The 72,089-nt window shown below is 42.6% G+C and overlaps 2 protein-coding genes across 3 annotated transcripts in view; both read right to left on the bottom strand.

Moving 5' to 3' along the window:
- Positions 1–1,744: 1,744 nt before the first annotated feature.
- On the bottom strand, positions 1,745–50,753 carry LOC126047305 (lethal(3)malignant brain tumor-like protein 4). Its single transcript, XM_049820800.1, is given in 22 exon segments — positions 1,745–6,001; positions 9,451–9,513; positions 14,018–14,184; positions 16,632–16,693; positions 17,076–17,207; positions 18,586–18,765; positions 19,590–19,689; positions 19,804–19,918; positions 21,099–21,209; positions 25,010–25,095; positions 26,543–26,619; positions 28,239–28,390; positions 29,370–29,461; positions 29,966–30,101; positions 30,749–30,853; positions 32,122–32,210; positions 33,272–33,329; positions 34,748–34,919; positions 35,473–35,575; positions 39,369–39,522; positions 50,617–50,666; positions 50,669–50,753. Coding segments are annotated over 22 exon segments (2,418 nt in total). The 3' UTR covers positions 1,745–5,872.
- Positions 50,754–61,083: 10,330 nt separating this feature from the next.
- The window catches only part of SRSF4 (serine and arginine rich splicing factor 4), a 12,884-nt gene continuing 1,878 nt past the window's right edge, over positions 61,084–72,089 (bottom strand). The window contains exons 2-6 of one of the 2 annotated variants that reach the window (XM_049819727.1): positions 66,638–66,780; positions 65,653–65,765; positions 63,662–63,876; positions 62,704–62,787; positions 61,084–62,524 (exon numbers count right to left, since the gene is read on the bottom strand). In XM_049819727.1, the coding sequence (XP_049675684.1) occupies positions 61,741–62,524; positions 62,704–62,787; positions 63,662–63,876; positions 65,653–65,765; positions 66,638–66,780 (1,339 nt within the window). In that variant the 3' untranslated portion in view covers positions 61,084–61,740. Of the gene's footprint in view, positions 62,525–62,703; positions 62,788–63,661; positions 63,877–65,652; positions 65,766–66,085; positions 66,344–66,637; positions 66,781–72,089 lie in introns of those variants that run through there. The other variant, XM_049819728.1, reaches the window with a different exon arrangement.

The raw sequence follows: 72,089 nt of genomic DNA on the forward strand, positions 1-72,089 counted from the left end.
AGGCAACGAGTGAAGGTTCGTGCACATACCTCACTGCACAGCTGGGTATCACCGTCCTCCACAGGGCAGAGCTGCTGGAGAGGAGGAGGTCGAGGAGGTCTCTTCTGGAAGTGCAGGCTAAGGGAGTGCTTCAATGGTGTGTGTGCAAATGCAACCCTTGAGTCACAGCTGCCAAAGCTCAGTGTAATTACAAGGGGTTTTGATGAGCATTTTGGACAGGCAGAGTTTAAGTAGTTTTGCTCTGGTAGCTTGAGCCAGTCTGAAGGGCTGCAACCAGGCTTGCGAGGGGAGAGATGTTCAGCTGAGGGATGATGCAAAGAAGTGATGCAGGCAGCATGTCCCTTCCACCATACTTTGTCTTCACTTTAAATCAAAGAGACCCCTCCAACCCCTCCAGTGGGTGTGCAAAACCCACCAGGGAATTGTGCAAGGGCTTCAGCACAAGGGAAAAATCAGTCCCAAGGAGCACAGTCAGGGCTGACCACAGAATGACTTGAGCATTCAAGCAGGCAAAAAATAAACTACAGGTTTTTCCTGCCCAAGGAGAAGTATGACTCGGGACTGTCTGCCTGAGCAGAATAATCTGCAAATATAATCAGCCATTTGGGTGATTAATACACCCTGCTCTGTTAAGACTTCTCCATCAAAATCTTGGTTAAAAAAAATCCCTTCCGCATAGAAATTCAGATATCACAAGTGCAGTGACAGAGACAAGCATGCATCCCAGCAGAACCCCAAGGGAACTAACAGAGCAAGTAAAAGCAAAATTTGATGTTACTGAGCGTGCAACAAGCATCGCAGCTAACCAGACTGGGAATCCAATCACGGTAACAAAAGCAAACAAGCCAGGGTTTAAATAGAAGCAAAAAATCCTTGGAAGGGAAAAACCAATGAGAGCAAATGTTTACCTCGATGATGGGATAGTTTAGAAATTATGGCTGGGTGCCAACTCTCCAATATTTTTAGCTTTGAAAGGTCTGCTAATCTCAGCCACCAAAGTGAATCTGTGCCCTGGTCCCCTCCTGCCCTTGGCTCCGTGACGCACTGCAGGTGCAGCTTCAGCCTCTTGGCTCCATCAGAAACACCTCTGTGAAGATCAGGAAGAAGTTTCTGCCACCTGAGTTTGGGGGAAAACCAACTGATGGCATGTTGCACAGTGTTTTGCAATTTATCAGCTAATTACAATTACAGCAGAAACAAATGCCCAGGTGAGTTAATTAAAATTGTTATGGAGGACACAGTGAAGAAGTCCAATAAAGCATTAAAGAAGGTAAAACAGACACAAACCCCTCAAAATGCCAAGTTTTAACATTGATTCATAGGAATAACAAGTTCTTGCTAAGTTTTAGTTAAACAAAGTTGGAAGCCGCTTTAGGAAGATGGCAGAGTCCTGGGATGGTCTGCAATAGGAAACCATGAGGGATTAAAATATTCTGTCAGCAGCAGAGGACAGCAAGGAATTGGGGGATTAGGCACAGCCTCAGCGGATGAAGCTGGCCAAGGCTGATGCTGTCCTGTGTACAAATCAAGGAGAGCTCAAATATTTGGCTTTGCTCTGCCTGATGAAAGAGATGAAAATGCTGCCTGCATTTTGATTGCTAGGTTTAGGGGGAGGAAAACAAGGGGACAAACCTCTGCGATGACCAAGCCACCCCGGTGACAGGCCTTCAGGGCAGCGAGCCAGCCCAGCTTCCCTGCGAGCACGTGCCAGGGTCAGACCCAAACACGGAAGGATCAAGTCAGGTTTGAATTTATATTAATTTTATTCACATTTCCAGAAGAAAGCATCGGTGGAGTGCAACGTCATGGCTAGTGTCAGAAAGCTCAAGTATTTGTTTGGTTTAAAACAGGCAAACATTTCAGAGGCTGAACCGAGACAACGGGCGCACACTCCCTTCCCCTGCACGTGTTTCCAGTTCAAGCAATAGGAATTTCAAAAATAAGCTAGCTCATCACATGATGGAGAGGATGTCAAAAACTTTAAAGCTTTCTGTAGTATAAATCCCTAAGCAGGGCATGAAAGTAGCAGGCAGGAAATCTTCTACAGCTGAACTAGCTTATCCCCTGGGCTGAATGTTTTTTTTTTTTTTCCTCCTTTGGTTGTAGAGTTTTGCTATCAGTGTTGCCAAATGCTTCTGTCCAACTTTAATGCGATTCATTACCCAGAGCAGAAATTTGCTGCTACTGGATTACAAGGATGATGGTTGGTGATGGCACAGAAAAATTTTAACAGGACTCTCTACCAAGGAGAAAAAGAGAAAAATTTGATCATTTTGGATTTCAAAACCAGGGACACAGGAACAAAAAACATAACCAGGAATGAGATTCATTTAAACTGAGAACTGAAACCTCCCAATTGCACTGCTGGCCCACAGGAAGTTGTCACAGCTCCGAGTTGCTTCTAAGTAATATATTTACATTTCTAAGTGACTTCTGGGTTCAGTTGGGCCAACAGCTGGTTTCTGCTGACATTTAGCAGACAATGAAAGCCTCCTAAAACCAGGTGGCATTAACCAGTTTCAGCTTTGTTCACCACAGAGCTACAACTTTTGGCTTTCTGCTTCAAAGTGCATGTTTCAAATTAGACAACAAGGCATTAGAGAGTCAAAGGCATCTGCAGACCCCTCGCCTTGACACAGGCCTCGATCAGGACTGGGAAAAGGCAGAGCTGAGTTTGTACAGAGTCTGGCAGCAGAAACAAGTCACAAAACCACACGTGAAAGTGGCGCTCCCCGATGCAAGTGAAATGGCATCAGCGACTAACAAATTCCTAAGTTATGGGGCTAAAAGATGAGCTGGTTTAGTTGTTTTTCTGTCTTGTAAATATAAGGGAATTTTAAATGTGTCCAGTGAAGACACTGGAAATCTTTTTCCCCTGGTGTTATTGTGAAGTTGCTTGAATTTATTAGAATATAGCTATATTTGGAAAAGGAGTCAGTAATAGATATGCGCACATTCTTGCTTGCTCTGCAAAGACAATTATCAGATTACAAAAAAAGGCACAAGAAGCACATTCCTCCTCCTTCTATCCCTAAAAGGGTTCCTCCTTCCTTCTTGCTGAAAGCACTACTCTTGCTGTCACTGAACAAACTCCAAGTTCACATTTTCGTCTTTGATCCAGCTGGCTTGGAAGCCTCTAGGATTAAAGATTTCTCTTCTGTTTGAATAATTTCAGTGACTAGCATCTCATTGCTTGTTTCACCAATTCTCTTCATTCTCTATCTATATATAGTAAAAGAGATGAAATAATATTATATTTTGTTTTATTGCTGGAGGCAATCTGCTGTCCCCCAACTCAGTTTCCCAAAGGAAGGAGGTAAAACAGAAAATCTGGCAGGACCTGCTTGCTAGAAACAAGAGCAAGGTGAAACTGCACTCACCCCATCTGGCTGGGTGTCACAGCGGGGGAAACTGGAGCAAAGAAGGGCTCAGGGTTATTTAGCAAGTCGGTGAAGAGCCAGGAACAGCACAGTCCAGCTACAGATCCTCTGCTCCAGTTATCAGGAAACAATTTTGCTTTGCCTAGAAGGCGAGTTGTGTCAGAGTCCAGGACATGCCACTTACAATTCAAGTCTACACTGACACCGGATGCGCAGAGTGGGATAAAGGAATGTGACTCTTTGGTGAATATCCTGGTTATCATACTAAAAATGTATTTTAATAAATTAAACTCCTATCTTGTCCAGTCCTTAACACTGCATTAAATTATTCTCCTGCAGTTGCCTGGCTGATATTTAATGTTTCACCTATCAAATATCCCACAACCCTATGCCTTCTGTGTGGAAGGCTTAAACTCCTTAACATCTTATATAAAAATAGAAAGTATGGAGACAAATTGCTCTATATATTAATCCAGGACTGAATGGCTTCAGTGGTGTGGATTCTGCTCTATTTACAGTTTTAAGGAACTTACTACTTTAGGCAAGTCACAAGGACCTTCTCAGCACCTGGAAGGTTGGACAAAGGACTTGGAGTGATTAGGGAAGGAAGACCAAGTGCATTCCTTGCGTCACCACACTGTCATGGACAGCATGTTCATTCTGTTCCCAATGGCTCTTGAAGCAGCAGGGCTGGGACTATGGCAACAACACTGGTGACAAAGATGCCAATTATAGGAGGAAGTTTGAGGTGCCTAGAGATGGATCACATCTCATCATGAAGCACCCCGAGAAATTCATGCAACCCTTGGCAGAGGCTGATGGCACACCTGCCTTCAGCAACATCATGTAAACACCCTTACAGTGCTCGGAAGGGTTCACGCACACAGGATTTAACCTGGCAGCTCTGAATCAAGGGTGAAAAGGCTTCCCTAGCTAAGATGGTTCTAGCTAAACTCCAGAACAGTCAAGTAGCTATCAGGGAGAGTGGCCAGAGAAAGAGTCATGAGCTAGCATGCCGCCAGGCACAAATTGTAACACTGAGCAGAGCCCTAGCACGACTCACGGCTTCGCCCAGGGCTTCCATTGTAATAGGACAGCTCTGGAAGTAATGGTGTGGAAATCCCCCATCCAGGACATCGCAGTCCCATGTGCATGTTCATAAAACTATGCTCTGACTTTGAGCAGAGCAGGAAATACTCGTGCTCCCCTCCTGCCAGGAAAGCACAGACTGCATGCACAGGAACACAGCCACAAGCTTTGCTTCCTTCCTGACGTAGATTAGCTCTCTCTTTTGAGAAGTAATTTGTACCTCGTTTTGCTGTCTGTTTAAACCCCAGTTCCCCTCCAGCCAAATTTTTCCCTGTGTGCTCTGCCTGCCTTGCCACTAGAGAGGCAGGGGAGTCAGTGCCCTGCTGCTACAGCACACTGACTCCTGGGTCGAACAGACCAAAGTCCACCTGGAGGCTGAAAAGTCTAAAACACTAAGCATTCAGGAGTTTTGATTGTTCAAAAATAAAATCAAATTGTTTCTAGGAAATCTGTTTGCATCTGTATGCATATGCTGGCCACTGCTGGGTTTCCAACTCATGTTCCTAGCATTTGGCTGACAGTGGAGAGGACAAGAATGAACCCATCAAATTCCCAAGTGCTCCTGATTGTGCCATTTTGCCCTAAGATGTTCCTGGTCTAGACAGCAGTTGCACAAAAGCACTGATGGGAGAATTACAGCTAAAATATTTATCTTTGTCTCCTGTGGGAAATATCGTTATGAGATCTTTCTCTACCCAAAGGCTAGCTACTACACAGGGCTTGCTTCCCGCTCTCCGGTGACATGAACGAGAACATTTTGCTTGTTACCAGAAACAATGCAAGCCATCACTGATGGAAACCCTTTGCCCGTGGTGCCTTTCTGCTGCAGTGTAAGCAGCCCAAGTAGCCAAGGGTATTAGAACAACTAGGATCAGTAAGTGAAATTGGAATTTAAAAATCAGTCCTGAAAAGGTCAGGTCTTGAGTCACAGCATTGAAGGATACAGGTAAGTTGCTCTGAAGTGCATCTTTTTCCTACTCTCTTTTCTCAGAGTTTTTATACATACAGAATATATTAAACATGCTGGTGATAACTCAGTCTCTCTTTCAGGCACTATCATTGGACACAGCAGTCATTTTACTCATAGCTTTCTTTTTGCTATTGCAGCTCCACCAACATTACCCTGGATTCCCCTTATAACTGGAGGTTTCTTCTCGATCTCAAAAAGAGATTGATATATCAAAACCAAATTCAGTTACAAAATATAATAATATCCTCTTCTTGGAAGTGAAGCTGCCCCATATTCCAGACTGTGGCAGGATTTTTATGTCCTCAAAATATTTTTAATAAGTTCTACTTAAAATATATCTGAGTCCCAGTTTGCCTGTTCGGCATGTTGTCATGCTCTCAGTTGAAGATCCGTTCCCTGTCAATTCCTTGTGGGCTCTGCTGAAGGGCTCTTCTCAGTTGTCTTCTGCAGACTTGAACATGAGAATAGCGTTGTAGATCTTCAGGGCAGGACCCAGCTTGATACTGAGTATTTTAACTATGTCGCTCTGGTTCAGGAGCAGGAAGGCCTCACCATCTATCTGCTAGAGGTTGGAAACACAAAATAAGATAAAGATTAACATCAAGAGATAGACAAGATTCTCACTTCTGGTCGTCCAGTTAAACAATGTACTTTGAACTGAGGAATGAAAGTATGAACACAGGTCCAAAGACTGAAACCTTGTATTTCTCCCTAGTTCTGGCACCCACATCCCTGTGAGGTTCCCAGGCATGCTGCCCTTTCCAAGGGTCTCAGACCTCATCTAGCAGCCCTTTTTCTAGAAATAGAGATGTCTGAGTGTGGGCAAGGCTTATGGAGAGACCATGAGGAAGATGCTTCATTAGACTTTATATTCACTATAATTGCTCCAAAAAGCTAGCAACTGTCAAAAATCCTAAGGCCTATTCACAATCTGTGGCCAGAAATTAGATCAGGAAATCTAGAACGCGAGTCTTCAGGAGGCAGCTATCCAAGAATTAATCTATTACACTGATCTAAAATTATTAGAAATATAAAATCACCATTTCCTAGTGCATTCATTACATACTGTCATTGCATAGACTCTTCAACCCCTGTTAAGCTGTTCAGGGTAAAATTTAAAGCCAAACACCCTTTTTTTTCTGGCTTTTTTTGGTCAGCTCTGCGAAAAACCTTACAGATGAGAAAGATTCCTGAGATGTGAACATCTGGCTACTCTCACAACTAGGATGTACTCTGCCCATAGACAACAAGTCTCTGTTTAAAGGAGAAACAGGAGGCTATTGTGAAATCGTTTTCAATGACACTAAATGGGTGTGTTTAGCACATGGTAAAAGAGATCATGTGCTATATAGAACAAGGCATAGAAAAGACATGTAATCTGTATGAATTTACACACACACTCTCCTAATCCATCAGCAATTCAAAGTAAGCAAGTGAAAAACATACTACTTTGTGAAAATACAGGATGTTTTAGGTAGCAGCAAGTGAAATCATAACATATTATTTTAAGAAGAGGTTAAAAATTTACTTAGGTTTACAAGAACCTCCGCAGAGACAACACAGATATAATTAATATAAACCTCAATTGCTGCAGGGAAGAAGCCAAAGATTAATGGACACAGACAAACAATATGTGTCTCCCTAAGTTATTCCATTAAAGTCCATTTACAGAGACTGACAGCATCTCATCCTCTCAGTTGATGTTCACCAGTGCAGCACACAACACCGGACACTCAACTCATCCAGAATAACAATTCTTCTATTTCTGTAGTCTTCCTAACTTGGACAGTAACAACTGGTGGAAGAGGACACTTTGAATAAACTTGGACAAACATATAATTAAAGCAAAGAGCTGGGAGCCAGGAGATTTGATTTCCCCCTCTCTAACCACACAAGAGACCGTTAGCAAGTTACTTAACCTCTCAGTATGTACACTGGAAATGACAGCAGTGCTCCCAGCCCACAGATGATTGGCCACACAATGTCCCCAAATCTTATTTGCAAGCTGCCTAGAGTCTACACTACTGCAATGAACATGTTAAAAATATCTTGAAACAAATGGACTGCTGCTTAAATTAAATAATACAGAGTCAAGACTAGCAGAAAACTGCTGGAAAACAGTCCTACATTTCAAAATGGTTTTGAGTCCAGCATTATTACTATGCTTCATTTTCACGGCATTGCCTCAAAGATGCTTATTTTAAACAGACCTTCCCTGAACTGGACCTAGAACAAGCACAGTATCAGTGCCTGTGCTTTATTATTCATTTCTTTGTTCCATCTTATTTGGATGGTTTTTAAAATTCTGTGCACAATTTGTTCTCTTCATTCCTAATGTAAGCAGCAACTTATCCCTCCCCCCCCTCCCTTCCCCCTTCCCCCTTCCCCCTTCCCCCTTCCCCCTTCCCCCCCCCCCCCCCCCCCGCCCCCCGGCCAAGAGAAGTCTGCAAGGGATTTATTTATCCTGAACGGTGAGCACTCAAAGGCCTGATTACAGCTAATGAACAACGTGGGTGGAGTTCAGCAGTCCCATCACTCACACCTGAATACTGGCCAAAGCCAAACTGCTAAAAGGGTTTTAATTTCAAACTGACAATTTGGTTTGAGCATAAACCTGAAAAAGTACCCAAGCCCCTCTCACTTGGCATAGGGAATCATACTTTGAGGCTGCAGAAAGTAAGGTATTAAAATAGAACATGGCTATGCTGCTCTCTGAACCAGAAAGCAGTCACTGTGTTCAGGACCCGTTTAAATTACAGCTAGAAGAAATAAAATACATTGTGAATGGTTGGATTCATTAGAAGATTTGCTAGTTACATCTTACCTACCAAACTCTCACCTCTGAATGCATCTTTGCTAGAAATGAGGACATACCTTTTACACTCAGCTACACTGAAAGATTGGTTCATTTGAATAAATTTCACCATTCCCACTATATTCAATTAAACAGTAGTCCACTATATTGTTACATTGTGAACAGTGCTTTGTGCAAGCCTCCATTTCTTTTGCTTTTTATTTTGTGTGAGTGGGTGTTTTTAAAATAAGGGAAAACAAAATACAAATACATATATCCCATAAAATGCACTACAGCCTGATTCATACTGAAAGGAAGCCAGCTCTGGGGAGCAGTCATCTATTAAAAACCTGCCCTTTACAGTCACTACAATGTGCAATGCTTTTCCGTGGTCCAGAGGGTGCACTCAGTGCCGCACAGAACAGAGAAGGTACAGCCCCTTTCCTCAAGCTCTTACAATCAGAGCTGTAGAGCTGTGATGATAGAAGGGGAGGTATGTCTGTGCAAATTAATCAGGGGCTCATAAAGAACCTCCAAATCATACCTGCAATGTAACTGGAAGCCAAAGCACTCAACAGAGACTAAGTGTCTATGATCCATGCAAAGAAGTGTGCTAAAAACCAGGACAGCCATATCCTGTGCCAGCTGAGGTTTCCGAGAAGCCATGGTGAAAGCACCACAAACAGGGAACAAGTCCAGCCCAGCACCTGGCAGCGATGACAGGACACGCTGCATGCAGGAGATGCTCTGATTGCCCAACCACTGCTTGTTCAAGGAAAGGTTCCCCTCCTGCTTTCACCTCAGCCCATGGGGCAAGCCAGCAATTCCTGGGAAACCCTATGACTGCCAGCCTCACCAAGAGAAGCAGGCATATGTGCTCGTTTGAGGGAGCAGATGAGATCTTCATTCCACCATTCCAACAGGACATCTTTATAACGATGCCAAACCCACTACACAATAGTCCAAGACAGGATGTTAAGCATAAGCTCAGTGATTGGAACTGCAGGGGAAATTTAAAGCAGCAGAATGCAATTAGCCATGCTGGAATTCAGCTCGATGCTGAAGCTGCCTCCTAAATGCCAGAGGCTCTTTAATGACAAGTATGAGCATGTCTATGCTATCTGCACTGTAACTCCAGAGTGATGGGGTACAACACCACCTCACTGCCATCAGACCAGCCAGTGGCATGGCACAGGATTTGGGCAGACTTGACTTACCTCTTCCCTGAAAACAGATGCTTGTTCCTTGCAACCAGGTAAACGCTGGATAAAGCTTACCACCTGAAATTACATTTGAGAAAACTGAAACATGGATGATTAAAATGGGGCATCACCAAGCAAAAACGTCTTATTTCTGTATGAGAGTTCTATATGCCAGAGTTTTTAAAACTTTAGTACTTGCAACTCTCCCATTAATGAAGGATATATATGAAAAACATCACTGGGTTGTTGCTGCAACAACCCTGCAAAGCATATTCTGATTACCTATAATACTTTCTGTATTGCCTTTTGACCATTTATCCTTCTGTAAAAGTCTAGTTTCTCCATTTTAGGATCTTTATAAAATATCAAAAATATTTCTACAGATTAAAAAGACATATATGGCTATACTATTTTAAACCCATCCACAACTTCACTTTCTCTATGGTATTGCTGGAAAATAAAATTAAAAAGAAAAAAGGATTTAGACAGTTTCCCATGATGACATGCCTTTAAGAGACAAGATAAACCAACCGAATGAGTACTGCTGGTTTACCAACATAGCGAAGGCAGAAGAGCTGGGAAGGAAAGGAGTTTTGGTTTTATTTAATCCATGGTGGGTGCACAGGATCCATGGAACCAACAGGATTAAACAAGTAAAAATTTTACATTTCACATTAGGGAAAAACCTTTCCAAGCAGGAAATCCATTAACATTTGGAATAATCACCCCAGAGACATGCTAGCAGCCCTTGGATTACATTATATAACACTAAGCAGTGTGAGAAGCAGTCCTGAATGCAGTGGAAGATGACTTAATATGTATTGTCTTCTCCAGCTGTAGCTTCACTGGTTCATAGAAGATTTGTATATTGAGGCATAATCAGATCAAACATCTCATGCTAATTGGATGCTCCCTTGCAGGAACAGCTCTGTTTCATCAGGCATATTCATTTGAGTTATTACAGATGTGACATTTCTTCCACGAACACAAACAGACAAACAATTAGGAGGGGTCACTGTCAAATACAAGCTTCCCTTTAACTCAGGATTGTCAGATTCTCTCCTAAATCGTGTCATTGCATCTCCAGCTGATCCTACCACTTGACTAATATTCATTCCCTTCCCCCAGTTCCGACCACGCAGGAATGGAGCTGTCAGCATGCCCTCTGGTTTTGCTCTACCCTGGCAGAAGCTGATTTTTGGTGAACAGCTCTGACTCCCGTTGTTTCTGTTATGTAATCTGAAAGCAGACCATCCCTCTCATGTTTTGCCCTTATCTTCTGCTAGTAGAGACAGCTCCATTTTAAAGGTAACTCCTAAAATCCACATCGGGCAATGACTCCACATTTTCTTCTGTAGAAGTGCAGACTTCTATTATAAACAAATAACAAAATACTACTTTCCTTTTAAATCCCCCCACCTCCTTAAAATTAAAAAACAAATGAAAATCCTTCTGCAGGGTCTAGTACCTTCCAGAATTTAGGAGACAGTTGGACCCCTCAGGGCAAAACGATAAGTGCCCTTTAGTGTCTATGGTATTGAGAGGCTGGTAGAAATCTCTGGGGAATGGTCTGAGCTTGCCTTGCTCCTGCGTCCTTCCCTGCACAATTGCCGCTGGCTATTGTCACTGACACTGAGTGACGGGCCTTTGATCTGTCCCAGAAGTAATTTGTACAAACACTGCAAGCACTCCTTGCCGCAAGAGCAGCCTTTTAAACAAACAGGAGTCCTGCGGTTTACCAGAAATGGAGAAAAGAGAGGGAAGAAGGATGCAAGAGAAGGTCCCCAGCATGTGAGCCAGACCCTGGGTTCCACTGAGCTGCAGTGACCTGCCTGGCCCATCACTGCTGGGGGAGGAGAGTCCCCAGACAAAGACATGGCAGTTGAAGGACAAAGGAGGTTCGGGTGCACAAGGCCAAAACACAGTAACACCATGGGCTAGAGGAAACCAGCACAGCCCCACAATGGTGGCAGTGAAGCCCTGAACCAAGGGAAAGGGTAAGGCCGGAGGGGCTCAAGATGAGGGTGGGAGAGGTGTCAAACAGGTTCAGAGCACAGTGGGATGGGGCAGATCAGGGCTTTTCCTTTGAGGAGGTGAATGCCTGCCTGCCCTTCTGGCTGGCAACAACCTCAGTGCTCACAGAACTATCTGGTGGAAGCTTTTTACACTACAACTACATGTTGGTAAAGGGAAGGGGGTTGAAAAAGAGCTTTGTGTAATTCTGAGAACATCTTAGAAACACTGTGCAACCCATATGGAAGGTGCTGACACAACCCCAGCTGTGTGTGATATATTGAAACCAGCACAGTATTGGTGTACCTTTTTGGTAAAGTTGGAAGGTAGCCTCATACAGCACTCCTTTAACATCAAGCTATAGCAGAACGGACAACACCTCAGGAGACTATGCAGAGAGAGGCTGAGTTTAACTGGGATTTAGTAACACACAAGCAATTAGCACAAGGACAGTCCCCCCACAAGGTATTAGCTTCTGATGCAGGATTAACTAATGAACAATACAACTCTAGCACATACTAATGTTCTTCTGTGATTCAATATCCTTCACTAGCTGTGCTCTGAAAACATGACAGGAAGCTTTCAATAAATAACAAAGCTGTATTAAAGTAACTACTCTTGTTGATTGTTCAGTGTTACCAAGAGTTTCTTAGCTTGAAGGCCCCTAAATACTGCTGCTGCTCTGCCATTTCAGCTGTTCTCAACCAACAGAGAATTAAAGCAACATTTTTTTCCTTAATGTGTTTTTTATAAAATAAAAACAGTTCTTCAGTCTGAAACCAAAGGAGAATTTTACACCCCCAATGCTCTTGTTTCAGATCAGCAGAATGGGCTCTTTTGTGCAGCAGCGTTCAAAGCACAACCCAAAGGCAAATGTTTGCCCTGTAGGAAGATGTTAGGAGCCCAAATGCCGACAGATCAAATCTACTTTGGACTCACTAAAACACAGAAAGTCCTGCTGCTTTCATCTTCCAGACCTCCGGCTACATTTCACTGCACATGCTGATCCTGCAAGTGCTCATACAGAGGCCAAACTGATTCCTATGGGAATCTGCGACGAACATAATTTGCAAAACCAGATCCACTTTACTGAAATTCAAGACAAAGCCTGTAATGTCTTTAGCCAGTCCATTGTGGTGCTACAGCTGATCTTTTTAATGTGCCATTCACACTCCTACTGGCAGTCCAAACTTCATCAGTTGTTTCAGGCTGCAGGACAGAGCACAGTTAAGTGTATTCTGGTTTTTGAATCACTATATCCAGAGTGCCCTGCATTCATGCCCTGTGGTCCCTGCTTACATTCATCCGTTATCAAACTAATATCCCAGTTAAATTTACCCAGCAGTTGCTTTAAAGGTCAACTGCAAAGGACAAATTTTATTTGGCTTGTATCCTGACTCTGTTCTTCCATGAAGCAGCCTCCATGTTTTGTCCAAAAGAAAGAGATTCTGATTTTCACTTCAGAGGATTAACTGCTTCTGCCTTTACTTATTTTCTAGAAGACCTTTTGGAAAAATCATTGGAAGCTTTCTCAAAAGAAGGGTATGAACAACAAATCTTTCAGAGATACTTTTTTCTTCCTTGCTATGGATTCAATTCAAACACATTTTCATTACCCCCAAAAAACCCAACAAAAAAAAGGACCAAGTTCTAAAACAGCAACACTAATTGCTCTATCCCCTTCACAATTGCTGTGGTTCCTGTCTCCTGTGAGACTGCAATCCCACCAGCCTCCTAGCAGTCTTCCAGTATGAAGAGCAAAGTCAAGATTGGATTTATCTGATGTAAGAGGTACTTTGGGAAAATGCACTTTCTAAAAGTCTCTGAAGATCCTCTATGCATAATGAAGAACAGCACCTTTTTCCTGCTTTGCAGATTACCTACATACTTGCGAGCACAACGTTACAGCACATTTCTCTTGAATTAAATGGCCTGCGATTAAGCGCTAGGGTCCAAGCCCAAGGCATCAAGGCAAAAACCAACTACTCAGCACACAAAAGACACCGGCTTTTTCACATGCCACCTAATTACAGGAGACATCTCAAGAGCTAGGACTGCAGAGACATATCCCCAGCTGCACAGCTACCTCTGTCAGAAATCAGGTCAGGCTGTGGGCAGTTTTGTTCCAGGGGAATCAGGCAGGGAGATGAAGGAGGAGTGGGCATGCACAGTGCAGTTTGGCATTATCTGCAACGTAGAAGTGAATCAGCAGCAAAGTCACAAGAGAGGGGGAGGGAGATCAGAGAGAAACAGAATCTGCTGTCAGATTCATGTTTCAGGCCTGAGGACTAAAAAGATCAAGAGGTAAATAAACAAAGGAAGGGAGGGAATCCTATTCAGGGAAATAAGCTGTGGACACCAGAGGGTTAACAGGGATCCTTCCCCTCCCTTAAAAAGGGACTTGGGTATAACTTCTAGCTGAGTCAGCTACAGCATATGCAAAGCAAACAGAAAAGCATTGCCTAGGAAAGGAAAGAAAATAAAGATGTCTTCCAACGAGCACTCCAGAAGAGGAGGGCTCTGGCATTCCTGCACCCCAAGAGAGCAGAAGAGGGAACAGGTAACTCACCTCTTCCACAGTCCATTTGGCCACGTGTTTGGCTGTGAGGCCCGAGACCTCTGGCAAGAGCTTGCAGTGCTGCTCCCAGCAAAGATGGAGGCGGTGGGTCGGGTTAGAGGCCAGGGAAGGCATGAAGATGGACTGGTGGAGGGCCTGCTGGAGATCCAAATCAGGGTCTGGAAAAGGAAATGACACAAGTCAGAGTGAGGCTTCAAGCAGGAGCAATTACAGCAAAGCAGGAGGAAGGGTCACACTCAGGAGGGAAAAGCAAGGCAGGGTGAGCAGACAGCCAGGCACGGCTACTGCATGGCACGCTGAGCTTTGAGGGCGTTCTTTCCACCCTCCTGAGAAGGAGAAAGAAAAAAAAGATAAGATTGCCAGGCTGGAGGCTTTATCGTCAGCTTCTTCCCTGGAAAATGATGTCATGCTGCTAACAGAAAAGATGTTTGCAGCATTTTATTGACAAGGTGGAGGAGTTCTGGTAACAGAATCTTCAGCTGGAAACTAATGGCATCATTCCAGCTCACAGCTGTAGCCAGCCTGCGAAGAGCGCTACGCGTGCCAGCTGATGGCCTGAGCTTGCTGTCTCCCCCAGAGCCTCCCAGGCCAGGAGTGCTGCATGTTACCTCCAGACATCAACTCCCTCCTCATGTGTCAAGTGATGGAAGCTTTAAAAATCAAGGCGAGAAAAGGAAGAAATCTCCCCTCCCTAATGAGATCACTCGAGTAGTGCAGAGTCATGGTCCTACAGGGACTTGCCTGGTTATACAACAGGAAGCGAAGCAGAAGATGGAAACAAGATGGGAAACATTCCTCTGGTTTACAGCAGTTAATGTGTGCTGTCCCCTCGCCCCCCACCATGCCAGGCTGTGCACAGGGTGCACAGGCTGCCCGGCGCCATCCCGTGGCAACCATACAAAATTCCCATTTTCTTCCTGCTTTCAGAAAGGTTCAGCATGCCCAGCGCTGGTACGGCTGCTGCTTGCCTCTGCCAAGCTTGCTCAGTGTTAGCACAAACGGTTGTTAGTAGGCTGGTGTGTTAGTATCTGTGGGGTGTGCCAGTCGCTATGTGTACAGCATAAATCAAAACAGTATTATAAAGAAAAAGCAAATTTCCATGATTTGCCTGCTCCTCACCAGCCTAAGTGAAAGCAGTGCTGGAGGTAGAGCCTGATCTAGCGAAAGGTCACTCCCCTGTCCCCCACTGTGTCATGTTACCTCATCTCCACCTCCTAAAGGATGTGGGACAGCATCAAATACAGGTCTGTATTTCTAATAATGAGACCAAAGAGGGAGGATTTAAAAAAATAAAGCCTGAGCAAGAACTGCTCAGTTCAGGAGCTGATACTCCTGGTGACAACAGGGCACAGGACACTGTTCCTGGGAGGGCTGTCACTCCTCACCTGCCTCCCCCACCTCCCTGGTGGCAGGGGCAGCAGCTAGCCTTGCCCCCACCTCCCTGCCACAGGAGCTCCTATTCGTGCCTAGGGTTTTACATACTGCCACGTTCCTGCTGGATGGGCACTGCTTCTATCACAGACTGTCTCCTTTTCTTCACTAAGCCCAAATCCTCGGGGGTAAGCGTCCAAACCACGATCTAAACAAATTACTTTCCCTTTGAGAAGGAAGCTGTGTTCTAATAGTTTAAATATAGATGAGATGAAAGCTCTGGGTAATCATGAAATTACAGGTCAGTGGATTATTGCAGAACTTCCCTTTACTGATTTCCATCATTCTGTTTAAGGTGAATGCAAAGGGAGAGCAGACAGCTTTCCCTGCCAGCTGCAACTGCAGCTCATAGCTGGCAGAATTCTCCAGCTCTGACTGCAGAAGTCAGCACTAGGTAAAAATGAGTATTAAAAAAAAAAAAAAAAAAAAAAAAAAAAAGCCTAGGCACCTGTCCCAGTTTGTGCCTGCTTAGCTATTTTTGATTGGAGACTTATTACCATGTTAAATCCTCCTAAAAGCCTGGTCAGCTCCGTTCTCTGAAATGACTTTTTATAGTAAATCTGAAAGTTAAGCATATGGTTTGCTAAAGTGATATCAGAAAGCTTCTCTTAAAACTTAACCTGTCATGTACCAGGAAAAAAAAAGACATTGTTTTTCCATTTAATTTTTGTTTTCTTTTTCATCCATAGGCGAACCTTAAAAAAGTCACTGCCCAAAATGATTCAGATTATGTTTCTGAAAACCCAAAGGAGTCTAAAGAAAGAAGTAAGTCGCTGGAACTTAAACTATTTGCCAGGTTTTGAGCAAGTGTCCCTTGACACCTCTGCTGGCTCTGTCAGCAGAATGGTCACCAACTGTCTGGGGAACAAAAACCCCTTGCCACTTCAGAAGAGTATGCAGTGGTACAAGAGATGGTGCAAGCTTGTCTTTTCAGTTAATAAATATGAGGCTTCACTCTACAAAGCATTAAACCTTTCACTTCTAAGTAATTTTACCCTTCCTCCTCATTTTAACGGAAGAAAGACTACCATTACCATCACCTCCAGCATCTGCTTTCTCTTGACTGTGGAATCAAAGACAAAAAAAGCTGTAAAGTTTTAAATGCTCCTTGTGACTGTGGTATATTGCACATATATGCACACATGCACAGAAAAAGAAATAAAATTTAACCAACCTTTCCCATTGCTTTCCTGTTTCACCAGCTGGAACTTTATATAGGCATGCGAGCACCCAAGCCTGAAAGCACCAATTACAAAACATTTCAAGAGATACACAAATTGATATAATTTCTTCTCTATACAGAGATTAATAGGACTTTTCGGAACCCAAACCTTTTCCCTCTTAAAATAAGCAATAGCCCTGCTCTGTCCTTGACACCTCTCTCTAAGCTAAGAACTGTGCTATTAAATTCATGGCTAGAACTCAGATTTGAGTTTACTGCAGGAAAGAGAGGGCCCAAAATAATGGGAGGAAGGGAGGAGATTTTACCCTATGCTGCAGATCTCTGATCAAATTGGGCTGTTCTAAGTTATGATTTACATCTGTATTTTAAATACAGCATCATCATCAAGAAACACAACTGTAAATGATGAAAATACATCACAAAAATCTTATTTACTTTTTTGGTTTGGCTTTGATGTCTGCAGAGGAATCCTCTTCTATCCAGTCTCTCTCTTGATTGTTTTCAGACTGTTCCGACAGACTGTGAACACTGCTTTGACATGACTTTTCACTGTCTTGTGCAGATTTTCTAGAAAGACAGACAAATGATAGCAGCTAAGCTGATATCCTCTGTTCCCTTTTCCCACAGGAGAGCAAAGCTGGCTGCTCCTTGCAAGTGAGAGCAACAACTACCACCTAGTGGTAGAAGCTTTCCTCTCCCCCACCATCATCACGGGCGCAGTACAAAGTGATTTTTTACTCTTCAGTGCAGATTGAGAGAGATTATGTGAAATAAATCAGCCCCTGTGGACTGAAGCTGTGATCCCAGCAGCTACAAGAAACCCACTGAATTATGTGTTATGGTGAAATCAAGAGATTTAAGATCTTTGAATCTTGATACCTCCAGATAACATTTAAGACTCTCCATGACTGAGTTTGATGCATAAATTGAGCTACACAGTTGCCCAAGGACGGACAAGCAGTAAAGTGTTATCAGATTTGCATACTGAATACAGACCTCACACTACCAGGAAATGAAATATTTAGAATAATAGAAAGATATTACAATTTTAGAATGCTATTTATTCTGGGAGAATCCCAAAGCTCCTGAGAGAGCTTTATGGTAATGGTGCCATTGAAACGCAATCAATTCTGATGTTAAAATTAGGAAATGGAGATGCTTGCGCATTTCTGGGATGGGAGGAGTAAAACTCTGGCCATGTATGCCAGGGAGGGGAGAGAAGCTTTCCCTTTTTCTGGCCAGATATATCTTGAAAATGTTATAAATCTAAGCAAATAAATGAACTTTAAAAGGTATATAAGATGTCATATACAACAAAGACCAAAAGCGTTGCTGGAGTTTGCTCTAGTGAGACTGGATTCATACAGACTAAAGGTGACAATAATAAAAGCCTTCATGTCCAGGTCTGTCCCATGACACATTCTAACTGCCTCCTGCAGTCCAAGAACTAACACACTGTTTGCTTCAATGCTACTCAATTCCAAGATTTTCATGTAAGAAAAAAAAATATCTGAAGGAGCTCAACTTGTTTGCCAAGTGATACACATGTAGTCATTACGCCTACCAGTGTAATGCAGCCGACTCTGGGGTGGATTGCAGTTACAGTTTAATAGTGCAAAATAACCTTGCTTGACAGTTTTAGGACAGGAAACGAAGGAAAAGAATATATTTTAAATAGAAACAGCAAGGAAAAATTTATGGAGACAGAATGCAATTTCCTTTGTTGGAATGTGACCAGAGCAGCAGGATTAAGGAATCAAGAAACCTATTAAGGCATACGAGGGTATAAAAGTGCACTGCTCCGTGTTAAGAGTGTCTGGGGCATGGGTCAATATTACAGACAGATGAACTCAATGCTCTGCTGCTTCTCGGCCAATTCCTGTGTTTTCAGCCTTGTAAAATGGTTTTGCTCCCCAGTACCTGCCGAAGAAAGGGTTCAACTCACCTGGATTGTGGAGAGTCCTCCTGAGAAGACTCTCCTGCTCCCAACAGAAACGGGACAGGAGTTTCCAGCCTCTTGGCTTTCTGCATGCTATTGCTAGGGGAAGGTCTCTCCCCACTCAGGCGGTCCTGTAACAAGTTTTCTCTGTTGAGGTTCACATCAGAATATGGGCAGCCAACTAACCTGTATTAAAGAAAAAAAAGACAAAAAAAAAAAAAAAATTGAGAGATGACGATGCATGTTTTTAAGTCACATAGTCTTACCAGCCTCAGGCAGACATATCCATCAACAAACTCAGAAAAAGTGAGGCCAGAAACAGACAGGGAGATGTTATTACCCAATTTTAGGTACAGGAAAGCAGGGGACTACATGGCAGAATTAGAAACCAAAGTCATGTTTTTAAAGAGTCACCTCAGAGAACAAGAGCTCTTCCTCTGTAACCTGCTTGTCTGCACAGTATTTCATGAAACAAGAGTCCTGCAACTTTCACTCAAAAAAATTCAAAGCCCTTTACCACATTATATACTGCCAGATCTTCAGACCTCCCACCCGAGTTTGTTTTCTTGCTCTTTAAAATAGTTTAATAGAGAAAATCCTTAAGAAATCAAAAGGCAGAGCACAAAACATGAGCTTGCTCTCCTCACTCTTATACTTTAATCATCTACCCACACTCTCTCCCTCTTTAACTGCCTCCTTGCATGCTCTTCCTGGGTATATTATTTTACAAAAAACCTCCTTCAGTAATGCTGGAATGTAGAAATTTGACTTAATTAATCTATGCTGGATTGCATAGCAGTTGTAATGATTATACTGGTATAAACAGAATGTATGATGAAACAGCACATTTAGACACAAGAGGGAGCTGCAATTGCAGTTATAACTATCTCCAGAATAAACACCCTGAGATAATTTCAATGCAGTGCAGGTGCTTGTTGCTGCATTATTATTATGGACAGCAGTCAGATTCTTGCAGGCAGAACCCTTATAAGAAGATCTCATATACATACGTATAATGTGTTCCATATCGTGGTCCCCTGACGTGACCAATACCATGGCAGCCTGGAGTAGGGCATGCTTGTCCCACTGTTCCCACTCGATCAACAGCACCTGGTAATAAGAAGAAAAAAGTTAAACAGATTTGTAAAACACTCCCTGCATCTGAAGAGCAGACTTCACTTAGGAAAATTATTCAACATAACAATATGATGTCATCTACTTTACCTAGAGGGACTTGCAAAGCATGTCCAGTTTTTGCACACCAGCCTACTGGATGAACATCAGGGCTGTCTGCATCGACCCAGAAATCATAATTACGGTCCCAACCATCAAAATGTATCTAAAAGAAGCACACAGTCTCAGTGAGAGATACAGTTAAGGACATGACTCAGCTTTTAACTTCCCCCTTTGTTTCACCTTGCTCAGCTTGGGGATGATTCATTCAATCTTTCAGTCAAGCACAATCCTCCTTTGTGCTCAAACAAACAATTTGTTTTCCTGCCCCCTGCCCTTATGTTTTACAGAAAAAACAAATTCTGGTGACACAGTCAAATCGCAGGGTCTGCAAGAAAGCACAGACCATGGGGTACTCCAGCACACAATATACTCAAAGACTAAATCCATGCAAACACAATTGCTTATTTAATTGTTTTGTTTTCTGAGGATCCCAAAACACCATAAAAGCCAACAAGTTTGGTGAGTTTTGCAGTAATCAAGCTAGAATTTTCTGCTGGATGAAGAGACTAAGAATAGCTCAGATCCAGGTCAGGTTAACGGAGACTAAGGATCACTGCAGTTTAAAGGCTGCTGGGTTGTCTATGCAGCAAAGCTTCAAACAAATGTATGTACTGAGTATCATGCTACTATATATTGGCAAAACTTGACTTTCGCTTGCAATCACAGCGATGAGGCTGAGAATCAAATGGCTAATGGGGAGCGAACTCCACTCCTGCCCATGTAATCATCATTTAGGAAGCAGACCTGTGGCTGAGTAACCTCCATTAGTGCAGCCTCCACTTTAGCTGGCTCATACTTAATTTCTCAGAAGCCAAAACACAACAGATTTTTCTGGCAATATATTTATGTGAAAAGAATCCATTTATGTAACAAATTCATACTGGAGAATGAAGCCGATTCCCACACGTGCCAGGGTTTAACTTACTTTGGGTTTTAAGTATGCTAGGAAAAAAAAAATTGTCAGATAGCTTCCCACCAGTAGAACATTAATGCTGCCTTCACTCACACAGATCACACAGAAACAGATAAGAGATGGAAAATCATGCTGTCAAATGTTATTTCAAAACAGTTACATTAAAAGAGTAACTAACAATACCAGGCAATTCCATCAAATTTAAACCGGACAAAACAACAGAAATAATTTCCAGCTGGGCAGGCCTGTAGGCTAGATCATCTGCAAGGTGTTTGTTTGCTGCTCCTCATACCAACTGGATATTTTTTCTGTACTGCCAATCACTATATTCGTCGGCACAAGGGCTCTGCACTTTGAAGCAAGGTCATACCTTAATGCGATGGTCGTCTTTGTCAACTATTGTCGCCACTCTTATCAAGATGGGATTTCTTCTGTCCACAGCCTCTAACTTCATATTAACTTGGAATCCGTGAGCAGGACGCTGTAAGAGAGGATTATAAGCAGAATGCTAAAAAGTCTGGGCGTTCAGAGCTAGTCACCTGCTCTGAATAAAATGTGCTGAAGTTTTCATCTTCCATTCAAATGCCTTTGCAGCTTTGGCCCCTGATCTCACAGGGCAGACTGCTTCAGAGGTTAAAATCAGAGTTTCCTAGAGGATTAAGCTGTCTGTTTGTCAGCAGCCCAAAACTACTCAAGAGGAAGTCCGAGCTTTCTCAGTGCAGAGGAGCATTTCACAGCCAGGGCAAGAGGCACTTCCCTAACAGAAAAAAGGCCAGATACTACCACAAGCTCCACTGCCATACAGACTCCGCAGTCTGACGGCAAAACTCCCAAACACAGCAGAGAGATATCTCATATCTGACAAGGACAGTGGCCAGTTCACCACTGTCTTACACCTGAACCACACCACCACGTGATGTCTCTCTTCACTACACTATACATGACATCCTTTTTGGCATCTGGATATTACAGAGTTACCTTCATTAAGCAGGTTACCACCTACTTCTTACGACAACAACTGCATCTGCTTGTTAACAACAACTGCTGAGAACTGCAGTGCTGGGACTCAAAAGCAGCTCCAGCTGCCGGAGTCTCCCATCTGCAGTTGCCAGCTTACCCTTTCTCTCAAGCCCCAGCAGTCAAACTACTTTGTAAAAACTCCAGAATGTCCTTTGACCTCATGCGTGCCCTTTGCAGCACCCACAGATGTAAACCTCTAAGTAACAGACAGCGTTTACCAATCTTTCCATTTATCTTTAAATGATCGACTGCAAATTCCTCCTCTGACCTCCTCAGCTGGGGGTTATGGAACACTGGATACTCATTCAAAACATGTCCTTCTTCACTTCTGCACACAAAGGTCAGGATTTTAGCAAGAGATGATAAGTCATGTCTTTGAACAAGATCAGGTTAATGAAAAGATGATTATAATCCCTCTTCCCTCACAATCTTCCTTACCCTTTTTACTGTCAGTAGCTGGGGGCAGGGAAGGAGGTCCACTTCTCAGCTAAGTGGATTACAAACTCCAAACCTCAAGTTTCTCTTTGGTCTTTTCACCTGGACGCAGACATTTATCAACAGGCTTTCAGCCACAGGACACACCGGAAGCCAGACAATCTAAACTGCTTTTAGTTTTAAGAGCGCCTTATTGAACTAGCCAACCTTGTCTGACTTCCTTGAGGAAGGAGCCTTAGTGCTAGAGAACAAAATCCTGCCCAGATGAGCCAGGCTATTTGTTTAAGTCTTGCTGAAAGGTTGCTGCCTTTTTGGCAATGGCATCTGAATGTTTTTGAATTGACAGTCCAAGACAATGGGCTGAAATAGCGATGCTTATGACAAAGCTGTCTCCTCCTGCATTTTTGGAGGGAGAAGGCAGAAATCCAGACACGAGATCTGCTATTTGTGCTGATGATCCGTGTCTTCAGACCACGCAAGATAGCTCTTGAAAACTGTTAAAAACTAATTCAGTGAGAAATGTCTGTTCTGGCTCTCAACCCATATTTTTATGTACTGATTTCCTGTAATTGCTAGCTGGAATAATAATAATAATGATAAAAAAAAAAATCAATAACTGTGCCATGTATTTGCACTTCAGACCAACCAAGCCAGAAAAATAACAAGGTTTGATCTTGAAAGAGCTCTATTAACTGTTGATATAACAAATGCCAGTTTTTTTTTTCTGTCTCATTTTTGAAACACAGTCTCAGATGCTAATTTATATTCTGGAGTTTCATGAGAGCTAGAACTGGCCCTTCTGCTATTCTCTCAAAGCCAGATACCTGAAGGAGCAAAAAACATGGCTGCAGAGATGCAGGTAAAACAGGAGAAGAGGCAGATGAGGCAGTTGCATTCCCCCTTGGAAAAACACTTCACTTTGTAAAAATCCAAAAAAAAGAGCACTCAGTACTGAAAACGTTCCCTGTCCTGAGTAAAGCCCTGTTATCTCTGGGTGACAGTTCTCAACATATTTTGTATTCCGAAAATCTGAGGAAAGAATGCCGTAATAACAGATTACTGAGGACTTCAGACTGGGAGTTTTAAGTAGGTCGTACTTCACTGTTTCTTTTTGTATCATGAAGGGTTTTATTATCCTTCCAAAATATTTGTCCCTAGAAAACTACTACTATTGTTTCTCTATTGTGTAGAAGACCAATTGCTGCATACTTTCACTCTTGTATTCTGAAGGCTCCTGTTTTCCAGCACTGCTGGGATTTTATAAGTATGGCTCAGAAAAAGGCTGAGCCTACACTGGGGGCAACAAATGTGTCCTACTGACAAGCTTCACTCACTATCCTGCACACTAGCTCTAAGGTGCTTCACATGCTGCGCTGCACGATTGAAGATGCTGTCTGCCCAACTCTGGAAAACCTTAATCCAAGGGATGTTTTGGAGTTCAACTGTGCTGCAGATAACTCCAGCTGTGGCCTTACAGTTCTCTAAAGTGGCAAACCCAGCCTCTTCCTATTCCCTAACACCCACCTTGCAACCTACCACAACTTCAAATGGACACCTGCTGAAATCTAGCAATTATCAAACTTGTCTGGCTGGATTTTTACCTCCCTTATCTGAGGCCTCCCTGATTGCTTTTCCGCCTCAGTCCCAAAAAGCTTACCAACAAAATATACGGGAGGGCAGCAGGTATTAACCTGCAATGCTAACTTCATCAAAAGGAATCAAGACAAGTGTCATGATGGCACAGAAAGTTTTCAAACATATTGCAAAGTTTAGCAAGGTGAGCCAGCAGTGCAAAAGAAGCTGCTAAGAAAAAACCCAACAAAACTTTAAAGAATGGGAAGGTTTTTAATAAAGTTATTTTAAAACTTTACTTTGCCTCTGCTCACAGTGAGCTTCCAGATAAATGCACTGAACTCTAATGTAAGAAACAAAAGCTCATGCTCCCAAGGTTGAGAGAACCATCTTCAGATTTAGTCAGCAGGATGATCTTACTCCATCTAGGAGTTTGGCAGAGACGCTCTATCATCTGTTAGTACACTTATTTCTGTGGAGGGTACAGCTGGCTCCTCCCTAGAACTAAGATCTATATTAGAACATATAAATCCTTGATAGGAACTTCTCACTCTGCCTTAATTTGAGTCTCACCAACCAGGGGAAGAAGGATTTGCACAACTGCAAGGTGAAAATATTTTAGAGAATTTTTTAAAACTTCGTGTGGTGGGGAAACCTGATGGAGGTAGTGCATACTTCTCACTCACCCTCAAACACATACAGACACACCCCAGCCCCTCCTCCCTTCTCCACCAAATGTTGCCAGTTGCAGGCCAGTGATATCCACTTCTGAATCCCATGAAGGGAGTTTGTAAAGTCTGTTAGACCAGCATCAGTCCTGCTCAGATGTCAACTGGGAGATCCCTTTTGCCCACCCAGTCAGACCTCCAGCAGAAGACCAGCTCCTTCTCTTCTCCATGCCCTCTCTGAGGCAAGGTACTGCCCTTCACACATTCCTCTGAAAGCTACAATTATCTGTGTGGACTGAAGGCTCTTCCCTTAAATCTACTAATGGAGCAAGTGAAGATGTTTAGTCAAAAATCCTTTCCAAGACAGCTTTTCATGGCATTTAAAAAAAAAAAAATCTTGTAGTCTGCTGTGTGTTTTGTTTTAGCAGCAGTGAGAGATGATCTTAGAGTAAAAAAAAAAAACAGTTTCACACTCTTGGCACAGACATGGTGAACCACCATCAAATAAAGCATCTAGCAAGAAATGGTAGGTAACAGCAATTTCCCCTACCCTCCTGAACTAGGACAATCAGAGAGATTCACCAACCAGTTTGAATGCTCTTGCTGGGGCTGCCTGAGAATTAGTTTCTTCCAAGTACTTCTCCCATGAGAAGGCTTTGGAATCCTTGTATCCTGAAAAAACCAGAAAATTAACATTTAAGTAAGAAAACCCCACATTTATTGTTACAAACAACAGAAAAGCAGCGATGTAACACATAGTTATTATGTTAATTTAGCACTTACAATGGATGGCGCTGGAAAGTGGTCTGTTTATTCATACACACCACTTACAGCACACAGAGCAGCACTGCAAGTTTCCCCAGCTTCTACATAGGGCTTTAACCCTGACCAGAAAAACCTGAAGAATTCATTTCTGTACAGCTTAATCAATGCTTATTCTCTAGAGAAAGCTGCCAATTAAGAGCTAGTCAGAGGATTCAGTGATGTGCAATGGCATCACTAAATTAATTTCCTATTTTATTAACTATTCTATGTGTGAGTGCCTGCAAGATTGTAGAAACTTCTCATCTCCTGCTCACCCATAGCTGAGTAAAACTAGCAGTCTGGAGATAAAAGGCTCCAGTGGCATTACCATAATCTCAAAACATCTACATGGGTGTGCTACTCTAACAACAATGGGATGTTTCTCCCTGGCAACTACATTTAAGAAACTGTTCTACTTTTTTCCCCATCCCATTTCAGCATTTTTTAGCCTCAGTATTGTCTCCTTTTGGCAGGAGGGTGCAATGACCAAACACACAGGACAGTCTGCAAATTGCTGCATGTAAACCTCTCAGCAGAGAAATCAGAATTGACTGCAGATTCTGCTGGGGGTACAGGCAATCATGATATGAGTAGAGGAACTGCATGCCACAGCCTTGTTGCATGTTCCAGGAGCAGGAACAGATGTGGTGTTGCTGAAGAGTAAGGATTTACAACCCCTTTTGCATCTGCAGCAAAGGCACAGAGGCCAATTCCTCCAATGCAGAGGGATCTTGTAGTGCCATCCACTCTGCTAAACTTGATACACAGTAATTACAGAAATTCTTGCTCCAGGGCTGTCAGTCTAGCCAACAGCAGACATAATTTTCTTATATTTGTTATTTTTAAGGTGAATGAGCACTTCCAAGGCCTGAAAACAACACTGATTTTCCTGTACGTTCTGTCCTTTTTCATTTGCCAACATTCTCTTCATTTACTGAATTCCAATGCAGCAGAAAGAGATGTGGCTTCAGTTACTCCTTCATTTCCAGAAATTCCACCTTATCATCTACAAAATCATGATACTGATTCCTCTTTCTTCCAGCTCACCTTAAAGGAAATGTTGCAAATACTTCAAAGTTCTTTCCCTTCTGAAATCAAATTCAATTACAAATTACCAAACCCTGTTCCATTTTTTGAAAGAGCTATGAAGTAAAATAAAATGCAGTGGCAAGAAGTATGAACAATAATGTTGTTCAGTCAGTAGAGAAGAGAGTACTGAATGGAACCTGTAACTTGCAAATACATAATTATGTGGAAGATAAAACTTGTAGGTTTTTTGACTGAGGCAGGAAATAAAGTCTCACTTTCTACATACCAGGTGGTGTTGTCAGTGGGGTTCCAGTTTCTTGGCAGTAGCCAACAGGACGAATATATGGGCTGCTAGCTTCACACCTGAATAAAGAGGGAAAGTTGGCACCAGTCAATTTTAAAGCAAAAAGAAAAGCAGAATTTCAAATGCTGTCTGATATGCCTTTGCTGGGTTAGCAGATGCTGTCAGTGGGTGTGATCATGGTGTAAAAGACAAGCATTACCTTGTTAGAATTTGTAACATCAAGTTTTCAAGGCGTTCAAGCTGCCTCAAAATACAGGGAAATACAAAGAAGAATGTCCGGTGCTTTAAAAAAACCGACAACAACAAGCTTCCCCCCATGGACCATACCAACCACAGTTCAGCCCGGACATAGATCATCCAAGCTAAAATGCAAAGGAAGCAAAGAAACAAAAAAACAAATCTTCATCCCTAACTGAAATACCATTACTGTAGAAGAAGGGGAAATTACTTTTAAGGTCTTTGCCAAGAACTGCACATTATCCATTCATTCTAGCTGAAACCTAGTGGTAGTCTGCCTGGTTCCCAATTTTATTGGATGTTTAGATCTTCTGAGTCCCTGAAGGAGACGACAGGCCAGTTTGAGACAGCCCCTTTTGTCACATCTGCTCCGAGGAAGGAACCAAAGCAGTCTTTCAGATCGAGGGAAAAAACTGTGTTTTCAGCAAACCTGTACTTTGAAGCTTTGTTTGCTTGTGTTTCCCATTAAAATTTTCCAATTCCAGACAAAACATGGTGTGGAAACAAAGCTTCACAGGCTAAAATGGTAAAGGAACAAGATCTAAAGTCCTGCAAATGGAAACACTGGTGTTACAAAGCTCTGCGTGAGGTATTTACGGCAAAGAAAGAAAAGACCCACTTGCCACCAAACAGGTGCCTATTCTGACAAAAACAAACAAAAGGAGATGGGGGAGAGAACACAGAATACTGATCGAAGCAGTTCTATTTTGATAAGCATGTGTCTTGTGTTGCTTTCACAAGACAAATAAAGTTAGGCTGTTCATGTAGGTTGGAAAACACAGACCAAAAAGGGAAAATGTTTCCTTGACTAATATTCGACCTGGCCCCAGCATGACGGCTGGGGATCAAGATTCTCAGATGCAGAACAACTGTAGTGGAGGTCAGGACTTAAAAGCCTAAATGTTGGACATAATTTTTATTTTCAAAGGGCCTTAGCCAAACTCCGCTGAAGCAAATGTAAAAGATTTTTACTGGCTTCAGTACTGCCTGCTTCCAAATGTAAGTTTGCAGAGAGACATGCCAACACCCACTACTAGTCCTGGAGGAGAGGATGTTACTAATTCCAGGTGGTGTCACTAGTGGAGCTTACTCTTCCTTCAGCTCTGCCAGAGGAATGGAGAACATGAACATTCCCTGATCTGACCCAAGTCAGCCAGCTTCATTACGTCAAATGTTTTTTACCTAGAATGCTTCACAAGTAGTTCAAGCCAACCCTACTGGTTTTGCACTGAGCCAACTGATTAGCACTCAGACAGCAGGGGAAGCTACTGGGCAACTGGCACTTTGTAAAAACCCAAATTAATTGTTCAGATGCTTGAAAACTCATTTAAGATCCCAACTCCAGTGACTACGTTTAAAATATTAGATATTACCCTTAGTGGAAGAGTGAAATAAACCATCGTCTACTTGCAAATAGGTATTAGCAATAGAATCTCTTTACCAGTAGTCATAACTCTCATCCCAGTTATCAAAATGAATGAGCAGGCGGTTATCCACCATGTCCGTGATGGTTGCGACACACATCAGTGACGGATTCTTCTTGTCCACTGCCTCTAATTTCATTCCCAGACGAAAACCAGAGGGTGTGACAGGCTGAGGAAGAGGACATCAGGAAAAGGAAATCAGCCACTTCTAGGTCAGGCCATTTGAATTACCCTTATAAACTCATTTGTTGCGGGTTTTAACCCCGAAACCCACAGACCAAAACACACTATAGTTACTAGCAAGAGGTCTACAGACAAGATTTCCATGTGTTCTGGCAATGATTGTTACTATTTCTAAAAAAGAGCTGATGTAGCTCGAATACCAGAATCTCCAGGTACACAGCAATACAGATGCAAAGGCTAAGATGCACACGCCTTGCAGTGATGAGTATTGGCTGAGGATAAGCGTGAGCATTGCAGGTACTGTCGTATTAGCGGAGAAGTCAGAGTCTTCAAGAAAAATAGGTGACTTGGTCGGAAGCAGAGCAGAGCTGCACAGTTGGGTCCTGATCATACTGAAGTCAGTGCCCTGTCCATCTGCAGCATCAAATCTGCCGCACTGTGGACTTTGTGTCATCTGACTGACATAAAATGGGAGTGTGTGTTATACAGGAACTGAGGCTAACAACGAAAAAGAAAGCAACAGTGGGTGAAGGATGAAAAATGCGCAAGATCCATAGCCTCGTAATGAATCCCATGGCGCACATGAGTATGCTGCTGGAAACCAGAAATTATTTTGGAAATGATTAAATTAGAGGAAAGTGACACAAATATCTTGACTGTAGGGACACAGCAAAACAGACTGTTGTAATATATTTAATAAATGGTAGAGTAAATCTTTTCCCTCAGTATTAAGGAGAAAGGGAAATACAAATTCTCTCTCTGGAAAGCCAGTGACTGGGGAAAGGAAGAAAAATTGTACTAGTTTCCCATCTTAAAAATAAATCACAGCAGGAAATAGCTTGCATCTGATTGTACCATGGTTGTACCTCTTACATGAGCATATTAAAAACATGTAAATATTCTGGTCAAAACTCACTTAGCATCAGACCTATTTGAAACATCTTGTATTCAATATCACCACTTACAGTGCTGAGAGTCTTAAAAAGGTTTTTTGGAGCTGCTTGAGCTTTGCAATTCTTCAAATAGGAAGCCCAATTAAATTCTCCCTCCTTGAAACCTAGAAAGAGAGATAAAAAGATTGTTTTACACAGCCCCGTTACATTCAGATTGGTTTTTCAGAAATGGAAATTACCTGGGAAGAATATGAACTTTGCATGATAACTGCCCCTCTACAATCTTCAGGGATTATCCATTTCAGCTAAAACATCTCTCTCTTTTTCAGTATAATGCCCAATCATTAATCTCAACCTTCACATGTTTCTAGGAAATTGAATGCAGGAAAGAAGCAAGTTCTGAACCCCCAAAAGACTCCTTGCTTTATATGCTCATCCAATAAAGAGTTTCTAATTTGACTAACAATGTCAATCTTTGGGAATATCAAAAGGAAGCTGTTTTGTTCTTTTGTGAGTCACTATTTTAGTTACACCTCTTCCCTTTAAGCCACTCAGATCAAGTTCCACAATGAAATCACACTAAAAATGAAACATGCAGAGCCAGGACAACTAGTTCTTAGTAGAATTTATGGTTTCTTGTACACCATTCTATTTTTTTTTTTTCATACCTTTAGGAGGGAGCAGCTTATGACTTGTTTTTTCACACCAGCCAACAGGATGGATGTCTGAGGAATCAACATTAACCCAGAAGTCGTAACACTCTGGATAACCATCAAAGTGTAATCGCATTCTGTATCCTTGTACCTATAAGCAGGGGAGCTCTGATTATCATAAAGGGTCACAAAGGAGTTAAAGAAAAACACTAATCAAGCACTCTTTCTGTATTTGGATGTATGGATAAAAGTAAATGTAAGTTCTCATTTATTTCTCGAAAGTCTAGTTTTATTTCTCATCATTTATGTTTCCCAGTTTCCATGCTTCTCTTTCCTCACTTCCAACAGTTGAAAATAACATGGGTTGGTGTAACTTCACTGGCCTCCTATTCCATACTCATGCACACATTCCTGTGCGTCAATAACTGGAGTACAAATGCAGCCTGAGAACATTTATGTCTATATCAGATCAACAGAGATTTCACAAAATTGGAGGCATAAGTGCATTTCAAATTGCTTATATATGCAAGACTTAAGACCCAATTGCACTGTTCTTTTTAATATTTATCCATTGCATGCAATTAATAGGTTTCCTATTGTGAGTTACAATTGCAAAACTCTGACAGTAGGATTTCAGGCATAGCTCCTTAACCACATAACACTATTCCTTTAGTGTCACCTTGAACTCCTCGTAACCATTAATTAATTAAAGTACTATTACTATGTTTACACTTTTTATTGAAAAAAATCGCAAATGTACATGGGACTTTTAGAATCAAAGATAGAAAGAGCAACTACCTCAGCCACTGTGAGAACACAAAATCGAGAGGGGTGTTCAGGATCCAGCCCTTCCAATTTCATTCCAACTTTAAATCCATTTCGGCCTTGTGGGAATGACTGATACTGAGGGGGAAGAAGGAAACATTTGTTTTTAATTCCTAAAGACAAAATCTATTGCAGAGCAGTCATCAGATATACTTAAGGCTTCAAATTTTCAACTCAGAGAAGAAAATTCTATCACTAAATGATTGCTGCTTTAACAGACAGATGCAGGTACAGAGATCAATAATGGCATGATCATTGTATTTCAGATTTACTTGTTATTCTAATTAATCTCTCAAAAACACTAAACCACAAGCCTGCTGCAATTAGCTATGAACAAATCTTTCAGCAGATGCAGAAATGAGCTCTATTCAAACACAAAAGAATCCCCTTCACAGCCCAATGTAGGAGGGCTGGCAGAAACAAAGAGCCAGGAAAGCTAAAATCATTTTGCCTGTGTCAGCTTGAGGTCAGCAGTCCAGACTTTCCCAAAAGGTAACATCTCATCTTCAAATGCTAAAAGGGACAATGCATGTTTGATCTGGAGCCCATTTACACAGTCATTCCAGAAAACTTTTGTGTTTTTCATTTATTTGCAGTCTTAATCCAAATTAAACATGTGAAGTACAGTAAAGGCTTAAAAGAAATCTGAACTGCAATTGCAAATGGCTTATTGCATCCATTGCAGTTGCTTGACTTTACTTCTCATCTCACTCTGTAAGGTGCCAACAGCCCTTGGCTTTGAAGAGCTCACTGGGAGCTGAACTTTTAATGTGGGCTGGTACACTGGAATGCAGAAGCAGCTTCACCAAGGCTAAACTCACCCTCTCCCACCTTCAATGCATCAGACTATGAATGAACACAACTTCCACCTTCCCTCGTAACAGTCGCTTCTCACTGAGACAATCTACAACATTCACAGACCTAACTGACTTGCCATTTTCTACAGAGGAAGGCTGAAAGGGGTGTTGTACAACCACAGATGAAGCAGAGGACATATGAAAAACATTAAGCTGTCCCTCTCCAACGCTACTTGGAGATTGCCTAACAGCCCATTTATCCAGAGCTACCCAAAGCAGATCGAAACAGTCATTGTTTATTTGTGAGTGAGATTCAACCAGCATTTTTTACACCCTGGTTTGGGATGAGACTCACAGGGCAGATGTTTGTTTCCACAGTGCTTCAGGGCTGGAAACAAACGTGGGGGTTTTACTGCCTGCTCACACCAAAACAACTCATAAATGTAACTGCTGGCTTGAGGGTAGTCTCCAATCCTACCTCCACTGAGTTAGCAATACTGTTCTGTTGCCTGAGAAAAACATAGCAAGAGAGTTGAAAAAGCTGCCAACCTCTCTGAACAGTTTTAGGGGAGCAGCTGGCATCCGTTCCTCTTCTAAGTAGGAAACCCAGTTCCATACCTTCTTCTTTCCAGGAACAACTAAGCAATCAAAAACAAAGAGAAAAATGAATGTTTCTCTCAGACGCCTCCCACTCTGCCCTCTCTTCTCTTTCTCCTCCCACGTACACGCCAACACTGTTTTGCTGTTGTACCTCAAAGGAGGCAGTGTTACCCAACTTTTGAGGAAAGGCATGAATTCCAGCAGTAGGAAAACCGTGCTCATTTCTCATTAAGAAAAAAATTATTATATCACAGGTCAAATGAATTGTGGCACCCGGATTGCTGGCATGCTGCCCATGGAAAGTTGCCACCGTAAAGTTTGGACAAGATATAATAACTTAAAATTGTGGAAAATAATTCCTTCTCCTTATATTTCACAGAGAAATAAGGGGTTAGATATAAACTAAAAGACAGCACAGAGAGGCATATAATTGCAGCTGAAATAAACCTAAAACAAAGAAGATGAAAAACCAAGTGAATTTTTTTTCAGTTCACAAGATTTTTTTTTATATATACACACATATATTTATAACCTGCTAATACCACAATGCCTCTACTAGAGAGGCAGCTACCAGTACACAGATGATGAAAACAACAACTTGGGTAGGTGCTTGGATTCATTCTAGTAGGACCACGGTCATACACACAGAAAATTACATTTTAAATGCATATGAAAAATCTCCCCCCAGTTTACATATGCTAACTCCTTTAAGGTATATAATAAATTTAACCCATATTCTATAATCAATCACATGTTGTTTCCAACTTATTTTCTATTTAGCATGTGTAGTCTGTGGTTATGAAGCTCTCCAAAGTCAATGGAAAAAAGATTCTTATTGTCTTCAGTGAGCTTTGGATCAGGCTGTCTCCTTCCAGATCCTCTATACTGTGCCTATCGTGCAGGCAAATCTAGTCCATTCTTGCTAATACATTTCAGAAGACTGGCTGTGGTAAAAGGGTTATGTACCTAATAAGCTATTCTGAATGTGAAATGAGCTCTACTGTCCTTTCCTCTCCTGTTTACTATTATTCATTTTATAATAGCTAGTAAAAAAATAATCTATAAACATTAAAGAAAAGAGACTATGAGCTTAGCTCACCTTGTTTTATTGGTTTAGTGTTTCTGCGGCTTTTCATATTATTTGATTTATTCTTCTCCTAGACACAGATATGTTAAAAAAAAGTTTAGCAATATTGTTTTTTCCTCCCTCTTTGATCATCTCACAATGCAGGTACAATAAGGATGTAACATGTAACTAACAGGACTATTAGCTAGCATTATTTTCTTTCGAATAACCCTGCAAGAACATTAGTAGGGTATGTTACATATATAACTTGATCCTGCAGTATCCCAAAGTCCTTTACAAATTATTTAATATATGCTACTGAAGTTCATTTAAATATGGCTACTGAAGAGCAGCACGGGCCCAAAATCTCCATTACAATACACAGGATTTGCTTTCTGCAATGCAGGATTTACTGCTCATGTAAGCAACCTTACTGTAATGCTCCATTTTCGTTTTCCTTTCAGAGGTTCTTACGTCCATCTATGCCAGGGAATGGATACAGAAAAAAAATCATTTATGAAGCCCTGAAGGAAGGTTCAAGTAACTACTGTCATAGATGAACACCCCAGAAAATGTGGTCTCCCTGTGTCACACTCCAAGCCAGATTACCATTCACATTTCTTCTATGTGGTTTTCAGACTCATGTAATTCACCCAGGGTTGTCATTTCTCAAAACAAACCAAAAAGGGCAAAATCTGAAATGCAAAGCTGCCTGCCAAAGATGCCCCAGAACAGACAGGGGGGCAGTTTCAAACAAGTAGGAGAAGGGGGAAGAGACAGAACGCAAGTACTTCTGAAAACAGACGTACTTTAAAACATCTTACACACATCACAGAGAAAAGCTGGGCAACAAGATGAGTTAAACTGTTCATGACATCAGAAGTTTCAGCTTGCATTTCCAACGAACACCTACCCCAGCATCTCTGCATTACAAAAGCATGTGCAGTATGTGAATATAAATAAAATGGTTCAGGCCTAAGACGCTATGCACACAGTAGCAGTGTGCAGGCTTGCACAAAGAAGGGCCCCTAAAGGGAGTGAGATGCTTAACCAAAGTTAAGAAAAGATCAGGTCAGGACTGAGGTACTTCTATTCATCCGCCATTAATACAGGTTTCTAGTAGTGTAGTGAGTGTGCATGCAAGCACCTAATAAAAAGCAATCAAACTCTGCAGTTTGACACTAATCTTCAATATCACGTAATAGTACTTGACTGTAGTTAGAGAAAGTATTTTGGGGGGCATGTGGTTTTATTACTGTGAAATACACTTGGTGCACAGGGCTATAACTACACCTATAAAGTTACAGTCTGAAATCTTGACCTTGACTTCATATGAGCTATTCACCCTTATGACTAATCAGACCTCAGAACAGATATTCTCATTACTGATGTAAACGAGGACCAGACCCAGACCATTCTCAGTTTGCATCGCACAGTGAAATCTGAGACACAGAATTCTCCCTGCTTTTCACAGTTCTCTTTAAAGAAAATACATGCAGCCTCATTTACCTCATCCTCATCTGCATTTTCCTCGTCATCCTCAGACTCCAGAAGCAGTCTTCTCTTTCTTCTGAGACGTTTGACAGGTCTGTCAGCCTCATTCACCTGACAGCCACTGCTGGTATTAAGATTTCTACTATTTCCCCTGTTTCTGTAATCATCTGCAATGTCTCTGGTATCACTAAACATCCAAAATTGAAAACAAAATCAAATTAAAAGTGCAACAATACTCCTGCAGTATTCCCAGTGTCTCTGTACCTCTTCAGAAGAACGAGGACGCCTGGGCTGAGAACCTAAATAAGTGAATCGTGTCTGCAGGATTTGCCAGATATGTGTCTTTTAAAAGCACCCCAAAGTACCGGCACAGCTCTCACCACCAGAGCAGCTTGAGAGGGTTTTTAATTTTGCCTTTTTACAACTCTACAGAAAGTTAAGGTATCATCCTTATTTGTAGTAGGATGGGGAACTGAGGCATCAAGCACACAACCAGTGTTTCCTCAGGCTGGGAAGAGAAATGAGGACAGAGCTCTAGAGAGGATCTTTCCTCTGTTGGGCATGGGAAGCTCAGGAGTAACAGGAAAGTCATCAGCAGAGCCGTACAGGTGGCACTGCCTCAGCCATGCCATGGTAACACTTGCTCTGAAGATTTCACTCACAGCAACGCTCTTCTCTAACACAGTGTTCTCTTTAAATGTTTTTAAACACAGAACAGGAAGAAGCTGGGGTTTCTTTACCTGTGCTGCTGGGAGCCTGTTTGAGTACAAAACTTTCCATTCTCAAAGCAATCCATTTGCTCACAGGTTTGGAAATCAGAGCAGGGCACGTGTTCTCTGGGCACTGTGGAAGCAAAGAAAGAGGAAACTATTAAATTAAAATGTTAAAACACCTTTCATGCAACTAGTTCTGTCAAAGTCCTTTACAAACTTTTATTAAGTGACCCTCAGTATCCCATGGTGAGGGAAGTAATTATTATCTGTGTGCTGGCACATAGAAAGAGTGTACCACCTCATTAAAGAAAAAAACCCTTTTATCAGTAATATTTTAATTCTGGAGAAACCCTGCCCCCATAAAAGTGATAAAGGAGGATATAAACTCAAGGCTATAACCAGGACACAGTTACAAATCTTTTTATACTTCTTTATTCCTAGTAACCCTCTAACTTGAAAGACAAATGTCAAACAAGTCCATCGTGTTTGGATAATTTTAATACAACTGGTTAACTTTAAAAACTTTCACCTTTACGTACTTTGTACATATGAAAATCCTTCATAGGCAGCCTCTAAAACCAGCACATTATTGATGGGATATTAGAAACAATTATTTCTGTATCTAGCAAGGGATCTATATCAATTTTTCATCTGAATGAAAGCATGAAAATGTAAGGAATAACTCCAATATATCATTTATGTTTACTTTCTCCTATGATTTCAGTTCTTCCTAATGCAAATTAATTTATGTTTAATATTTTACCAAAACACAATTACAGTGATACCCATTACCAGGCATCTGCACTATGCCAATGCATACTTTGCTCAAGTAACCTGACATGCAAATTGTGCTCCTACGTATACATCGTTCCTATTCTGCATTTAGTGGCACCGTTTGTGTGCACTGGTTTGATAACCCATTTTTGAATGCACCATTAAATGCTTTAAAAGAAAAAGAGAAAAAACACAACAAACCACAAAATCCAGAACGCTGAGATATGAGTCACTTTGCTTTTTGTTTAAAGCCATTTTCATAGTCTCCTTACCAGTACTTGTACTCATTCTGCTAAGACGACTGACATTTTTCATTTATATTTGATTGCTCCCTATAGCCCAATATGGATGTCAGATGGTTCTGGCTGGAATTGGGCAGACAGACTGCCTACGCAGAGAGTGCACGCATGCCTGCTTGTATCACAACTTAAAGCCTCTCGCCGTGCCATTGGGGACCAATGATTCCAGGCAGGGAAAAGACAAAACAGGGAAAACCTGCAAGAACCAAGAGTGCTTGAAGAGCTCTGCTCAATTAGAAGTCACACTGATCTATGGAATACACTTGGACAAAAAGGGTGTGAAAAATTCTTAGTGCTGAGGTGTCCATGTAAGAGCCAGTTCTTCACCTGATAGATTGACATCTCCTCAGCTTGCACAGATGAGGAGAATGACCCACAATCAGCAGGAGTGTAAGTGAATGCCTGTAAGTGTAAGTGAACCTGCAGAGCTTACAATGAAATTCGAGATGAGAAAAGCCAGCAGGGAAGACAGGTACAAAGCCTTCCTACCAAAACCCAGAAATAGTTCCATCAAAATCCTGGGGAAAACCAACTGGCAGACACTTGTCCAGGCAGGCAACAAGATGAGAGATAGTTCTCTCCTCAAAGAAGAAATTCCCTCCATAGGGATGTATGACTTCCATGATGTAGCTCTGCCTTGACTAGGGATCCAGCATCGCTAACACAGACCTTATACAAAGAGTTAATGTCCTTTAAATTACTGCACCAGGATGCACTGGTGATGTTGAAGACATTGAGACACTGAATAAGCTCCAGCTGCTGTCCTGTGATGCCTGTGTGTCCCAAGCTAATTCTCAAGTCTCCTTCCACCACCTTAGAAGAAGATGTTTCAGTACAAGGCATCAGGCAAACCTATCAAAGGCTCCCTATGCCACAACCACATGCTGTCATGTTTAACCAAGAGCATCTTTTAAAATATGACCTTATGCTGGATGGCTAATGGTACTCTTGGGATGAGAGCACTTAATCGTTACTCACTCCCTAGCACTGGTCTCCATTAGTACCCTCTAGAATACACTCAGGCACATCTGTGAGGGAGCTCTACTGAAATGGTGAGTAATTTAATCAGAGGAAACTAGTGATTTACCAAAGTGAGGCTCGCCAGCTTAACCGAGTGGTCTGGAATGAAGAGCTCAGAGGTTATGTAAATATTCTGTTTAGAGCTACTCGTTTCTGGATAAACAGAGTAAGAACAGGTCTGCAAAGAACTGAGATATTTCTTGTCCATTACATTGATGTGCATGTTGCAGAAGATTTTAGAAAATTTAGGACTATAAGATTGTTAGAAATTAATATAGAATGGGTTAAGGTTATTAATGGCAACAGAGCTGCTCAACAGGCCATGAACAGTGTTCTCAGCCTGCCCGCCTTGTATAGCCCCAATTCAGGACCGGATTAAAACCCAGTCAAACTAATCAGTAGAGACAGATGAAACAAAAGATGAAAAATCAGGAAGATACAGGTGCGTAGCTGGGGGAGTGAACAAGATATGTAGAACTTACAAAGATAAATGTGGAATAGTTAATGGAACAACCAGAGAGTTTTCAGAATTGTGTAGGTACGAGAGTTCAAAGTAAAGGGGATGAGAAGATGACTGACCCAAGACAGACTTTGAAACTCACACGATGATGACCGGACAGAACAAAAGAAGAATGGATAAGATGATGATGAATGATAACGACATGGGAAGCGAGATCAACTGGAAAATTACAAAGACTCTGGACAGGGATAATGGGTAGTAAAAGGGTATATAAGACTGAGAAATTTTTGGAAGGTTGCCATTCACTGCAGTGGTGGCCCAACTCTGAGTAGTTCACAAAGCAAACCTAGAGAAACCCATGACTGAAAATTCTTTAACACATGTCCAGTAATATGCTTGTATTATCCTGTTAAAACTCAGTTTTCCCCTAATTTCAATTACAGTAGCCTTGGAAACCTCAAAACTCTTATGGCTAATAGTGTAACTCTTGGCATGAGCCAGGTTAGAGGAGATTCTCCAGGATGTTCTTGCAAAGATAACTAACACTACTGGGAATTCATCCTGAGCCAGGAATCCCAGTTTAGCACAACTCTGTGCCATCCATTCATGCTCCATGCTGTGTAATGCATGCAACCAGAGAAAGGAAAAACGCTGGAAACTCCCGTCACTCCCGAGAGCAGTCAGCTAAGGCACAGCTATATGAGTAAATCAGACAGTGCCAGGTCCTGTAACTAAGCCACATGCATCTTTAGCCCAGGGCACCCAGCACCATCTCAAGCAACTCCCAAGCATGATTCAGGAGTTAGCATGGAGCTGAGATGCTGCCCAGCGGGTGCAGCCACTCTGTTCTGGAGGCTGGGAGTATTTAATAAGGTACATATGACCAGACCATTCCAGTCTCAAAGCCCCCAAACAGGCAGTTTGGTTTAATGTGGATGCAGACTTAATTGCTGTCATGGCAAGTAAATCACTGGTGTTACGGAGAAACACTGATGTCAGTGATGATCCACTACCCTGGAAAGAAGGGGGTCCAACTTCCCAGAATCACCACTTAAAAGAGATCCCAGGATGTAAGTTAAAACTCAGCGTGAGAGGGATTTTTGACTACATCGACAAATCTAGCCCAGAACATTCATATAACCACACTTACCTTCCACGAAGGCAAGCACAATGCGTGTGCCAGGTACTGTTATGACTATGCAGTAATTACATTCACTCTAAATACTCCTAAAATGTTCGAAATAAGACAGTGACTCACTCCACACGCTGCGCCAGGGAGCACCACTCTACTAAAATACACATTTCAGTTAGACCTGTTTCTAGAAGCTTTTTCAGAAACTGTATATTCTCTTCCACAGCAAAAAGCTCACCTTCCAAATCAGGGCTAGAGGCAGTGGAAGCGTTGATAGCAGCAGGAGCAAAGCTGGTTGGGCTGGCATTTACTGCTGAGGCTGAAAGAGTTTTTATGGCTTCTGCTTCTACTTCAGTAATGATTTCTAGCAATCCAAACTCATTTAAACGGAACTGCAGGTAAGACAAGAAAGCAAGCAAATAAGCAGTAGTAAAAGGGTTAGGATGGGGGACAGAAGGAATAGGATTCCCTGAGGAGCAACTAGGTAAGGGACAAAACGAAATGGCTGAATGTACATTAAAAAGCATTTAAAATAAGTAACAATAAAAGTGAGAAACACGCAACTCCTCCTCAAAATGCCACCAACAGGCCCCCAAAAAACCCCAACAATGCATTTTGTTGTCAACAAAGGAAAGCAATGTTAATTCCACTTGCTTTGGATGTGCTCCCCTTATAAAACCTGGACTTCTGATGAACACATCAGAATAAATACCATCAGAAAAGCAATTTAACCCAAAACTCTGCAGGCCCAAAACTCTGCTCTGACAGTTCAAATTCATCCAACAAAGCACTATTACATGTATTACAGCAACTTCCCTAAAATCTCAGTGCAAGCAGGAATCACCCAGCTGTTGACAGAAAGGTCACATTCCAGTGGAGAACTTGTCCGATACATCCTCCAGCTGGTGCTGGCTGGGCTTTAAACACCTCAGAGCACAGCTGGGACTGCACAAACACAGCAAGCATCTGGAGCTGCAAGAGGCCAAGCAGTTCTCAAACCTTCTTCAATGACACTTGACAGTCTGGTGGGAAATGAACTTCCTAGAGGAGCAGAGGAATGTGGGGATAGGCAGAGGCAATACTGTTGAAGAACAGCAGACACAGAGGAATAACTAGCCTTTCTCAGTTGATAAGCTCCTCCTTGCACAGGCTTATTAGTGAAAGCCACAGTGGGGCCCTGACCCAAAGGCAGAGGGGAGGGTCTCAAGTCCAAACCAACTGTTTCCAAACAACCTAGACATACACTCATCAGAAGCCACAGGCAGCGCAGGTGGGTAGGTGACACATACCAGTACAGCCAGGAGTCACAGTATCCAAACTCCAGTCCCGGCTCCCCCACGTTTTGACCCTTAAGAAACCCTCCATCAGCTGCTGGGTTAGGTGACCCTCCCACGGAGGTTCTGCTAGCACACCCATCCTTTGCTCCCAACACAGCACCTACCTACCAATCCTGCACACAGAACGCCTGTCCTACTACAGGCCAAGAGTAAATTCAGATGCAGAACAAGAAAACCTCTCTAGACACAGAGCAAAGTGCTTACACCATGGGGTAGCTATGGAAAAGGAACAATATGTGGCAGACTTCAGAGACTCTTATCCTTTAAGCTTAAAAATTTTCTTAGGCTATGAAGAAACACTCAGTGCTCCAGATAAAATTATTAAAGTGTGCCAAGTAGTGTCAATTCAATGTGTATCTTTTACTAGTCCCGATCTGCAAAGGCAACCGAGCACCAGAAAAAAAAAAAAAAAAAAGATTTTTACAGATCACCTTTCTGATGAGCAAATAGCTCTAGATTACTCACTCCTTGATCTTCTTTACTGTCTGCAATACGGAGCTACTGAGCTCCAGAATGAAAGATACAAGTCAAAGGTGGGTTGAATTTGCAACCTCTGCTCCAAAGCTTTTATTCACAGCACTTTATTAGTTTGGGATCTTTTCTCAGCCATCTGCTCTTCACTCAAACCTGCTAAACCCAGTTTAAAAGCATTTGCTTCACCTCTGAAGCAGGGCTCCTCACTGCATTGAGAAGCACCATTCTTCCTCTACTCCTGCATACTTCCTGGGCTCAGGATCCTGCCTCCAGCACCCCATCAAAGCCTTATTCCAAACATTCTTCCCCCTCTTCCCTCTTTTTTATCTGAAGCCTGTATTTCTTAAAGCTTCAAAGATGCTGGACTTGCTTCTAAAAAGCTCACTTCTTCCTCTCCAGCCCTGAAGAGACAGAACATCATTTTTATTTCAGCACCAAGAGAAACAATTCATTTCAAAGAAATGATAATCCTAAGTGGACTAAGTTTCTTGCAGGAGAACATCCAGTTTAGAGAAGAAACCTATGACTTTCCCCAAATGCCAGAAGAGCAGCAGCACAACAGTGCAGATCCCAGGGGTTCCTTGCTATGGCTGATAACGGGCAGCTCAGCATCATGAGCAGAAGGTCAGTGGAAGGAGCATCTCCAGAGTTCTACGTGCCATTAAGCAGCAGAGCTCGCATGAAGCAGAGCTCGCAGCTGGAGGTGGGGAAGGGTGCCAATGTCATTTTGTATTAGCAGATTAGTCTCTGGGGTAGTGACACTCCTGCATACAAATTAACGGTTCTTATTCAGCTCAAACCAGTAAAGACAGCAGGCTGTTATTTCCTCCTTTAATAATTTCATGGCGTACCTGCAGCCACATGAACTGGTGAAGCCCAGCCCCAAGAAAACATAAGTTTGCATTAGAAAAACAACGAGCATCTTTATTAACAGTCTCTGATCTGATACTGAAGACTGGCTGATCCATGGAGGCAACCGACAGTTTCATCCAGACACTCTTCAAGGCAGTATCCCTCATTCCTAAGTTCTGAAAATGCATAACTGTGTTACTATCAGAACTGCATCTTTCTTTACACAAAGGAGTTCAATATAGCATGTTTGCTAGTATGAAATCCACACAAACCCTCCAGAAACTATCTGTCCTTCCTGAGAATTTTCTGAAGAGAATTAAGGAAAAATGTATTTCATTGTGCATGCAAGAACTGGAATATAGCAGGAAGAGAAGGGAAAAAAGGATTAAACAGCAAAAGCGAAAAAAGTAAGTGTTTGGCATCTTATGACCGAAGTGGCTTCCTGTGCAGCTAGTTATCATATTCCAGCTAAACATTTCTAGCAGACTCACTAACTGTGGTACTTGGTGCTCTTATACTTGTCCATCCAATATAAAACAATACAATATTATTTTGTGTCTTTCAGCCTAATAAATAATGTGGTGCTTTGTTGATTCTCTACTATTACAAGGAATCAATAAAAGTGAAGCTGTTTCTGCAAAGGAACATTACTGCTGTTTAAGAAAAAACCTGTGGCAATACACTGTTAAGTTCCTTTAAGAAGCAGAAGTATAATGACTTTGATTAAATACAGGGCAAAAGTTGGGCCACTGCAAAATAATCATCCAAAGGACCTCCTAGAAAGTGAGAAGACCCAATTCCATGTCAGTTTTATGGGAGTGTAAACCACTGATCTCAAAATACTCCAAGCATGCAAGTTCATCCACGTTTTCTCGACATCTGCTGGCAGAAGCATTTTCCTCATAGCCAAAGCGAGGTCTGACAGCCCATGTAGAAGACTTTTCTGCACAAAGGGAGGAGGAGGAGGGAAGGAAGGGGAAGACTGTCAACACTTCCAGAAGGTGGAGGTCCTGATTCTGAATGCCTGATGTGATACCAACAACCTGATTTTTCAGAGCTCTCAAGTCCCTTCAGCTCCAATTTATTTCACTTGGAATTGATATCCCGCCCCCCCCCCAAGATTCAGAACTTGCAGCCTTGAAGGCAATTTTATGTATTCATTTTCAGACATCAGAAGTGCAATCTGAAGTAACAGTTGAAGGTAATTTGGGAAACTGTCAACAGACTCCCTCATCTAACATAGAACACCATGTTTGTGACCATCAGATCTTGGTTCTGATTTACTCAAGAGCTGTATTTGTCACTATCGTGAATACATAAGATACAGACAGCTGTCAAAAGCTACAAAAAACAATCACTGATGTGAAAAGAACCTAAAGACTCAGCCCCACAAGTTGAGAAAATTTGTCTTTCAGAGAAAACATCTTTCTCATGCTGGGCTGAAATTAATGGGATTTCTTGCCTGAGTATGTTGTATGGACATTACTGAGAATTAGGAAGATCAGGCCCATAACTTCTATCAGCAGAAAACAATTACTTAAAATACTTCCTGCCTTTAGAAATCAATAGAGCAAGAAATTAGAAGGGGAGAGGGAGTATCACCAGGCTTTCAGAAACATTACTAAAATTTCACTACTTCCTTGGTAATGCCAACCCAGTTGTTTAAAAGTGTTTTCTCTGCACAATTTTTATTTGCAAACATATTGCAAATGTTCTGTGCTGCCAAAGGAATGGTGGCCACTCATGTATTGTGTTCCTTGGTTTCTTACTTGTATGTTGCTACCAGGCAAGGTACCAATGCCGTCTTTCCAGTCTAAGGCATTCAATGTATCGTAGTCTGCTGTCGGGATGCTGATGGTTCTCTCCAAGACATTCTGTTCCATCTTTCTGCTTAGCCTTTGGGCTCTTTATTTAATTTTAAGAAAGAAAACTAGGGTGTGAAAACAAAACAAAACAAAAAAAGAGGCATAGAATAAACAGGCCTGTTGCTTACATTTCACCAAGGGTTTTCAGAGCAATACTACTTTCAAAAGATGGGAAGAAATGTCAAACTTGCATGTTGCCCATGACACTTAAGTAAATATGAATAGAAAGTTAAGAGCATTAAGCATATGTGCAGTTTGAGGACAAAATGATAAACCAGTAAGTTTTAACAGTTACTTCATTTGTATGACGTTTTTGCCAATTACAGTTCACTGGCAAGATCCTGGGGTCTCTGGATTCAGTAAAAGCTTTGGTCTGGATATTAGGAGTAGCAGGATTTAAAATTACAGAAACACAAATATACAGGTGCATGCACAAACTCATATACTATAGACAAGTGACAAGTCTGTACAGCTCTGGGGGGAACAGCAGCATCTAACGGCTGTTGCCAGGTCCCTCTATACTGCTATAATGCCAAGGCTCTACGCCAGAAATGCTATAAAGCTCTTAAAACGCTTAAGCTCCATGTATTGCTTTCACATCCCAGAAAATACACTAATGGGCTCCATTAGAAGACCTGACTAAAAGCCATACTGCTATATGGGCTCCCCATATCCAATTACTCAACTATTTTTGCGGTAGACATTAACCAAACACTGACCATAAATTAACTGCACGTTCCTGTCCTTTAAACATAACCTGAATATTTTCAACCTATAACTGCTTGCTTTTAAAAAAAAAAAAGAAAAAAAGATTCACAACCTTCCCTTGGAACGGTTAGCTCTACTAATTTTTCCAGTGCGAGAAAAACCACTGATGTTAAGTTCGAAAAAGCACAGGCTAGCTGACAGGTCTAACTGCATTCCTGTGGGAATGGGTCAAAACTGCCCATGATGGGGGTCTTTGCTCTGACATTTGAACACCGGAGTTCAACAAGGTCACTCTGAGCTCTTAACTAGAGTTAACAGAGTTAAGAGCAGGCATCATCCAAGGACCATGTGCTTGATCTGCCTTTGGCAGATTGTTTCTCTCCTTTAGCACCGGAAAGTGCCTTAAGACACATGGCCAGGGCAGGGTTTTAACTGCCGAGTGCTTAAATTAGGGCAGGTGAATTCCGCTCTTGATCGGAAGCCTTCTACATGCTAGACCATCTACCTACAAGTTGAGAGTGTAAGTTTAATTCAGCCAAAGGCAAACCCACAGATCTGATGTAGGATAATTTATGACATTTGAGCATTCCTGCAACTCTAATTCAAGCATCACAGCTCTTTATGATTATCTTAATTGGGTCAAAAGCAGGACAGACCTTTGTAAACTGCAATACCAAGTATCTTTGGGTATCACAATCTAATCCCTATAGGAGGAGTTCCTCCTCTTTTTTTTTTTCCCTCCCAAATATAAAATTCCAGCTACTTACAATCCTGCATAATGGCGAAGATTAGTGGCATATAGGCTAGTCAAAACGAGTCAGGAGGGTGAAAACGGGAGCAAAGTGGACCAGCAGTCAAGCTGCAGAAGCCAGTTCGGCTTCCAGCAGTTCCAACTGAACTGCAGGTGCGGAAGATCCGCAGTTGGTGTCCTTGGCTACGTACACAGAACAGATCAGCATCAGCACTGCGTGCCACGGCTGTATGGAGATTTATGAACTGGACTGAATCAGCCTTATGTAGGGTGTTATTGAACAACTGTAGTCAAAGGCTCGCCATACATTAATATTTGATGTAGCCTTGTATATCTATAAACACTTGTTTGCAGCCAGTGTTTTGATGCCAGTTTCAGCAAGGGCAAAACTATCACTTTTTAGATGTTACTCTTTGCATTCAGGCTTTAAAAATAAAGAAGCTCAAACACCAAGACTATTTGCAGAGCTCCCCCTGGGAGAAGGAGTTTGGAAGATACTTGAACAGAAGTTGTAGAATTTATTTAAAACTGGGCAAGGAAAATTGTCAAAAATCACAATGCAGAAAATAATCTTGTACTAACCAGAGAAGATCTGATACAATAATGGCCCTTTTTCATCTCTCTATTTTATAAATCCAGTAAAACTCCTAGAAAAATATAATAAAGAAATTACTTTTCTTATAATGCTCCCTATCAGTAAAATCTACAATAAAAATCAAGATAGCCCAATAAAAGGAAGCAAGCTATGCAATTAAAAAGACAGCAGAAACTAACTTGAAAAATTTTGAAGAGCAATAGTCAGGCACAAATGTTCCCCATTTGTCCGTATTTGTGATTGCTTTTCATCTTTAACATCTTAAGACTCAGAAACATTAACGCAAAAGAAGATATAGCAAAACTAAGATGAGTCATTCAGTCCCAAGTCGCAGATTCAGATTTATGAAATGATAAATGACTACCATGCTTGCAGAGATAATGGCTCATAATTAATATGCTACCACCCAGACCTCTGTGCTTTAGATAAGGGAATCCATAGGCAGAGGAGGTCTGAAATACTCAAGTTTTGATCTTGTTTCTGCCATGGAACCACAGTGCAGCCTTGGGAAACTGCTTCATCATTACTGTAGAAAAGCAGCTTTGGCTTTTAACATCCATTTTGCCTTAGTTAGGAGACAAAGAAAAAAAAAAGGAAAAAAGCGTAAGTTCATACCAACAAAAGTGTGAAGGCTAAATGGGTGGATGGGGGTTCACTATATTTCTCTATACGCCATCAGATCTAATGGGAAGAGAAACATTTCAACAGAAATCCCATTTCATATGCTGCCTGGTTGATTTCCAATGACATGAGGATTTCAGTGTCTTTATATAAGGGTAAATGTGAGAGAAACAACGGTGCAATAAACCCAAAGATTGTAAATCAAGTAACAACACTGAAGTTTGCAGCCCTTCTGGCTAAGCTTCCATGTACCAGGAGGCAACATTCCATTCGAGAAGCAGCTGTCACCAAGAAAACCATCTGATACTATGCTGTTCTGGGAATAACCGACTTACAAATCACCTTTCTTCACTGAAACAGCAAGGGAAACCTAGCAAAGCTGGTCATTTAATTCAGTGTAATATATACGCACTCAAAGCGAGTTGGCATTCAGAGCTCCATGCATCCCCAGTTTCTTGTAAGATTTGGCAGTGGTGTCTAACACCCAACGCATTAGATCTGCCAGTCACTCTTATGACGTTACTGGAGAACTGAACTGCAATTTAAACAGAAACAAACAAACAAAATAATTCATGACTTCTCGCAGGGCACAACTAATCTGGTTTCAGGAACTGCTTTGAACACTTACCACTTCAGACACAAAAATCATTTGCCTGTCCTTTGCTATGGTGATGACTGATGATACTTTACTTACCCATCAAAACCTATTACTCACCTCGAGCAAGTAATATTTTGCAAGGCTGAACTAATACCACTACCAAAAACCCCCAGCCTCACCTCCAGGACCCTCATCAGTCAGGGACTGAAATGAACTTTCAGAGCTTGCAATGGAACCATACCAATGTCACAAGAGAAAGCGTTAGTCACCAGCAAGCATTTAACAGCGTGAAGAAGGCTTAAGTGCTTTCACTATCTATGTCAGTGAAGAAAAAAAAAAAAAAGATAAAATTCAGAATTGAGGAATCCCAAGCTCCACCCATTGCACTCCTACTAATTTTTGTTTCTCAGGAAAAGAGAGAAAAATTGTAACTACAAAACAAGGCAAATATTGCTCTGAAAGATTAGCGAGGGAGGCCTTGGGCTTGCAGCATGGGCTGGAACAGAGGAGAAGCAAACACTTTTTGTCTTAGCTCCGCCGCAGGACTGCTAAGATAAACTGCTTTGGTTTTCAGGAGTTTGCCGTGTTCATTTGTACAACACAGCCCTTTCAAGGTTACCTTAAGTACACATTAATGTACGGATTATGCTTAGGTAGCACTGTGCTGGGAGACAAATAAATAGGCACCATGTCAATGTGACTTAAATAAATTTATAAGATCAGACAGCAATATTGTGAGTTTACTCTAAACCCAGCAGCTGATCCCAGTATTAAGCCCAAACCAGCATTGTAGTTCGTAAGCTGCTATCTCTTGGTTTCTTGACACAGTTGTGTCAAACACACACACACATACATATTTATTTCAGCTGTTTAAAGAAAAGCACCCACACAGGCTGTGGCTGCTTACTACATGAACGCACTTTCTGCAAAGCACCTGTTTCACACACAAACCCATTCCCCGCGTTGCTGACGTACCAGCCAGCTTTCTCCACAGAGCACACTGAAAAGCAAGCGTGCAGCAAGTCGGCGGCAGCACGTGAAGGCTGAGAGCGGCGCTGCCTCACTTCTAGTCTAACTATCTCCATCTGCAATCATACTCATTCTGTTACCTTTCTCATTAGATTTATGTGACATTGTGAAGCCAGCAAGGAAGCAGCCTTCCTCCTGTCCTTTCTGCTGCAGGAGCTGAACAAGGCACTCAGTACTATGCTGCTGAGCATTTCAACCTATTCCAAATAGAAGGGGAGGGACACAAAAGAAGGTACAAAACCTATTTCCATGTCCACAGAGTTAACGCTTTCTGTTTACTGAAAGCGAGGACCAGAAGCACATCTTATCACTTTCATTAAAAGCATTTGGTGCTGAGCTGCTTTTCCCCAGCTCTTCATCTCCTCCTGCTTGCGAAGAACAGTGGCTCTGGGGGAGGCACCCAGCCACTGACAAAGCCCTGTGCAAACCTCACACTCAATGGGCTCAGCCAGGAGGCCCAGGGATGTCTCCTCGAGGCCTGAGACCGTGACACTGCTAATCCCAGTCTCTGGGAACCACTTGTAACCACGATAACACTTGCACATGCTAATGAACGTCACCCGGTGCCACAAAGAAATCATATACCATCAAAACTGTCACGTTCAGAAGAAGCTCTGCGCTAGCAACCCAAAGCACTCCCTAGCAAGACACTGGAACTTCTGCCGTTTCTAAACCTGATCCAATTTCTACAACAACAGATGCAAGATATAAATACTTTCTGTCACTCGTTATCAGAACCATTTTCACTCAAAACTTAATGACCTGTAAGGAAGCCATAAGATTTGTGATTCAAGATAAAGTCAATTTTGTGACAACATAAAAGTTGCAGTGCTGGGGGCAAAAAAAGTGATTCTTCCAATGGCAAACTAAAAGTTCAGTCACACCACTTACATGTTTAACTAAAACACGAAGAATTAATTTTGCAGTAAAACATGTTCTTAAAGTAGAAGTAGTTAATGAAAACAATCAAGAGGAGCACGACATTACCCACAACTTTTTGTTGTCCTCCAACATTTCTGGCATCTATAATGGCTGCATGTTGGGTGTAGGCTCCCAGATAGACCCTTTAAAGGGATGTCAAATCTCTGCACTAGTTATTTTATTTGCTTCTGTTCTGAAGCCACTTTATTATGTTGTACTTTTCTGAACACTTAAGAATTCAGAATAATACGGAATAATTAAGGTTGGCTATCTAAACTCAAAATGACTGGTGTTAAGGGGACTAGTCTTAAACTCCAGAACTACCAGTACCTACTCCACAAGTTCTTCATGTGTCATACTGACACCAACAGCAATTGTTCCATCTTGAATAATGCATGCCAAGTACTTCAAAAGAAAAAAAGTGCACTGAATTGACGAAGCAAGCTTAAAAAATACAAGTAAGTACAGGCTTGTCTTTCAGATCCATTTGATGCTGAAGTCAAGAGGCAGAACCAGCCATAGCGCTCATATACTCTGTACATAGTTGTGCAACAAAAATTGCAAACCAGATTTTTCTTCTAGTATTTGTTTTCTAAATAGCTTGGTATTGCAGTCTCAGTAATGCAGTTTAATCTGGCGCAGACGGCCATATAAAAACATCCAAACTTCTTTCAATTAAGCATCACATACCTTCTTTGTGTTTAATACAATGAGAAATTGCAAAAATACTGCTGTCCCTATTGCAGAAAAGGTTAGGTCAAAAATGAATCTTAGAAAATCATCTGAGTCTGAAAAGTGAAGTGTTTAGTCAAGGAACTAATTAAACAAAAACCTGGAGAAGTACTTTTTCAGATAATATGAAAAAAAAGCACAGCTTGCATGCATACATACATAAGCCATTTTCCAACCCTCCTTTCCCATCAGAAATTTCAGCAAGTACAGATGGATTAATACCACAGTCATAAAGGTGAGCGGGGGAAGAAAATGTGCAAATTTTGTAAGCAATATTGCTGCTATTGATCCAACAATGCACTGAAGTATATGCTTAGTCCTACTGAATTTCCTAAAGGATTTTGTGCACCCTTTGGAGCTTCACTGAGAGCATCTATGCAAGTGCCCAGAACCCCACGCTTTCTTTACGTCAACTACATCAACCAACTTTCACCTTGAAAAGTTATAACCCAAATTTCCAGCTAACTTTTTAAAAAAGAGAAAAAACCTCACCCACAATCCACACAGAAGTACCATTTTCCAAATGTGATTTATAAACATCTTGTGATTTATAAAACAAGGATAAACAAATGATACCTTGGGCTCTGATATCCCTGTATCAGGTTTAGTACAGTGAGTTACAAACCAGAGCTGAGATGCTCATTTTCTCCATCAACCCAGTACCATCCCCAGTCTTGCCATGCTTGCTCTCTCAACTGAGTGAGCAAGGGCAGCTGTAGACCCTCTCCAGGCATTTCAGAGGCAATTCCTTCTCAACACCCCTTCTGTAGCCAAGGGTGACCCACTGGAAGTACAGAAATCTGCACCTGGTTTCAATACAAGTGAATGACAATGAAAAGGACTCTGAGCACGTAAGGGCCTTGCACTGTTTGAAATAAATTTTTAAAAATACACCTTTATGGGACCGACCTTTTTCCTATGTATTTACTATATTTAAAAAAACCCCTTAAGTCATCCAGTCCTATGCTATCTCATTTGAAAAGCTGCATTATGCCAATCTTACATATATTCTGCCCCCAAAGTGGATGTAGCTCCAGCACCAACAGGGAAACCGGAGCCCAGGCTGCCATGCACAGGAGGGGACAGGACAGAGCTCAGGCTCGCGGGTCCTGTGTCATGCTGCCATTCTTCTCTAGCCATGAAGACATCCACTGAACACAGCACAGGGAAGAAAGCATCTCCTTAGAGCCACGGCAAGGGCACATGAGTTTAGCATTAACAAGGGAAGTAAAGGCTGAAACTACTGTGGCTCACCCTGTAAATTCACTGCAACTATCTTCTCCCTGCTCCAGCGTTCTCACCATTCATGTTCCAGCTTCTACGGACACCATACAGTAGCATCGTGGAGGAAGCACTCAAAAAACCCAAACAACAACCCAACAAACTACATGCAAATGGAAGAGAAAGGGTCACACAAAGACATGGAGCAGCAGGAATGCAGGAAGAGCTGCCAGGTACTATTTGAAAAGCCATTCTGACACAGGTTAGAAGACACAGCACACCCCTGCAAGCCTTCCAAAACTCCTGTCTCCACCGACCCCACCACAAAGAGACAGACGAGCCACACAACTTTTAACAGCGGTGACTATTTCTGTGCCTGGGATCATCTGATGTGCCAGCAGGACCTCAGCTCTGCACCGCCCTGCCACCAGCCAAACAGCAACACGCAAGGAAGCTTTGATCTGCCTCACACTAGTCAAGAACGAACTCTGCTGCTGCTTATGTTCAGGTTTCTTGCTTAAATCAGGTATTTTGTTTGGTTTAAAAGCTACAACATAAATAGGGTTATCAAAACAAATCCTGTGTGGTTCATGACTACAGCTTCTACCTCTGTTTGCTTAGATCTACCATGCTTTTATCCCACCATTTAGCTGGATTCAATCAGAAATTTTAAAAAAAACAACCAGGATGTGAGCCAAAAGATGCTAAACCTAGTAATAAAACATCCATTCCTTGGAGGTAAAGTATTTTGCCAATAAGTTGAACCATCCTCTGGAAAGTAATCTGCCAAATTTAGCAAAGCACATCTGCATGCATACCTCACCTGCGGAGCGCAGTTAGTGCTACTAATTAGAAAGGATGGGGTTTGGTCGGATCTCTGTTTGCTTCAATTGCTAATTGATTCCACGTGTCGGAGCTTTCAACTGCCAGCCTTCATTAGCAAGTAAACATTTGGTCATTTCCCCCCCCCAGTCTCTAATCTAATTTTTCAACCTACTGTGCTACCTTCTTCCCTCTCCTCTACCTCAAGACAACACACTGCTGGAGGGCTTGAGAAAAGGCTGAAATAGATTAAAAATTACAAACTATGGGAGAAAGGGAACAGTGTTTGTGTGGGGAAGAAGCACTGACACTGCAACTCAGGAACCACCCTGTTATTCCGCAGAAAGACTATAAAGGTCCAGAGCAACTGCTGCTGTGGTTCAGCCTGGTTTTGACCCAGTTTTTTTCCTGATACTCAAATTGTGTAATCCTGATAACGGGATTTAGGCCTCCAAAACCCCTTCCTGCGCAGGGGTGAAGCGTGGACTGGCACAGGAAGGCTGAAGAGGCAACACTCCACACCTTCATCTGCGTCTCCATCACCACCCTGGGAAAATCTGATATCATTACCCACCTTCCAGTGTCAAGCTTGCAGCCCACCTCTCGAAAAATACCAGCATTCATATGGAAAACGACAAGGGGGTTATGCTGAGGCTTCACCCTCAAATTCATATCCCCTCTACCAATGGAATACATGATCATACCAAGATGTGTTTAGACTAAAAGCTTTGCATGAAGATAGAAGAGAGATAAGGGATAGCCAGACCTTCTCCTGCAGCTATAACAATGCAATTTTAAGCCAATCATTATAAAGTAAAATTGCAGATGGTGTTTTAAATAAATTCTAGATGCTACTTTTAATAATCAGTCTGAAGACCCATGCTCCTGCTACTGCCTTAAAATTCCAGTAAATAAAGAATTGGTGGTAAAAAGTGCAGACGAACAGCATGGCTGAGTCAAAGAAAACATGTCCTTGGGCCATGATAAGTCAGTCGGTCAGGAATCGTCTGCAGAGCACATCTGTTTGTAACCACTCAGCCTACTGCAACTTACTTATTATGGCAATAAAAACCACAAAGGCAAGATAAATTAACTCTGGCCAAGAAAAATGGAACTGGCCCTACACAATCTGCCCAGTAGTTGTACCCGGTTGTACTCAGCGGCTCAAATTCGGGCTCCATTTCCACCTCTGTACTCATGATGAATTACAACTTATTTCACACGCATTCAGCCTTAATAGGATTATTTGCAATGTAAGGTGCGATCAATTTTAGGCCAAAACTAGAGCACAGAGGCCAAAAATGTCCTCTGTTTTAATTGCATCTGTAATTACTTTATAAGACTACAATCCAGCAAATTACCCTGGGGACTCTTACTAATTATTATTACATACCTTACACCGCCAAGTAGAAATACTCACTGAGGAAAAGACTGTCCCCACCTTCAAAAATATATACTCTAAATAGATGCGACAAGGAAAAGCGGGGAGGCAAAACACTGACGCTAATGAGACCATGTCAGACTGTTGTTAATTGCTATGTAGTAAGAAGAGTTTGCAGCACCAAGTACCCATTTTGTCTCCTTTTACTTCTGTTTCATTGTATAATAAGACATGAAGCAGAGAGGTTTTATGTAATTTGGCACAAAAGATCAGAGCTCTTTATCCCTTAATCCCAATTACAGACCAACGTGTGCATGTTTTTGTTTCTTTTCTAAACTTATCTGGGTGATATTTGAATAAATTAGAGGAAATGTTTTCATATTAAAAATCTAATCCAATTCTTTGCGGCACCAAGTATCAGTAAAACTGTCCTAATCCCTTTTGTCTTAACACCAAACATCATTAAGATCATCCTATACTGATCTTTACCCAGAGCACTGATCAATACTTTTAAAGTATTATGTTTATCCCTCCATTTATCTGGCACTGACATTCCCTCTGTTCACGAAATCTTGGTATCATTAGTTCTACTCTTTGAATTTGCTGTCAGAAAGTTTGAAGATGTTTTCCTCCCTCCATAAAAATCTCTGTTTTCAAATGTAAGTCTTTCTGGTCTTGGGCAAGTGTCCAAGATCTGCTTCTACTGCATGGTATTTACATACTTTTTAGTATTTTTGAGTTTTCACACTCCCAAGAAGTTTCTGCCAGAGCTGGGACCAGGGCTGGATAATCCCAGTTTTCTCAACCACCTCCTGTGGACCCATTAGAAACGGGCAAAAAACCCACCCCAGAAACCGTAAATACTTTCTAATTTTGCTCCGTAGCCTGCGAACAACTTAAACTCGGCTTCTGAAAGCGTCTTTCGCTGAGCTTTATAGTGGACTTTCCCCTCTCTAGTGGTTTAAAACACACTTTCCCCACCCAGCTGGGAGCTTTAAGCCGAGGGAAACCCGGAGAGGTTTCCTCAGCACCCAGCGGGGAGGAGACCCCCAGAGAGGGGCCCGTCCTCGCCGGGGGTAGAGCTGTGACGGGACGCGAGGCTGCCCCTCACCCCAGAGGCGCCATTTCCCCTCACAGACCCCGGGGCCGAGACGGGCCGGGCCGCTTCGCCGTGGCTCCTCCACGGCGAAGCGGCCCGGCCCGTCTCGGCCCCGCCGCCCCCCGCCACAAGATGGCGGCCGGCGGCTTCCCGCGCTCCCGCCGTCCCCCCCGCCGCCCCCACTCACCCCGGCCCGGTCGCCCGGTGCCTCTCTCGCGTACCGGGTCTTTTTCTCTTTAACTCCGGCAACAATTAGTGCCCCGGCGGTCCCGCGGGGGCGGGAAGGAGCGCATGCGCGGCGGTCCCGCTCCGCGCCGGTCCCGGCCCCGGCCCCGGCCCCGGCCCCGGCTGAGGCGGTGCTGGGGGCAGGGCGGGACGGGGAACTGGGATGGGGACGGGGACGGGGACTTGGACGGGGAGGCACTGGGACAGGCCTGGCACTGGGATGGGGACGAACTGGGACGGGCAGGCACTGGGACAGGGCTGGCAGTGGGACAGACTGGCACTGGGATGGGGTTGAACTGGGACAGGGCTGGCATTGGGACAGGCTGGTACTGGGACGGGCTGGTACTGGGACAGGCAGGCACTGGGATGGCGCTGGCACTGGGACAGGACCACTGGCAGGCATGGGCCCCTGGGGCACAGCCCCATGCCTGGTGCTGCTTGCCCTGAGCCAGCCGGGGGATGAAGCCAGGGCAAGTCTGTGGGGCATTAAAGCACATTCCCGTCCAAAATGGAGATTTGGGAAATGGAGATGTAAATCGCTAATACTGCCGACATCCAGTGGATCATGACCACGCCGGACCGTGCCATCGCACTGCCTCCCTTGCCAATGGTTAATATAAAATATTTCCCCTTCTTCTCTGCGTTTGTTAAACTTGTTTTTCTTCTCATCTGAGAATGTTATTTTCCTTTGTATTTGAATTTTGAAACAATAAAAGATGTGGTGGTAGGATTTTTTAATGACACTTTGGGGGTTTTTTTGCCATGGTAAGCGAGGAAGGAGCATGAGCGGGCCCCAAGCTGTGACAACTTAAATGGAATGGGATTTCAGGAAAATAATAAATGAGATTTGAAATGGCTCATTTGAAATACACATCATAATATTCTTCATCCCTCGAGTGAGGCACATAAAATACCCATCTTTAAAATTAGTCAGAAAACAAAGACATTTCTCGCCTCATCTGTGTCAGCAAGTTCCAGCTAAACCCCTAATTCTGCAGATGCTTCTGGCCGGTGTTAAAGTACACACTGGGTCCACGTTTACAGGGGTGTTGAGGAGCCCAAAGAGTTTATAAATAACTGAACTATCGATGTTTATCTAGACTCATATTTTGGTTTTAATTGTAGTAAGGTAAGTTTTGTTGAGAGGTCCCTATTTCAGGGCTTCTTGCCCTTTTATCTCACTGCTTTGTCCAATTGTTTTGGCAGAGCCTGCCCTGTGCCTGCCACATGAATTTCTGCTTTTGCTCCTCAGAGCTCACCTGCAAGTTGCATTTGCCCCATAAGAAGGGTACCCCAACCCTAAATCACATTTTGGGGCTGTTTTTCAGTGCATCTGGGTAGATAAGTCCAGTCTAAAGCTGGCTTCTCACTTGTATTTAATTATTCAAACAGAAATATTGCTTGGAAACATTGCAGAACTATTGCAGACATTCCATTCGTTCTTCTTCTCCGGCCATGCAATATTATTATTATTATTATTTTTACCATTATTGCACTAGCTTCACAACTGCTGCCAGTTAAGTCCCTGCAGCTTCATGAGCCCGTTGTGCAGCTCCATGATTGCAGCAGCTCCGGGCTGGGAAAGGCTAGGTGCCAACACCAGTGAGCCACATGAGCCAAAGGTTTTGATGCAAAAACCTACACTTTTATGCAAAATTAGTGGGGGAGACTCATTCAGTGACATTCAAACACCCATGAGACAGAAATGAACATTAAATTATACAGCATGTGCCCATCACTGCCCATAGCAGTGCTGGTGGCAGAGGCGTGCCAGGCACGGTGACCCACGCCGCTGCAGAGACCTGGTGCAATCGCTGCCCTGCCGTGGGGGGCACTGACGATGCATCAGCCTAATTATTGGCAGTAAGATGCCCCAGAATATCCATACCCTGGAAATTCCTGCTCCGACCCCCCAGGCTACACATCTGGTGCAAAAAGGTACCTGGGCTGAAAATCATGGTATGCACCGGGGAGGATGAGCATGCTCACGGGGTGGTTGCCCTTCGCTAGGCAGCGAAGTCTTTCCCTACACCAGGTAGTAAAGCATCTCAGCGCTTCTGCAGAGGGTCAGTGGGGAAGTGATGATGCCCATCACCCTGAGAGCAGGCAAATCCGAGTGAATATTTCCATCCTACAGGTAGGGAAACTGAGGTGCACTCTGTGCAGGCAGCGGGCTGAGGCTTCACATCATCCCTGCCCCTCTGAGGCACCCAGGATTATGGAGCAAAAGGAGAAGGTGCCACAGAAATGTCTGCGTTCCTATTTTTTCCTGCTTTCCAGACATGCCTCAAATAGTTTCCCTTTTCTCTTGGACAAAACATTGAGCAAGGGTGGGATTAGGAAAGAAAAAAAGAGAGCAAGAGACTCCTGAAGTGCTCCCTTCCAGCGCCGTCCTGCCGAATGCCACCTCCTAAAGCTGCCGAATTCAGATAATTCAACATAATGCACCCACAGTGCTTGGGAACGCAGCGCTCTCACCTGGATTACAGCAGGCTGTTTTCTCCCATGGAGGCCAGCTCTGCAAGAACCGTGGCATTCCCCAAGCTGGGGGTGGGCAGGGAAGGCTTTTGATTTTCGGTGCTGCTGTTTTGCCTTTTTAAAATGCTGATGGATGGGAATTTGGGGACAATGAGTGCATGTGCCACCCCCTGCGCTTGACACCTCAAGGTGCTCAAGGGCTTTGCAGCCCAAAGCAGCTCTCTCGGGGCAGGGAAGGGGCAAATGTGCTGGTCGGTTGGTGATGGAGGGGTGGTGGGTGCCACTCTGCGCTCTTGGGAGGAGACCTGGAACATCCTGGGCATTGGAGCATCTCAGCCATCAGCAGCCTGCGGGGATATTTTAGAGGGGGGGTCTCAGTCCTGGAAAAGAAGTAGAGATGCTGGGATCACAGCCAAGGTGGGGACTTAGGGACCAGGAGAGGTTTGAGGACTCCCAGGCCAGCCCCCAGAGCCCACCAGCACCCGCAGGCAGAGAGGCTGAAGGCAACGAATGGCCATCATCATCTCAGCCTCCAGGTGGGGACACTGGGCTGTGATGGGGGCCAGGGCTGTTTCCCTGGAGGAGCCCATTCCCACACAGTCCCTGGCCAGACCAGGGCACAGGGGACTAGGAGGCTGCAGGGAACCCACAGGGACTTGGTGGCAGCTAGAGTTGCCCACTCCACAGAGGCAGGAGGTGGAGGAAATAATGCCTTTTATTTTCTTAATACAAATTTCTATACCTTCTGTAAACAGCAGCAGCAACCCCTTTTATGTGCTAAATCCTGCTTCAAAGCTGATGTCGCTAAAGGCTGCCTTCACTGCCTGCCTTTGTGGCATGGGAAGAAAGCCCCAGCTGAGATGCACAGAGGGAGCGGGGTGAGGGCAGTGGAGCTTGCTTAGCTCAGTGCATTTTGGGACAGCTATCACCACCCAGCCACATCCACCCCATGGGAGCATCACCAGGTCCCCCCAGAGCAGGACACATGGGGACACAGCCCCAAACAAGCCACTTGCTGGTCCTGCTGCCAGCACTGGGACCTGGGGTATTCGATGCCCAAGAAAGAGCCAGAGCCCAGAGCTGGGGCAAGGGTTTAATTTTTCACCTTCCTGGTGGTTACAGCTGATGAAATCTCTTCAGGAAGATGCTCTCCCCCCACATCCTTTCTGAGCCAGTGCCCAGCACATGCAGTAGCTGCATCACATGTGTGTGGTGGCACAGCCGGGTTCCTGGCTTTTTTTGTAACTTCACGTGAGCAGCCAGAGACGCGGCAACCTTAAGCCAGCCAAAAAAGGGACTCAGCAGGCTGAGAAAGCAGCTTGCCCTGGGGATGAGGGTATTGCTGCTGCTGGGGTCGCTCCATCACTGCAGCCCCCACTTAGGTCTGGGCACATTTAGGGGTAAACCAAAGCACAGGAGGGTGCAGACCCAAACTGTAGCAAGTGCTTAAGCACAGGCTTCGTGTCAAGTGTGAGAAGAGTCCCAGGTGTTCACTGGGGTTACTTGTGTTCAAGACCAATCCAGCTGGATCACAGCCTCGGAGCAAGGTTTGTTAAGGTAGCAGGAGCCTGAAGTGCAGTTTAGCAGCTCTGGGCTTTGCAGAAGACCCTGTCTCTGGTAAGTGACCAAATTCTTACTGAAATCCAGAAATTAAAATTCTTACTGAATTTCTAGTGCTTCCAAATAGATGCTGTAGGTGCATCTTTAAATACTTAAGTGATTTTGTGAAGAGCTGCTCCCATAAGGGTAAGCCAAAGGCTCCTCCTGATACAGAAGTAGAGACTTGGGCAAACACCGATCTCAGGCTGCCCAACTCTCAAAGATTGTCTTTCAATTAAAAGGTTTTTTTCTACCCCTCAACAATTTGCTTGCAACAATCAATCACCTGCTTTGAAAATGGCAGGAACAAAAGCAGGGAACTCCCACTTAATTATATCAAAAATCCACCCTAATGCCCTATGCACACACAGAAACTTCCCTGTAGGGCAGGTGCTGGCCCCGTACCTTCAGCATCACCCAAGGCACTCACGCACACAACCTCGAAGGATTTTTGTCTTTCCCATTGCAGGGAACGTCCCTTACTGCACACAATGAAAATTTATACCTCAGCCAAAAGTTTTCCATGTACCTCCATCTCCAAGGGCCTGTCTTCAGGTATTTAAGGAAGAAATGTTTCTCCCAGAGGGCTCACTAAAACCACACTCACTTCATTAGGAGCAGCCTTGGCAGCCAGACAGCAAAAGCCAGAGTCACTTTTTAAACTCTTGGCCCAGACTTTATCATTTGCAGATTTTCTTAAAGGTATTCTTGAGCTAATTATCCCCTATTAGCAAACATCTTGCCTAGCCTGGTTTGTTTCTGTACTAAGATTAAGCAGAAAAAGGGATTAGAAATGTTACTATGAGAGCCTAAGATGTTAAAGCACTAAATGTATATAGCTGAAAAAGGCTTTTCCTTCTAAAGAAATTAAATATCACTTCCGCAGAGCTTTCTCATGCTGCTGTAGTAATATGACATTTGATAAAGTCTGAGCCACTCATCAAGCCCTGACCCTTCCCAAACTCTATGGAACTATTTTGTGTTGAAAGCAACTCTTATGATCTATTGCCCTTTCATCTTTTTAATAGGGCAGTACAAGTTTCAAATGATCAAATTATACGGAATTACTTGCACCTATGAAGTTAACATCTAGCTGCGAGAACTGCTGTTATAAGTATTGTTAGCAGTTTGAAATTTGCTAAAGAAAAGTTTTTGATAAAGCCATAACTAACGCTTTTTTTCCAGACCAAGTAAGCACTCACAAAGTAGGTTTTGCCCTTTAGTTTTTGGAATGTTGCTGGCAGGCAGAGTGGGGTGCTGGGGACGTCAGTTCTTCATTCAGAGCCACCTGTGCAACAGAAGAGCTTGTGCAAAGTTCAGTTTGAGCAATTTGCTAATGGCCTAAGTCTAAAATTGGGATATTATTCAGGAACATCTACAAAATTCCTGCTAGAAGCTGCCTGCCTTCTTCCCCATCTCCACAGGGATGCTGGGGACATGCCGGCAGAGCAGCCCCCACCACTGTTCAGTGTTTCCAAGCTCAGAGCTCCTCAGAAGCACATCCTGCACTTTTTTTCTTTTATAAAGGTTCCTCCCCAAGCACAGTTGATTTATTAGGAGGAAAAACTCCCAGAAAATATGCTGAGAAGAGACAAGCCGAGGCTTCAGCCTCAACTCCACATTGCTCTGAGTCTAACTAAAGAAACCGGACAGGGAAAGTGAGTGCTAGGAAATTTCAGTTAGATGGCAGAGCCAGTCTGGACACTGCAAACTCAGAGCAGATGGGGTTTCTCTACAGCAGCTCCCCTCCAGGAGAGGGCCATACAAAACCTGAACCTTCAATCCACAACTGGACATGCCCAAGCTATAATTCCCCCTGCATTTTGGGGGGACATCAAGACAAACATGCAGCTGTGCAGTGCCCAGAGCAAAGACTGGTTCATGCTATCAAAGTCCTTAACGTCCTCGTCCCCACCTGGGTCAGACTAACATCTTCCTCTTTAGAAAGTCATGGTTCATGACTGAAATCCCAAATTCACAACCAGGGATCATGAAATCAAAGAACCAAAAGTAAACAGCTGGGACAGCTTCACATTCTCCTGCTGAGTGTGCTGGACTAGAAAAAACACATGTAAAAGCATCATGCTTCTTCCCCCTTCATTCCCCAAAGGTACCGTAAGAAAGGCCAACGGTGTGAAAGATGAAACAATTGAACTGATGATCTACAGAATAAAGCAGAAAGCAGAAAAGCACGCTTTCTGTGCCAGCCACACTTACCTCCAGCATCAGCTGTATAATGCGTAAAATGTTGTGGGACAAACAATGATTTCAGTTGACTTGAGTCAAGTGAGTTAAGTGGGTGAAAAATTGTCCTCTCTGTATTATGGAAGCTGAAGCTCACTATGGTTCATTTATAGAGACAGTGGAAAACAGGCTTGTCAACTTCGTTATTGCTTCTGGTTCATTTTCCTGTATTCTTCTCCTTATTGCAATGTTAAACCTCCAAACAACGCAGTAAGTGTTTCTAGAGAAACAAGTTATTTTAACTCGATTGTATTTGAGTGTCATGACTATATTAATATTGAAGTGGCTTTCTAAACCAAGAACCCATTCTCTGCAAGTAACTTCTGCAAATTCAAGCTTACACCAATTGATATAAAACACTGACAAATCACAACACGACTTCATGTAACCACCACCAAATGTCATCAAGCAAAAATAGTCTTTATTCAAATTTCATGGAAACAGGAATCACTGTACTTTGCAAGACAGGGAAAAATAAAATAAAAAAATTTAATATAAAACAAGGATATTGTCACAATACCAGAATATGGAACTATACTTCTTTTCCCTATGGATTACTGCAAGTACCTATATTTTCTTTTTCCTTTTGACTGTGCTATTCACAACTTTGTAAGTCCAAAAAATATGAAACAGAAGTAGTATGAAACCTAAGACTTAGCACTTCCACTAAATGGCATACATCAAAGGGCATCAATTCAAGGGCAAAGACTGTTGAAGCCATCATACCTACCTATCAGTCATCACTGCAATCTCATAAACCCACCAAGGTGCAGTGCTTATTCTCTGCAAGGCTCTTCCTGGAAAACAGGGCAATTTTGGTGCTCTAGGAAGAGTTATATTTAAAGAGAACATTTCTATAGGATAGAAAATGAGCTGAACAGCCTTGCATCAGAGAGCATTGCAGAGAGGGAGCACTGCAGTTAATAATGACAGACATACCATCAGGGTTGTTAAAAATATACAGCATCGACATGTTTTCTACTTCAATCACTTGCGCTACAACTACTAAACATGTACAAAAGACTTTTCCAACCATTCCAAGTGTGGCTGCAGCAAGGTTAGGATCTGGAGCGAGACCTTGACCGCGATCGGGAGTGTGACCTAGAGGGAGACCTAGATCTAGACTTGGACCGGGACCTAGGCTTTGAAACAGATTTAGACCTGGAACGAGAATCTGACTTGACATTTGGTTTTGACTTGGAAATCGACCTAGACCTGGAGCGAGACACCCGACGTCCGACTGCATCCTCACCCTCACCTTTTGCCTCCTTTTTGTCAGAATCTGCTTTTAGATGCTCCTTTTCTTTGGAGACTGACCTGGACCGCTCGTGGCTGTCCTTCCTTTTCTTCTTGCTACTTGGTTTGCTGTCTCGCTTGCTGCGTCTCTTGCTTTTCTCACTCTTGCTGCGGCTTCTGCTTCTACTTCTGCTGTCATCCCTGCTTCTCTTCCTACTTTTCCTTTTATCCTTACTGTGGCTCCTGCTCCTACTCTCATCCCTGCTCTTGCTCCTGCTTCTAGCCTTGCTAATGCTCTTCTCCCTGTCTTTGCTTCTACTCTTCTCCTTGCTCCTACTCCTCATGCTCTCCCTCATCTCTCCCCTGTCCTTACTCCCACTCCTGCTCCTACTCTTTTCCTTGCTGTGGCTCCTGCTCTTTGCTTTCTCATCACTGTTATGGAGAGTGCCCTCAGGTTTATCTTTACTTTTGTTTCGGGATTTCTCTGCACTCCTGCTGCGGCTCCTACTTTTATCCTCTTTACTTGGAGTCCTGCTTTTCTCTTTTTGGCCTCTGCTACGGCTCTTGCTTCGACTACGGCTCTTGCTTCTGGAACGGGACACAGACCTGAAAGCACAAAGGCAACAGACAGCTCCACTTTAGTGCAGCTTGGATTTGACTAGCACTTAAATAGCATGCATAATATGGTAGGGAAAAGAAAAACAAGCAGTGTTCCTACTGTAGATTTAGGATGATGCTTCTCATTTAAGTGGGTAGCCCCCATTTCTTCCAACACAAAGACATACCTGGATCTTGATCTACTCTTGGAGCGACTACTACTGGCACTGCGGCTCCTGCTCTTATGAGAATGTCTGCTTCGAGAGCGAGACCTGGAACAAAATCAACCAGCTTAACATTAGCACATGCTCACGGAGAACTTGTGATCCCCCAGTCCCCTGTGGGTAAAACCCCATAGTATTAAAGCACCTTTCAAGCAGCTGAATGGTGATAGCGTTACACAGTAAAGTTACAAACTTAGAGTACCCTTCTTCCCACTGCTCATCCTCTGCTGCCATGTCTGGAAGTGAGCAGCGTTGCTAATCTGGAAGAAAATAGGCAACCTTATTTAAGATAAGGAAACGAGAATCACTTTCCCAGTCAAGTCAGAGGTTGAATACAGTGAGACACTAGGATAAAGCTTTGACTTCAGGCTTTGATTTCATAAGCAAGCTGTTCTGTGAACAGTAGAAGTTTGCCTGAGTTTTCTTGCAACAAGTTCTACTCCAGAATGGAAAGGGGAAATACTTGGTGGTGTGTGCTGAAGCAGTTCGCTTGATCACACAACGAAAGCAGCAAATCTCTAAGAAACAGGGAATGGATGGGGGATTCCAAGCTGAGAAAGTACTGTTAGTCCTGGTGCTTATAGCAGAACACAGTGTTCAGAGCTGAAGTGTTAAAAGCACCTTCTGTTTCATTCTGTATGCACAGCTCCACCTGCAAGACAGCAAGAACTACAGACTTGATGTAGTTGGGGAAGAACAGTAGCACGCCGTCAGGTGTTTAGCTAGCAGATACACACATTCAGCAAGGAAGACACCTCTGAACAGAAGCCTCATTTCCCTTGGTTACTTGCAGGTAACTAATACATTCTCAAAAACTAGATTTATTGAGAACTCTGAACACTTCCAAGATGTTTTTGAACCTGCTGCATATTCATGTAATTGCAGCTAGATTCAGCCTGAGCTATGTGATAAAGAGACATACCTCGAATGGCTTCGGCTTCTGGAGTAAGAGCGGCGCCGTCTTGATCCAGGTCTGTCTTCCACTAATCTAATCTTTCTGCCATTTACTTCTGTCCCGTCCAGCTTTTCAAGGGCTCTTTTCATGTCAGAATAGGATTTGAACTCAATCACACCTTCATTTTTCCTTCCTTTGTGTGCATCTGCATATGTCACTTCCCCTGCCTGACGCATATAATCCTAGAGGAAGAGGACAGAATAACCATTGCCTCGAATCCACAGCCAGGCTTCCAGGCTGACCCTGTTCATTTTTGCAACGATTCTCACTTAGCCTCTTCTATTCACACAGATGTCAGCAAGGGTTTTAGCACTGCAAATGCTGTTTGGTTAACGCCAAGGTTGCTGAGCAAGCCAAATAACACACTATGATTTCACAGAGTTTGTGTGATTAGAACCAAGGTGGTGTTGATAGTTTTGAGCCAAACAATAATTTAAGGTCTCTCATCTCGAATCTAGTATCAAATATGCTCTGGACTATGATAAGTTTCAAATTACAAAAGTGATTAAAGAAGTAAAATACTTGCTCTCTAAATCATGTTTTCAAATCTAACTTGGGAAAGGTGATAAACTTAAAGGTTGAATAAGAAGAGGCAAGAAGACTACAGGCAAGCAGACTTCCCTTCGTCCTCCACCTAGGTAACACATCTCATTCTACTGGAAGAAGCCGCCACACGAGTAAAAGCTCAATTCATTTCCCCACTTCATGCTTCCTGGCTTCTCTGTTTCAATTACTGAACACCTCTGTTTATCAAGGAGGGCCATTCTGCCCTGCTTCAAGCAAGCTGTCAGACAGGGCCATCTTTCAGCCGCTGTGGACTTTGGCTGCAATGGAAATGGGGCACAGAACTCCGGTTCAGTCTGTTTTCAACCCAGCTACTCCCATCTTAAATACACTGAAATGAAAGCTATTCAAAAAAAGCAATGCATCCATTAGAGGATTAATCATGCCATGCTCTACTTACAATTTTTAATACCAGAAGCAAAGACAAGCTATTGATGGTGTGAAGCATTAACAACAAAAGACATTTGAAGAATCTCAGTACATACCTGAACTAGTGTTACATATTCAATTACAGACCAGTTTCTACTACGTCAAAGTTTGTTTAGAACAAATTTTACACATCCTTAAAAGAGAACCATAAAAGAAAGCGTTCCTGTAAGAACAAGTGCTTTTAACCATTGCTGCTAAGTTTGACAAGGAAACACTGTTTTGCACCTACTATCGAAATTCTGCTCCCTGTCCTGCCCCCTCAATCCATGATGTAGATAATCACAAGTCAACACTTCACCTCCAGGATACTCAGAGTTACTGTGGGCTTCACAGTGTTACCCAACACTTCCACTGCTGAGAATCACTTTCCATTCCTTTGGACTTAAGAAAATACTAGCTTCTGGCAGCGGTTTTGCATGATTGCTCATTCTGGAAGCATCCTTTCCCTGAAACTCTTTTTAAAACAGCTTTACATGGTATGGACATTCTTAACAGAGACTGTGCAAGAACGATGCAATCATTTCCAAATAGCTCTAGCACCTTACAAGTTGATGAGTAAAATCCAAAGTGACAAGGGCAAACTCCTCCATCTCCAGTGAATCCTGCCACCGGCAGGATTAAAGTCTGTTTTGACAGGGCTTAAAGATAAGATAAAACACATCTGTACATGATGTTGGTTTGTGTTAAGGAAAAAAGTTATTCTCCCACTGTCCAGTGACACAAAGTATGCAGGTGCAATTCCCAATGTCGCATTAATGATTTCATATATACAAATACACTTCTGTATTGACTTAATGTGTGTATTACTTCCAAAATCTACTTGTATACATATGAGCACACAGACTTATTAACAATTTGGAGTCAAGAACACAGGTGTATACCATTTTTCCTTGTTGAAACGGAAGCTAACTTTTTTACCCTTTGTGCTCTTTAATAGAGAGAGGGTAAAGAAAGGAGCCCCATACCTTAAGGTCTTGCCAACTGCAGCGGCTTGACAAATTTTCCACAATCAATCTGTATTCTGTACGGGTAGGAGGACCGTACTTATCTCTTCCGCTTCTTCTATAACCATATCCACCTTTAGGAGGTGACAAGCAGACAGCAGTACTTCAACTAGGGAAATGGAGCGCTCACTCTACATCCCGGATGAAAACTGTTCTGACCCGTATGTTCGCAAGGACATTAAAAATTCACCACCCACTAGTCTGAATTCGATCCCCCTTGTATAAAATGTTACAAAGATCCAAAGCATTAAAAAACTTTTACTACAAGCACATAATTAAAACAATGCACATAATTATAATTACGTTACAATTAACATGCAATTAAATTTAAAGTTATTTTTAAAACAGTTTGAAAGAAGAAACCGAATTAAGCCAGTTTACTAATGTTACTTACATTGCTTAAAGGCTTTCTGAATATCTGACATGAATAAAGCTTTTCAGGCACCTATTTCAGATTAATCTCATCTGTCTCTAACCCTTGGGATCCTCACCACCCAGGTCTAATGGGAAAAGGTTGCGGTCGTCACATGGCTTCCTTTTTTGGTCAGCCAAGGGCCACAAAGGTCAAAGAGCCACTCATGGAAAGGTAACCCAAGGTCAGCAAATGGAACGGGCAGTCATCTTAGCCTCAAAGGACTCTTTTAATTAAAACATTGAGGTCTTTGTTAAATCTATGTTAAACATCACATTGCAAATAAACCATTCAAATAGTTAAATGAAATGATAATAATAAAAATGGTACAAGAAACTGTGTTTATTAATTTATCAATTAAAATAGTTTAATACAACAAACAAGTTAATAAATATTCAGATCAAGTTACATTTACATTTACAGAACACTATTCACAACTTCATATCATTTTCTTTTAAAATTACTTTTTAAAAAATGAGCAAAAAATGTTTTATTTAAAATAAATCACAGATACAAATGCATGTTAGTGCTTACTGCGTCCAGAACCGTAACTGCTGTCACGACGTGGGCCTCTGGCATGCTCAACGATCACTCTCTCCCCACAAAGATCTTTACCATTTAGCTCATAAACAGCATCATCTGCATCTCGCAGATCATCAAACTCAACAAAGCCATACCTAGAGAGAGGGAGAGAAAAAGAATCACTGGGAAGGAACTGAACTCGAGGTATCTGTGCTCAAAACCAACTCGCATCCCACAGCAGGTTTCTGCAGGGCCTGAAGAACATGCCTCTCTGCATGCTCTTCTTTAGATGAACAGTGGTTGCAACCTCCTGAAGGCTACCTAAGGGTTCAAGGCCATGAACACTACACCCACAAACCCACTAAACATGGCACTATGCTGCACCGTATTCAATAAATAATACAATAAATTTGCTCAACAGCCGTGAGGCTGAAATGGCATTTGACAGCTATTGCAGTATATATATTCCATGGATTAGGATTTATGAGATTTTTGAGAAGTCCTGGGTTCATTCCTGGTTCTATTACAAAGCTACCTTAATTCCTATACTTCAAAGGGAAATATTCATTCACCTCTGCAAACACAAGTGGTCTGTACACCCTGCATGAAAGGTCCAACAAGAAAGAAAATAGGAAGGCAGGTTAGGAAAAGGGATTTTGTTTTAATCAGACTCATTTTACTATTGACTGTGGACAGTACTTATGGTTTGGGTAAGAAAGGCAACGTGCTCATGCAACAGGACAGATCTTCCACCTGCGGAGATACTTGCAGCTTCCCATGTACTGCTGAGAAAGTGTTTTATGCCCACTGTATTTCCAATATCCTAGCATTTAAGAGAGCATGGCAAGTCCAAAACTTGTTAAGAGACTTAAAAAAACCACAGCATCCAGACAGGAACAAATTTCCTGGGCAAATGAAGAGTCCACCTGCAGCCAAGAGGCCTTGCAAGGGCAGCACAGGGTGCAGGTCCAGAGATGAGCAAAGTTTTGTGTTTGAAAACACCTGCTGCATTAGGCTTGCTCAAGACTTGGAAGTCACACACAGATCAAGCACAAGAGGAAGGATATAAATTGAAAAAAAATAGATTATGTTAATTTCAGCATTCAAATGAACCTTGTGGTATCAGTTCCCTATTACCAAAAATGAACACAATACAGAGACGAAAGCTCACAGACCACTGCTTGCCTGAAAAGTTAACGCATCTTCAGTTTAAGCTTCAGAGGTGCCATAGGCATCAGTGCCAACATCAGGCTGCTGCAAGTGCCTAATCCCTGTTGGCTAGAGATCCCAAAAGACTGAATGTAGGGTTTTAAAATAATTTCTCACAGCTGGTGCTCAGGAACAAGCTGGTGACTTGCTTACAGTTGCAGAGCAAATTCACAGCAGCACTGAAGCAAAACTCAAGCCTGCCAATTTCTAACCTGACAAGAGTTAAACACCTACTTAAAAAACAGCATTGTGTAAATACCCATTATCCCAACAGGTCAGGGGAAGAGGACAAAAAGCATCAGAGTGCTGTTTATCATAGTTCAGAGCCTACCTGTGTTTGAAATGACTTCTCCTTCCGTTACCTGCCAAGACCAGATCCGGGCTCCAGAGTCCCCCAGGCAATAGCCAAGGATGCTGCAGCCCCGTGCACAACTGGGAGCCTCTTTTCACCTGCAACCTCTCTGGCTGCTGTAAGCAAACACATAATCCTGAACTCGGGTCTTAGCAAGTCTCAGGGGGAAATTTTTGTGAGTGATGGTGTATTAAATAATCCAGAAGAACAAAGCCCTGATACAAAAATGTTGGCCTCACTTCATTTTCAAGCTTTCTCACTACCTCTCCCAACCACAGCACTACCAGCAGCTACAGCTTTGCTGTGTAATGATAACTGTATTAACAAAATACTTAAGAGTGACTCCAAACACCACAAATAAGATGGCTGCTTTCGCATGCAATTGCTGTAGTTTCATGGAAGAAACAAGTGTGATTGATTTATAACAACTGAAACAATCACAGTCATAAAACCATTCAAATTGCAACTTTCTTCCATTCACTTCCAAAAATAAAGCAAGCGAGCGTAAACGTTTAAACAAGATCTCACCCTAAAAGCAATTACTTACAAGGTGAAGTGGCTGGTACGCACCAGCACTTTCAAGACAATAAATGCACAGACGTTTGAAGCTAGAATAATGGAGGAATATCTGAACTCAATCAGAGCACAGTATTGAACTTGTTCTTCCCAGAAGTGCACCCAGAAGTTGCTTGGGGGGCACTTGGTCACCCATATCACACGCCAGATAAAAAACAGCACCTCCATCAGCGCCTCGCTGCGCAGCACTAGTGGGCTGACACCAGTTCCTCCACTTGGCCTCCCACGGGAATTTGCTCCCAAGATGGTCCTACATCGACAGGACTTCGTCTGGCCAAACTGTGATGGAAAGCGTTAACACTTTTTCTTCTCTTCACTCATTCCAAAAGGGAATGCTTATCATTTACCCTATGCTGTTCGTCTTTTTCATCTGGGAATATGTAAAATGCAAGTAGCCCTAGAATAAAATGTTACTCTGATAGAAAAGGAAAAAACAAAAGTTACAAGAAGAAACTTCTAATTTCTTTTTTAAGACAAACAAGTGAGCTCATACAAACCTTGAGATTACTTGCACTTAAAGAATACTAAAAATCATACCCCACATCACTCATAAATGAAAGTAATACTGACCCACTTGTTAAATATGTGTAATATTGCACCGTACGATCTGAAAACATGAATCAAAAACCTCCAGAAGCACAGTTTTACACCACAGAAAGCCACAATTGCTGACACAGCCTTAACTACAGCAATCTGAACCTGCTGTTATATGACAACGGTGCAAGTAAATCTTCTTTTAAATGCCTACTATTACTACTTCATATGTGGCATAAAACTACTTACTAAAAATGTCAATGCAATTTACTTCAGCTAATGTGAAGCTACACCATTTTCTGTTCACGTATGAAAAAAGGAAAAAACTACAGGAGTATGTCCTTATCCCAAGCAATTCCAATAGACTGAACCGCCTAAAAGGTGGGAGTTTTGTTTTTTAAATCCAAAGTGAAAGGAAAAATGTGGTTTTCTAAAATTGCTTAATACCTGAAATAAAAGGCAGACCCTCATCTTTCTCCTCCTTTCAGCTGTTCCCCCACCTGCATCACTTTGAAAGCCCGCCGGATCCTCCCAGCTGGCTCTGCGCCCGCTCTCCATGCCAGCCCACCAGGACCAGCACAAAGCCCACCTCTATGACATTACCCACGTGCCAATTTTCTCCCACTACTCATCAACAGCTGGTGCTGGATGAGTCCCATGAGCTGAGAAGATCCTCAAAGCTGCTGTCCCTGCCTTTTGCCAGCATAGGCTAGAAATCTGTGAAGTTCAGATGGGTTGCAATCCGTCTGAGCTTGTCCTGCAGCTGCAGGGTCGATTCAGCAGCTGCTTTGCAGGTTCCCAAAAAAGAGAGACCTGCTCAACTCTTGCCCCGCTCTCAACAAATCAAGTTGACCGTCTGGCAGCTTTCCGAATTTCATATTACACAATTGCTTCATATGGACAGATACTCTCAAAATGAGCTCACTGCACCTCCACCGTTCCTCCTGCATCTCTGGATGAGTGAGGTCAGGGCAAACAGGCATCAACACAGGCAGCCGCAGAGAAGGAAATGCATGGAAAACTGATTCCTGGCTTCAGCTTCACTTGGAATAAAGAATGCAATATGTCCAGCCCTAAAAAACACTCCCGAAAGGTAACTTGTAGGCAGTTCACAAACCACTTGGGCTTCTTGCTTGAGCGGTACGCTCACCCACACCGTAGCTAGGAAGGGTAACGGCAGAGACGCAGGCAGCACTCTGCATGTCGGTTCTGCTCAGACCAGGCTACAGCCAGGAGCAGGGCATTATCAAGGAAAAGCATCTTCAGGCCTCCTGAAACAAAACACTCATTTAAATGAGTCACTGAAGTTACAACCTCAAAACATACTTGATTTTCAATACTTAAACTACTTAAATGTAAGAAGTGGTAGTGATTCTTCTAAGTTTCTGCACTAATGACAAACACTGCTGAGAATCTCTGGTCTTCTAGCACAGCTGAACACCGTAAAGCAAAAAGAAATTAAAATCTCACCTTATTCACACTAATATTAGCAAAGGAAAAAAAAATGATACACAAATCCACTGGAGTTAAAATACAATTCATTAGGAGGTCACCTTACTGTCATCTAGCTGTATTGGGTATCATTATGTTGTCACACCAATTTGATTATTTTTTTTTTTTAATACCAATTGCTCCAATTGAAGTTAACAAGCATTAAATATTTTGGTGGGGATGGTGCAGGGAAATTAAATCCCTTCTCTTCGGGCAACAAATACAGACTTTGAACCTAGACAGATGAAAAAATTCAAGTTTGAAGCTTTTAGTTTTAATCTGTGTTCCTCAATGTGTTGGAGAGGTTACATCCCTCTGTCTTGCAGATATTTTATGAGGGTGAAGCCATGAATTCTCGAAAGCTGGTCAGGGTGATGCAGGGCAGGTGAGTACACAGGCAAAACTACTTTTTAACCTAGCGAGATTGCAGATTGGTTTCCCCATCAATGAAAGCTTGCAGCTAGAGTTATTACAGCTAGTTTTTAGAAGATAAAAATGCAGGCTGAAAAGTCCAATTTTCTGATCACTTAGTACATATGCTACTGCCACACACAGCTCCAGTTGTCAATGCAGTTCTGAGTAGGAAAAAAAATACAACTGGAAATTGCAACTTGGAATGGAGAATTCTACAGAAACTGGATTTTTTTCCCCATCCTTCTCTCAGGTAAACATTTCTTTAAGCCTTTGAATTGCAAGCTTAAATTACAATTAGCAGCAAGCAGGACCCAGCTAAGCTTTTAGGACTTCGCTGTATCACATTGCAGTTTCATCCTCTTGCTTGAGCCTTTCAGCTCAACTGCTAAAATACTGAATGGCTAATCTCCTGCTAGCTGAGCATCGAAGATAGCCCACAAATTTCCAGAAGAAACTGAAAGAATCTCTCAAGTCAAACGCTGTGTAGTAATTTTTAATCATTTGCTAAGCACTACTAAAAATAAGTTGTGGAGAAAGGATCAGAGGGTGAACAAAGCAAACTGCGGAGTACCCCAGCAAAAGTGCAGCACAAGGCTACCCCAAGTAGAGACACAAAATCTGATAGCTCAGGTAAATTTTTTGTCAAACTGGAATTTAACAACAAACCAACAGCTGCCTGTTGAAAGAACTTCAGAATATAAAACTAAGAAAGGAGTTAAATTGTTGAGTTAATCCAAGAAATACAGACTGAGCTCTAACCCACAGCTGAAGTCATCTGCTACAGAAGCAAACAGCAAGGTGAATGACACCTCAATTACATTGAGTTTCTTGTATTCCTTCCATTACCTGCAACTTTTGAACTCTGTCTCCCCCAAGTAAGGTTACAAA

The sequence above is a fragment of the Accipiter gentilis genome, chromosome 17 (genome assembly GCF_929443795.1).
Source record: "Accipiter gentilis chromosome 17, bAccGen1.1, whole genome shotgun sequence".
NCBI classification, from domain to species: domain Eukaryota; kingdom Metazoa; phylum Chordata; class Aves; order Accipitriformes; family Accipitridae; genus Astur; species Astur gentilis.